The following is a 72,089-nucleotide window of genomic DNA, read 5'->3' on the forward strand; positions in this document are numbered from 1 at the left end:
ACCCCAGCACTTGGGAGGTAGAGGTAGGTGGACCTCATGGTTTACAGAGTGAGTTCGTGGACATCTAGGGTTACACAGAGAGAGGGAGTGGGGGGAGGAGCGGAGAGAATTTCTAGCAGCTCCAGAAAGCATACACATACCAAACAAAAACTTTGAACCTAACCAACCAGTCAGCCTTCTTGTGTTCTTACCACAGCCCTCACTAGGAGGCGGGGCACCTCTGCAGGGCGGGCACGCGAGGATAGCTGGGAATTGTAGTTTCTGGGCCCGCAGATGGGCAGGCGCGAGGATCAGTGTGCGCAGTCGCACTTGTGGCTCTGCGCCCGCCGCTGTGGCCATTGTCCGGCCCTGTTGTTGCAGAGCTGCACCGCCGAGAACGAGAAACTGCAGCGGGCGCTAGAGGGACGGACCTGAGGTCGCGGATTCCGAAGCCCCGGAGCCAGATTTCGAGTGCCGTGGGTAGGAGGCTGTCCTCCCCGCCTCGCCGACCATCCTGCGGGCTGACTGGGCGTGGCCGGAGGGACTGTCCCGAAGCTGTGGGGCCTTTCATTTGGCCTTGGGGAGAGCCGCAGGAGAAGGCGGGGCTCCTCCCCACGTTTCGGCCGAAGTGGCTACAGAGCTGGAGGGGTGGGGCCTCGGGGTAGCCGGGTGAGTGGATCCTGTCCTCTCTCCTCAGCCCTGGACCATAGCCAGCACTCACTGAGGCAGGAATGGCCCCGAGACCTCCGACGGCCACGCCCCAGGTGAGCCGAGCCTTCCCCCACTGCCCGGAGCATCCCACCCTGCGAGGCCCTGGGAGTCTGAACCGAACAATTATTGGTATAGAGATTCTTAGTCTGGATCGCTTTGAGTCTCCTCCTCTAGAGAAATCCCCTCTCAAAGTGCCCAGACCTGGGCGGAGCGGGATTCCTGAAAGGATGGAGACTAGGGAAGTGCGATCTTGTGAAAGAAATTAACCGAGTTGGGATTGTCCACACTGAGCCTGTATTGCAGTGTACAGTTCTTGGAACTCTTCAGTGAGGAATGGAGAATAGGGTGACAAGATAGAAAAGTGAGGTAAGAAGCCCCTGCTTCTCATCCAAAGGCCTTAAAGAGACAGTAGGGGGCAGAAGAGACATATTAGAGGAAGAAGCCGTTGAAGGTTGGGCTCTGAGTCTGAGACAACCATCACACCAAATCTGGACAAACTAGCTCCAAGCTTTTCTCCCCCAACCCCCGCCCCATTCGTTTTCTCTTTTCTTTGACAGATGTAATAGTGCACATCCCCAGGTCCCGGCTTCAACTTAATTAATAAGAGACAGATTTGTCAACCCATTTTATTCTTGTAGCAAAAGGGGCATTTTTCTGGACATAAAAACAATGAGGTTGTCCATTTTACATTGATGAAAACATAATCCTAGTTCTCTTTAGAATTAAGGGTAAGAACTAGGAATATAGCTCAGTGGTAGATCACTTGCCTAGCACGTGTGAGGTCCTAGGTTCAATTCCCAGCACCTCCTGGAAAATAATAAGGATGGGCTGGAGAGATGGGTCTCCAGTTAAGAGTGCAGACTGTAAACTTTTACATGCTGCTCTTGCAGAATTAGTTCAGTTCCTAATCCTCATAGCAGGAAACTCACAGCCACCTTGTAATCCAGGTGCAGGGGGAACCTGATGGCTCTGGCTTACTTGGACACCTACTTTCACGTGACCATAATTGTTAGAAACAGAGAAAAAAAATCTCAAAGAATCGAGGAACAAAGGATCACACCGGGTTGAAGGAAGCCTGGCAGGGCAGTGACTCTTGTAAAAATGGTGACCCTGAACCCAAACAGACCTAAAAAGCACAATTTACCAAGGTGACTTCTGTCTTTTATCCCTCACATAGGTGGTGACTGAACTCAGTTAATTGAAGCTTGATTCTATAATCTGACAAGATTGGCAAATTGTTACAAGGGGGAGGGCTTTGGGAATATAACATAATATGCCTTTATAGGGCTGTCTGTCTTTGTGAGGGAAAAAGGTTTGCACAATACCCACACTGAGATGCATAGTATAACAAAATACTTTTAAGATTAACAGTAAGCTACAAATTGTTGTTGCTACATGTATCATATAATCAAGTTTGATCTGGATAAAAATACTAGCAATGTCTTTTAAGATCAGTTTATAGGGTCCAAAAATGAAGCTCAGTCCATAGAGTCACTGCCTAGAATGCATGAAACCCTGGGTTTCCATTGCTTTATAAACTAGGGAGAACTAGAGAAGTCACACTTGGGAAAGAACATTGAGCACTTTCTGGTATGGTGGCTAGGAGTGTTTTCTGTAGAGCTGAAGGAAGACAGGGCATTATGGATGTCCAAAGCAAGAAGATGCAAAAGAGAGTCAAGTTAGTAAGGCAAGGAGTCCATGTGACGGAAACCAAACTGCCTTCTTTTGCCTTTTGTGGATTAGCAATCTGCTGCCTGGCTGTGTTGTTTGCAAAGGCCCACATAGGTGGGGAGGAGGAAAGGAGGAGGAGGAGGAAGAAGAGGAAGAGGAGGAGAAGGGGGAGGAAGAGGAGGAAGATCTAGATTATTTTAGCTCTCTATCTCCTACTACTCTCTCCAGGCTACTGAATCACCTTCTCTTAAAGTTTTCTTCCTTCCGTATGCCTTGTGTTTCTGTCTAATGTGAAAATCAAATTGTAGAGCTGGAGGTGGCCTCAGCCGATAGAATGCTTCCCACCCAGTGCCACAGAAACCAGACGCTGTGGTGCGTGCCTGTAACCCTGCTGTTGGGAAGCAGAAGCAGACAGATCGGAGGTTCAATCTCAACTACATAGTGAGTTTGAGATCAGCCTGGGATACAGGAGAACCTGTCTCAAAACTCAGCAAATGAATAGGGGCTGGAGACACAGTTCATCAGTTAGGAGCTCTTACTGCCCTTGCAGAAGACCCAGGTTCAATTTCCAAAATCACAGAATTGCTCACAACCGCCTGTAGGGGACCTGATGTGCTCTCCTGACTGACATGGGTCCCTCCCTGCATGAATATAGCACATACACGTACTCTCAGATACACACATAAATAAATAATAAATAAATAGATATTTTAAAAATTAGTAGGGGCTGGAGGGATGGCTCAGCGGTTAAGAGCACTGATTGCTCTTCTAGAGGTCCTGAGTTCAAATCCCAGCAACCACATGGTGGCTCACAACCATTTGTAATGAGGTCAGATGCCCTCTTCTGGTGTGTCTGAAGACAGTGACAATGTACTTATATATAATAAGTAAATCTAAAAAAAAAAAAAAAATTAGTAAATCCATAAAAGCAATTTATAGAGCAATATGTGTAACGGTTCATAAGGCATGCGTGTAGGATGCGTGTAAACCGTGAACGGGGAGCTCCTAGGGATGTATACCAACTGTTGAGAATGATTGGATCAGGGGAGTAAAGGGGGATAGGAAGGCTTGGCAGTGGTGGCACAGGCCTTTAGTGTCATCACTTGGCAGGCAGAGGCTGCTGGAGTTCTGTGAGTTTGAGGCCAGCCTGGTTAGAGAGTGGGTCCTAGGACAGCTAAGGCTGCAACAGAGGGTGAGGATGGGGTAGGATGGCGACGCCTGTCACTTTCACTCATGTTTGAGTTTGTAACAAAGCAAGGGAAGAAAGCATCGGGAATGAACGGGGAATGAGCAGCTGTATAACAGGCTTGGTTTGGAAGGAAGACAGCAGGTGAAAGAGGTGAATTGGGCAGGACAGTGTAGACCTGCAGTCCTAGCCCATGAAAGTAAAGGCAAAGCACTAGCAATTCAGTCTCCTTCAACCACCTATTGAATCAAAGGCCAGCCCAGGCTACATGAGACGCCGGGAGAAGAGGTGGGAAAGGGAAAGAGATGAAATAGTATATGCAGGGTTTTGGGATAGACTTCCCCTTGGAGCAGCAAACACAAGATCCCCAAGTCTGTTGTTCCCAGCACTTCGAGAGGAGGAGTATTGTGGTGTTGATCCCTACTTGAGCAGGACTGTGATCCCACAGGAGTCAGTGACATTCAAAGATGTGGCTGTGAACTTCACCCAGGAAGAATGGCACCACGTGGGCCCAGCCCAGAGGAGCTTATATAGGGACGTCATGCTGGAGAACTATAGCCACCTGGTTTCGCTCGGTAAGGAGGGGCCACCCCCTCAGTGACTCACATACTCCTGAGTTTCCGTCTAAGGTTTGGTGCACGCAGCCTAGACAGAAGGAAGCCCGAGGCTTGGTTGGGGCCTGTGTTTTGGGGAGCCAGCTTTCCTGGGCTTTGAGCATGGAAGATCCTTATGTTATAGAACTAGGAAAGGGGGCTTTGCTAGTGTGTCTCCTTAAGTTGCACCTTTTCTTTTCTTCAGAGTTCCTGAGGATCAAGGACTAGTACTGACTTATAGGAGGGCCCTTTGTCTACTTGCTCAAACACCCAAATCTTGTGTGTTTACCCATGAGCAGGGTATCAAGTCTCCAAGCCAGAGGTGATCTTCAAACTGGAGCAAGGAGAAGAGCCATGGATATCAGAGAGAGAAATCCAAAGACCTTTCTGTCCAGGTAAATGAGTTCAGAATTCTGCTCATGTCTATCAGAGTAGACAGACAGGGCCACAGCTATGGAGAGGCACTTCTAACAGAAGGCATAGGAGCCGTCCGACCTGAAAAGGAAGTTGGGGCCATTCCTGGGTGACACTGCCTGTCTCTCTTCTCCAGTCAGGTGTTCCTGCTGTAGCTGAGTCTTAGCGGGAAACGTAGCCGAGTGCCGGAGTTACAGACATGTACTGCCGCACCCAGCTTCATACTATCGTCAGAGAGAAGTTGACCCCACCATATCCCTTAATGCCAGTACCCAGAAGGCAGAGGCAGGTAGCTCTCTGTGGGTTCTAGGCCAACCACGGCTACACAGTGAGACCTGGTTCAAAAGAAAGTAAAGACAGAACACAGAGAGTGGCTGGTACAAGGCAAACCTTGGTCTAAGCCTCAGGACACTGTTCCAAGTACACAGTCCCAAGGACTCTACACTGATGTCACTATTTAAAAAGAAGCATGTCAGAATTCTGAAAAAGCAAGGCCTTCAGAGACTATGTTTTCATTTCAACTCACAGAGAGAGCTCAGTTTGTGATGAGGCTTCTGACTAACCTAGTACATTGTATTTGGTAAATATACACTCCCCAGTAAATCTGTACAGTACACACTGTTTGACAAGAGGTCTGTTTTAGGCCTTTACTAATGGAAAAAGAGACAAAACTAACCCTTTATTAAAGTCCCACTGAGAAGAAGTCGAAAAAGAAAATGTAGCATTCTCTGCCCTTGGGAGTTTTGTTTCCCCCCCCCACCCCATCTCTCTCTCTCTCTCTCTCTCTCTCTCTCTCTCTCTCTCTCTCTCTCTCTCTCTCTCTCTCTCTCTCTCTCTCAAGTGTCCTGCTGTATGGCCCAGACTAGCCTCAAACTACCATTCCCATCCCCGGAAGCCCCAGAGTCCCAGCTCTCAAGTGCTGAGATTCCAAGTGAGTGCCACTGTGTATGACTCACATTATGAGTTTAGGATTGATTCTTGTCACAAACTTAGGAGTTTGAGTATTGGACTTCTTTAAATGTTGCTTCCTCTCCCAACATTTGATTATAAGGATGTCAAACATATGGAAAACCTGGGGAAATTGTACAGTAATTGTCATAAAGCTGCCACGTAGATGATCACAGATTTTGAGTGTGATACTTGCTTAGCTGCTTACCTCTGCATCTGTCCACGTCAGAACCACCTTTTTAATGCATTCTCAAGGAAGTTGAAAACATAGGCACAAATATCATGAATTAGACCTCCGTGTTTAGGTTTGGTTTGTTTTCCTTTGAAATTCTGAAAATAAAATCCAGGGTTTTTCCCAAGTTTATTTTTTTTTAAATGCTGTATCAACAAACTATATCCTGAATCCAGGGTTCAACTTTTTAATTAATTAACCTATTAATTATTCCTTAAATCTCAGGGCATGTTTATTCTGGGTCTTTTAAGAGATTTTTAATTATACGTAGGCAAGAGTAGGAGGTATATGTTCATGTATGCCAGAGCCGACGAAGCCAGAAGAGGGCATTAGGTCTTCTGGAGTTAGTGTTAACAGCTTGTTAGGTACCCAGTGTGGGTGCTGGGGACTGAGCTTGGGTCCTCTGCAAGAGCAGTGCATGCTCTTAACCACTGAGCCACCTCTCCAGCCCTGCTCACTTGCTCTCATGGACATGGGTGTTTTGTTTGCATGTACATGTGTACAGTTCGCAGAGACCAGAAGAAGGCTCCAGATCCCCTGGCACTGGAATTAACAGTTGGGAGCCTCCAAGTTGGTGCTGAGAACCAAACCTAGGTCCTGAAGCACAGCCAGCGTTCTTAACTGCTAAACCACCTCTCTAGCACCTCAGTTTATCTTTTTTTTTTTCTTTTTTTTTGGAGCTGGGGACTGAACCCAGGGCCTTGCACTTGCTAGGCAAGCGCTCTACCACTGGGCTAAATCCCCAACCCTCAGTTTATCTTTTTAGTTTTGCCGTTTGTGCCCTTGTTGTTTGTTTTGGGTTTTGGGGGAACATGTTTGATTTTTGTTGTTGTTTGAGTTTATAAGATCTATTTTATTTGTGTGTGTATGTGTGTGTGTGTAGGGTAGAAGAAGAAGGCATTGCATCCCTTGGAGCTCAAATTACAGATATTGTGTGGGGCTCCCCCTGCTTATTGTGTGAGTGAGTGACGGGATCCATCTCTTGTACTCTCTCTTGAATAATGAGTGATCTTTTTTTTTTTTTTTTTTTTTTTTTTTTTTTTTTTTTTTTTTTCGGAGCTGGGGACCGAACCCAGGGCCTTGTGGTTGCTAGGCAAGCGCTCTACCACTGAGCCAAATCCCCAACCCCAATAATGAGTGATCTTAACCCCTGGACCACCTTCCCAGCTGAACTTGTTTCTTCCGTGATTTGAGCTTCTGAACCTTCTGCCTCCACCACCTGAGTTTTAGGAATGCAGGATGCACCATCACACTCAGTTTGGTAGCAGGGATCAAAGTCAGGACCTTGGGATGCTAGACAAGCCTTCTACTAACTTGTTCTATTGCCCGCCCTATAATATTTCTTTTTTTAGAGTAAATGTTGTATACACTAAAATGTACACTTACATGTTCAACGCTGTGGTCTGACAAGTGCATTCACCCTTCCCACCCATACTCCTCAGTATTTTTATTTTGTTTTTGTTTTTTTAGAGAGCATCTCCCTACATGTATCCAGATTGATCTATTCTCAGTTTCCCAGGTACTGGGGTTATAGGCATAACCAAGCATGCCTGGTGTCTCCCTTTATTTTTTTTTTTTTTTTTTTGGTAACCATTTATTTTTAGATCTATTTATTTTACACACACACACACACACACACACACACACACACACACACACACACACACACACACATCGCAAATGTCTTGCCTGTACCATATGCAATGCCTATGCCCACAGAGCTCAGAAGAGGGCATTGGATTCTCTGAGACTGAAGTTACAGATGGTTATGAGTTTCCATGTGGGTGCTGGGAATCAAATCTGGTCTTCTACAAAAGAAACACGCGCTTTTTTTTTTTTTTTTTTTTTTTTTTTTTTTTTTTTTTTTCGGAGCTGGGGATCGAACCCAGGGGCCTTGTGCTTCCTAGGCAAGCGCTCTACCACTGAGCTAAATCCCCAACCCAAACACGCTTTTAAAACAGAGTCTACTCTTCAGACCTAGGGATACATATATTGACTGAAATAAATCCTTGATCAAGAGAGGTAATGGCGGTGCAGGGCGGAGGGGCTCGCAGTTAGAGATTTGCTCTTGCAGAGGACCCAGGTTCAGTTCCCAGCACCCACATGGTGGCTCACAGCTCTAATTCCGGCTCACAGCTCTAATTCCAGCTATAGAGTATCTGATGTCCTCTTGTGACCTCAGTGGGCACCAGACACACATGGTGCACATACATGCCTGCAGGCAAACACTCATAAAATAGAACACATAAAATAAAATGAAACTTTAAAAAGGTATTTTAGTAAAGTGCCTGCTTTCAAACATGAGACTCTGGGTCTGGATCCCCAACACCCATGAAACACCAGAGATCTGTAACCCCAGCACTGGTAGGAGGTGGGAAGGAACAAGCAGATGGATTCCTGGAACTCCTTGGCTGGCTGGTGTGGCTGAATCAGTGAGCGCCCAGGTCCAGCGAGGGCCAGCGAGATGGCTCAGTGGGTAAGACACTTGTTGCCAAATCAGATGACCACATGGTAGGAGAGAATTTACTCCTTCGACTTCTTGTCTGACCTCTACACACATGCCCTGATGCTTGGATGTACACGTGCACGCACATGCACGCGCACACACGCACACACAGAGAGAGAGAGAGAGAGAGAGAGAGAGAGAGAGAGAGAGAGAATATAAATACAGTTTTGTTGTCGTAAATAAATAAAAATAAAGTAAAAGTAAAAATGTATAAACGAAAACCGGGGGTGGAATGTTTTCCCTCAGGGTGTTTTTCCCTGCTAGGGTTCCACACCTCGCTTCCCCAGATATCTTCTGGATATCTTGGCAGAAACACAACCCAGCCACACACTTTCTTATACTGAGACTCTTACACAAAAGAGCATACAACTGGTGTTTTTACCCTGCTAGGGTTCCACACCTCAGTGCCCCAGATATCTGCTGGATATCTTGGCATAAACTCAGCCCAGCCACACTTACTTAAATTGAGACTCTTTCTTAAAAAAAAAACACACTCATTTAGCATTAAAGCAATCCAGCGTCTAGATTTGGCAGATCCACATTACACTGTCCTAATCCCAGTTCCCAAATTACTCATCCCTTGCACCTTTTATTTACCAAGTCTCCAGCTTCTTCTCCCCCCTGGTACCTCTAACTCCTCTCAGTTCCCCATCGTCTCTCCAACCCCCCCTTCCTCCTGGCTTCCTTCTTCCCCCCTCCTCCCTCAACTGTCAATCCTCACCCCCTCCTGCTCAGGTTCCACTCGCTCAACTGTCTCCAACTGTCAACTGTCAACCTAACCTCTGAATCTAATCCCCCTCTCACTCCCAACTCCTACCTCTGCCCAAATCTCACGCTCTTGCCTTTATTTAACAAATTCAGAGAAAACCCCAAGGCAAACCACAACACAGTTTTATTGGAACTTCTGTGTGGACCAGGCTGACCTCAAACTCTGCTCCCAGGTATTGGGATTAAAGGCTTATTTGGCAATAAATGTTATTTTAAAATTACAAACGTATATCACACATATTTAAAAAACACATACATGGGGTTGGGGATTTAGCTCAGTGGTAGAGCACTTGCCTAGCAAGCGCAAGGCCCTGGGTTCAGTCCCCAGCTCCGAAAAAAAAGAAAAAAGAAAAAGAAAAAGAAAAAAAAAACCAACCAAACAAAAAAAACACATACATACACAGAAGAAAGTTGGTGGCTATAGAATCAGAGCTCACACAGACTGAAACACAGACTGAAAATAACTTGCTTTCTGAAACATTACTTTTTCTCAGTTTTAGTACAGTGTGTGGCCTCCAGACATGTCAAAGAATCTTTTCAGAAGACCCTTAGCTGAAGATTTCTCTGCAGTATTTAGAAGCCTGCTATCTAATAGTAACCAATTCCTTTTGTAAAGGAATTACAAAATCCTTTTTAAAGAAATGATAAAATGGATGTATTAGGAAGGCAGATTTCTGTTATGTCCCATAAAATAGCCAGGACGCATGGAACCCTGCGAGGTAGAACATGGTTCTGTTCTGTTCACATCTGTGCCTTGCACATTTAGGCTCCTCTGTGCATTCATTTCCTATCAGACTCACCCGCTTACGTGGGCGCTCCTCACTGTCTGACATGACAGACACTCTGGCGCCTCACTCTTTCTTTCCTGCAATTTAAGGTGTCTGCACAGGCTAAGGAACTGATTTAAAAAGACAGCCGTGCATGATTTATATCTCATTTATATCCCCTGCTGTAGAATGTTTTTTGAACTGCAAGGATGTGGGAACCTGTGCACTTTACATTTCTTTCAGACTGGAAGACCAGGCCTGACATCAAATCGTGGAGTTCCCAGCAGGGCATATCTGAAGTATCCCACAGTGCAAATGTTTGGTCGCACGCGACATTCGGAGATATCTGGGGTGTCAATACCCAGAGGCACCAGGAGAGTTGGAGAAGACGTCTTGGGCCAGAGGCATCTTCCCAGAAGAAAATAACCGCTCTGGAGAAAATAGCTGAGCAAAATAAGTTTGGTGAGGACTCAGGTTTGAGCACAGACTTGGTTCCACAATTGGACATTTCTTCAAGCATAAGGCCCAGCGAATGTAAGACATTTGGAAATAATTTGGAACACAATTCAGAATTAATTACTCAGAGTGGTATCCCTGCTAAAAAGAAGCCTTACAAGTGTGATAAATGTAGGAAGTCATTTATTCATAGATCATCACTCAATAAACATGAGAAAATTCATAAAGACGATGCTTATTCCAATGGTACGGATCAAGGAGTTCCTTCTGGAAGGAAACATCACGAGTGCACTGACTGTGGGAAAACTTTCCTGTGGAGAACACAGCTTACTGAGCATCAGAGAATTCACACTGGGGAGAAACCCTTCGAGTGTAATGTGTGTGGAAAGGCCTTCAGGCACAGCTCATCCCTTGGTCAGCATGAAAATGCACATACAGGGGAGAAACCTTATCAGTGTAGTCTCTGTGGAAAAGCCTTCCAGCGCAGTTCATCTCTTGTTCAGCACCAGAGAATCCACACTGGAGAAAAACCCTATCGGTGTAACCTCTGTGGGAGGTCATTCAGGCACAGTACATCCCTTACTCAACATGAGGTCACACATAGCGGAGAGAAACCCTTCCAATGTAAGGAATGTGGGAAAGCCTTTAGTAGATGTTCTTCCCTTGTTCAACATGAGAGGACTCATACAGGAGAGAAGCCTTTTGAATGTAGCATATGTGGAAGGGCGTTTGGTCAGAGCCCATCCCTTTATAAGCATATGAGGATTCATAAGAGAAGCAAACCTTACCAAAGTAACAACTTCAGCATAACTTTTGAGCCTAACATTCCTCTCACTCAAGGTGAAAGTGCGCTCACTGACGTAAAGTCATACCATTGTATTGACTGTGGGAAAGACTTCAGTCACATCACAGACTTCACTGAGCATCAGAGGATCCATGCTGGAGAGAATTCCTATGACTCTGAACAGGCCCTTCGTCAGCAGTCCCTGTCTCATCCCCGAGAGAAACCCTATCAATGCAACGTATGCGGGAAAGCTTTTAAAAGGAGTACGAGTTTTATAGAGCATCATAGAATTCATACTGGAGAAAAACCCTATGAATGTAATGAGTGTGGAGAAGCCTTCAGTCGACTCTCGTCACTGACGCAACATGAGAGAACCCACACTGGAGAGAAACCATACGAATGTATTGACTGCGGGAAAGCCTTCAGTCAAAGTTCATCCCTTATTCAGCATGAAAGAACTCATACTGGAGAGAAACCCTATGAATGTAGTGAATGTGGCCGTGCCTTTAGAAAGAAAACCAATCTGCATGATCATCAGAGAATTCATACTGGAGAAAAGCCCTATGCTTGTAAGGAATGTGGGAAAAACTTCAGCAGGAGCTCAGCCCTTACTAAACACCACAGAATTCATTCACGAAATAAACTGTAGGAGAGCAAAAAACGACAGGATGGGTAGGAAACACTGTCTAAAATCTGGTTCCAACCCAGTTTCTGAGAAAGTCTGAGAATGTAATTATGTGTTCATACACTGTGTATGGAGAAAACGGTGCCACTAGACAGATTTTTTTTTTTAAATAAAAGCCATTCTTTCATACCTGATTACAGGCCTCTTGTAGAACTACATACTACATATGTATTCGCTTGGAAATGATGTGACCTCACTTTTGAATATATGTGTGCAGAATCACTAAGTTTTGACAGCTTGATACATAAATCCTATTGTTCACAACCTTAAAAGAAAGGAAGACACCTTATAGTATGGCCAAAGCCCATTTTAAACACTGACAACAGTTTCACTTGACTGGAACTCTTGTGTGACGCTTGAAACTGTAGAAATCAGTTTGTTGGGGTTGGGGATTTGGCTCAGTGGTAGAGCGCTTGCCTAGGAAGCGCAAGGTCCTGGGTTCGATCCCCAGCCCCGAAAAAAAAAAAAGAAAAAAGAAAAAAAGAAATCAGTTTGTTTCCCAGAAAGTCAACACTCAGGGAATTAGAACAACTGGCCCAACCACCTAACTGTAGAGATGGCTGCAATAGTAGACTCTAACCTGTAATAGCTAGGCTGAATGGAAAAGCTGCTTTTCTGGTTCATTGGCCTCATACCATGGCTACAGAAAGGGCAATTTGGAGTTCAGAGGCCTTTAAAGTAAAATTTAATATAGATTCCCAAACATGTGACATTGTGGAGAACCTAAAAGACATCATAGGCAACAATATGGAAATTTGTCACAAGTGTAAGGCCACTTAGTAGAAGCTTACAAAACAAAACATTGGCAGAAACTGGAAATGATGGGACAGATCACACACACACACACACACACACACACACACACACACCGTTCCCAGCTGTAATTATACTTTTGGCCCATGTGTCATTTCATTGGCTTCTCGTGGCACTGCACGAAGAGTTTGCTCAAAGCCCTCTTTGGTGCTTCCCCATCTCCCTTCTCTTTCTGTCTCTTTTGAGGTCTCTCTGACTCTCTGTCTCCCTGCCTTCCTTCCTCCTTCCCTCCCCCCCCTCTCTCTGTGCCAAGTTAATTTTACTGTGGAGAAGTATAAACCTAATTACCCACAGCCATAAACTCTCTGACTCCATTTACAGAAACAGCATGTTTTGCCTCTCTTCGTGTGCAAAGAAAATACACTGCCGTTTCAAAACCCATTTTAGCTCAGTTGCTCTTCGGTTAGCAAACCATGAGAAAAGTGTCCTCAGTGCCTCGAAGTGCCCATCCAGAACTTTTTTTTTTTTTTTTTTTTTTTTTGGCTCATTTAACAACAGTGCAAATGAATTTGGAGTAACTGTGAACGTTGATCCCTTTCACACATTATACCAAAGTCCTCCAACTTCTTTTGATGAGTTTCAGGAAGCGATGTTGATTGTTGTGAGTGGGGCTAATTGGTGAAGCTTTTCCTATTAGCTTTTTTGCATACTGGATGACAAGATCTATTAACCTTTATTACCTTTATTGAGGTAGCTCCCAAGAATTCATGTCTTGGGGTTTTTTTGGGGGGAGGTGTTTTAACGGGGATAAATAAATATTCATGGGAGCTGAAATGTAATGTGTTCCCCAATAATTCTGTTACCCACGAGTCAAGATAAATAAGACATTCTACAGCAGATAGGCACTTCCCAGAATGTAGTCATTCAAAGAAACCCTGTATGCTTAGCGTATAATGCCAAGACCATGCTGGTGCTGTCTGATGGAGTGACTGGGTAACTGTATTCAGATGCTCTCCTATTCAACAGGACTCCTGTCAGGAACTTTCTGCTGACTTGGTGGAGACCCTTATGTGGACTATTTATATGAAATAGCATGAATTATAGTCATGAGAATAGCCGGATGTAATTGAAGCTTATGAAAGTAATTCCAAAAGATCAGAAAGATAGCACCAGTTATTACGTGGAAGAGTCTGGCCTTCACACAGCCATTGGACAGAAGCTTTCCCAATACCAGCAGCCATATGTACCACACATTTACGAATAGCCAGTCTTGCAGGTCTATGCGAAATGCATGTGTTCTTTCAAAAGATAACTTTCTGCGAGTCAGTATATCTTTTTTAGTTTTCAGACTTTAACTAAAATTAACTAAAAGGATAGCACATCAAGAGAGAGAGGTTAGAGGCTGGAGAGATGGCTCAGCAGTTAAGAGAACTGGTTGCTCTTCCAGAGGTCCTGAGTTCAACTCCCAGAAACCACATGGTGGCTCACGGCCATCTGTAATGGGATCTGATGCCCTCTTCTGGTGTGTCTGAAGGCAGAGTGCTCATATACATAAAACAAATAAACGAAAGGGATTAACTGCCCTGTTCCCAGCCAGGTAAGGTATTAATCAATACTGTGTATTGGTATTTACTGAATGAAAGATCTTTCTAAGTTTCATTCTACTGTTTTGCTTGCCCTCGCAGCTGCATAGAGGTGCTGGGAGAGCCCTCTGTCCAATGTCTTCATTACTATTCTATTTCTATGAAGAGATACCATGACCAATACAACTTACAAAAGGAAGCATTTAATTGGGACTTTCTTACAGATTCAAGGGTTTAGCTTATGATCATTGGGAAACATGGCAGCAGGCAGGCAAGCAGCTACAGTGTTGGAATAGCTGAGAGCTTACATCTTATCTGGGAGAGGTGGGGAGACTGGGCCTGGTTCAGGCTTTTGAAACCTTGAAGCGCACACCCAGTCTCTGTCTGTCTGTCTGTCTGTCTGTCTGTCTCTCTCTCTCTCTCCCCCTAACACACACACACACATAGACACACAATCTTTTTTAAAGTTCCCAGGTGATGCTAATATCACTGGTCCAGGAATCACAAATCTAGCCTCTGTGCTGGGCTGGAAAGATAGCTTAGCAATTGAGATTATGGGCTGATCTTCCAGAGGACCCAGATTTTATTCCTAGCACCGCTATGGTGGTGGCTCATAGCCATCTCTAACTCCAGTTCCAGGAGATGGCATCTGACACCCCCTTCTTGTCTTGTAGACACCATGTACACAACTGGTGCACAGACACATGAAGGCAAAACACTCATACACTTAAAATTAAAAATAAAACACGAAACTCTTTGTATTTGGGAGTTGGGAACATCTGTAATCCCAGCCCTTGGGAGGTGGAAACTGGAAGATGAGGAGTCCAAAGTCAACCTTGGCTCTGTAGCAAGTTCAAAGCCTGCCTAGGCTACATGAGACCCTATCTCAAGACTCGGTATGTTAACTAAGAAATAATGAAAATTATCACCGAGTGCAGGCCTATAATCCTACTAATCCAGAGGCTGAGTAGGGAATAACTATGAGCTAGAGGTTATCCTAGACTACAAATGACTTCCAGGTTAGCCTAGGCCAGACTGAGACCCTGCCTCAAAATACAAAGTGAAACAATAGCAATTATTTAAAAGTAACTACTGTCAGGCTGGGCATGGTGGCTCACACCTTTATCTTTTTTTTTTTTTTAAATAAGCAAAGGCAAGGTTTATTACGGAGATCTATTATGGGGATCTCCGGGCCAAAAAGGACCCCAACCCGGAGACAGAGGTGTCGACTAGGCTCACACCTTTAATCCCAGCACCTGAGAGGCAGAGTCAATCAGATCTCTGTGAGTTCAAGGCCAGACTGGTCTACGAAGCTAGTTCCAGGACAGCCAGGGCTCTACAGAAAAACCTTGTCTCAAAAATCCAAACAAATAAAAACAAAAAACAAAAAAAACCCAAACAACAAAAATCAATAAAAAAACTCCAGTCACGGGGTATGGTTGTTGTATATGCTCGTCCCAGGGAGTGGCGCTATTGAGAAGGTGTGGCCTTGTTGGAGGAAGTGTGTCACTGTGGGGGTGGGCTTGGAGAGCTTCCTTCTAGTTGTCTGAGGATGCCCAGTCTGTTCCTGGCTTCCTTTGGCTGAAGATGTAGAACTCTCAGCTCCTGCACCATGCCTGCCTGGATGCTGCCATGTTCCTGCCTTGATGATATTGAACTTGTAAGCCAGTCCCAGTTAAATGGTGTCCTTATAAGACTTGCCTTGGTTATGGTGTCTGTTCACAGCAGTAAAACCCTAACTAAGACACAGGGTATTGTTTTTGTTGGGACCTATCACCTCATTTAGTTTGCTTAGACTCTTACCCAGTTTTCCCAGCTATTTCTTTCTTCAAACACATCCAAACAACGCTTCCAGGAGGATACAGTTCAAACAGTAAGGATAATTATTGAGAGAATGAGACCTCACGTTCGTTTCTCTGTGCTTTTTCTCTTATATCTTGTTTGACTATTGCTATAACATGGCTGGAACTTCCGGTGGCAGAACTTCATGGAGGAAATAGAACACTAGGCATATGCCCTTCAAAGAACCCCAGCCCATCCTGTCTTCCTAGCCATCATCAGCCCTCCTCTGTGACAGGCACCTGCCCAAAGCAACAGACCAAGAAGCCACGACTGAAACCTCTGAAACTGAGCAGAAATCAGCTTTTCTCCCTTGATGCTCATTATCTCAGGCATTAGTAATCAAAAGCTGAGTTAACTATGAAAGCTGGGTGTGGTGGTACATGCTGGGGGAGGAAGGGAGTGATGGAGCTCCATCAGTGCTGAGTAATCCCAGACGCAGCACAGCAGCCATTCTCAAAGACCCCAGTCACACAGGGCCTCCTGGGTAGTAGCTTCTCCCCGTGTTTTCTCCCATGTAAGGGCAGAGTGAGTCTCTGAGAGTGATCTGCAGGGTTCAACCCTGGGACTTCCTAAAGACCTGAGTCAGAGGGAGGGAACAGCCTGGCCAGTGTGGTGTCTGGCACCAAGCACTCCGAGCCACACCTAGGAATGTGCTGGACAGTTTACGCCAGAGGCCCGGAGCAAGGGCCGTGGCTGGGCATCCCCTCAAAGTCAGACTGAGTTCCCAGTCTCTCTCCACATGTAGGGATTTCAGTACACCTCCCCGAAGCTACAAGTAGCTTTGCTGAGTATCTCAGGAGAACGGCAGCACCCTCACTTTCCTCGAGCCTCAAACTGGGGCTTAACAGTTTGCTACCACTGTTGATCTCCATGAAAACTGTGCTCACTTAAGCTGTCTCCCTCCTTCCTTTCCCTGGAAGGGGTCAACTGTTCACATTTACTTCCATTTGGGGCTGATTTTGAGCCACTCCATGCTCCTTAAGGACCTTATTTTCAGGAATTCACTTGTGAATAGATGAGGTTCTCGTCGTGGTTTTTGCAGTTAATGGCATCGTTTCTTTCTCCCTTTTCTGCTCCAAGCCTCCCACTGAGCGGCACACCCGGTTCAGCAGCTCCTGGGTGTGCACTTAGTTAGCGTTTATGAACAGAAGTGGACAAGCCCCAGGCTGCTCAGCACTTTCCCAGTTCTCTTTCACTGTCGGGTTTTTTATGTGCATGGGTGCTTGGTCTGCACATAGGTCTCCAAAACATTTGGGCACCCGCGCCTGCACAGACTAAAAGCAGGTGTCTAATCACCCTCTTCTAGGGTTGCAGGTAGTTGTGAGCCCCCATGTGGGTGCTGAACGGAATCTCCATCCACAGAAAGTGCAACCAATACTCTTAGCTGCTGAGCCATCTCTCCAGCGCCCAACGTTCCCAGTTCTTGCTCAATAAAAGCTCTGAATGATCTGAGGCAAACTCCTACGTTCTCAGTGCATCAACTTCCTCTGCTGTTGAATGGGATATTAATGCTGCATGTGGGGTTCACAGGGGCATGGCATGTGGCTCTGGTAGGCACCTATAGATGCTTCTTGCCATTGATTTGTCATTTAGAAGCAGATGGGCCTGAAGTTAAGACACTGACTAGCTGTGCTATTGTCTCCCACCTTCGTACTGGAGTCGCCACAGCCCTACCTAATAGGGCAAATTAAGAGGATTGAATGAGAGTACCAGTAAAGTACTCTGCACTGGGCCACGAACATCAAAGTGCTTTTTAAAGTCCTCAGGGTTAGGACAAGTGCGGAGGGACACACCTATAATTCCAGGGCTGCCGAGGTTGAAATAGGAGGGTTAGTCATTCTAAACTGCATGATGAGCTTGAGGCCAGCCTGGGCTACGTGGGCTTGGCTCAAACAAAACAAACAAACAAAACTTAAATAAACGAGTAATTACTCATGTGGACCGCAAGTGAACAGGGTACAATTTTGGAGGTGCTGACCGACAGCAACCACTCCTGGCTTAAGTGACCACCAGGGGGCGCTAGCGCACTACTGAGAGTTCCGGAGCCTCCCGCAGAGGCGAGTTGCATGAGCTCGTCTAGCATCCTCCGGGATTTTATTTGTTTTGGTTTGAGTTTTTCCTTCTTATACTCCTTCCCTCCTATATATGATGCTGGAATTCCTTTCACCCTCATGAGATCAACCGCCCTCAGCAGTTTCCATTTTTCCATCCCACGCCAGAAAGGAAGAGACCAAGCACCTAGCAAATCTTCGGCCCTGATAAGGAAAAAAAGAGCAAGGCACACTCCTGCCACAGGTCCTTAGCGCTTGGTTTTCTACACCTGAAACGTTCTTCCCCTTAAAATGAATGGTTTTCTCCCTCATCTTCAAGACTTTGGTCAAATACCAGCCTTTCAGCAAAGCACACCTCTACTGTTCCCTTCAACACTGATTTCTCCCCCTAAAAATTGTCACCTTTACCAGGCATAATGGCACTCACCTTTTAGCACTTAGGAGCCAGAGACAGGTGGATCTCTGTGAGTTCACAAGTTCAAGTTGACATAGTGAGCCCCTATCTCAGAACAGGAAAAAAAAAAAACCATACAAAATATTGCCACCTTCTGACATGTCACATTTCGGGGTTTACTCATTCATGATTGTTGGCAGACAGTGTGACTGGCTGTTGGTGAGAAGCTTCGGTTCTTAGCCAAATGGGTCCCTGAACGCAGCTGCCTCTTGCTGTGGCAGCTGGCTTTCCTCAGAATGGTGAGCTAGAAACATGCAGACGCCCAAGAGAAAAGCTGCTGTCTTTTCATTGCCTGGTTACAAGTGGGATGGGCCTATCTGTGTCCGGCAGAATTCTCGCGCACATCCTCCCCATCAAAGAAGTGCCTGACTTAACGGCCCGACTTGTAAAGTGAACTTGTGTGTGTGTGTGTGTGTGTGTGTGTGTGTGTGTTGCTGAGCAAAAGGTTTTCAGATGGGAAGCTCGATGTAGGCTGCACGAATGCAGTGCCTTCATGAGGATCCTTCTAGGGGCGGGGCAGGAGAATGAGAAGGACAGCCATGATGATGCAAAGGGAAGTTGGAGCAAAGCACTGGGAAGATGGAGGAAGGGACGGTGGACTGAGTCGTGTAGGCAGTCCAGATTAGCTGGACAAGCCAAGGAAACGGATTCTTCCCTGCAGTTTCCAGAAGGAACAAAATCACACATCTGGAGACGTAGTTCAGGAATAGAGTGTGTACCCAGAATGTACAAGACTTGAAAGGGAAAAAGGGAGGGAGGGAGGGACAGAGAGGGAGGGAGAGAAGAAGGAAAGAAGGAAGGAAGGGAGGAAGGGAGGAATGGAAGGAGGAGATGGGAAGGAGGAAGGGAGGAAAAGAACCCTGCTGATCCCTCACTGCAGCTCCGGAAGACCCACTTAGACATGTGATCCCCAACCTGTATTATCTTCAGCCGTCATGCCTGCAGCAGTTGGTTACAGCATCAGAAGAAAACGAGCAAGCCAGCCTTCACTGTATTAATTAAAGTGAACCACCAAGTCTGGCCCACATTCACAGGGTGCGAATACACACAGTTATTAGGAATGATTTTATCACGGTGAATAAATTAACATGAACCCCACTTCACAGGTAGATAAACTGAGACCCAGAGGAGTTAAATAACTTGCCTGAAGTCATAGAATTAAGAGTGGTAGAGTCAGTTCTGTCTGACACTTGGAGTAAATTCTAAAGTCCTTGAAATATTTCTTATATTATTTTGGGGGAGGAAAGGCACATACAGAGGTCAGAGGACAAGTTTCAGGAGTCAGTTCTCTCCTTCCACCATGTGGGTTCTGGGAATGCGTTCTAGTTGTCCAGCTTGGTGGCAGGCACTTTACCTGCTGAGCCATTTCACTGTCCCCCAAAATCCTTTTTAAAATGTCTGCGAAGACCCACGAGAGCTGGGCTAGCTTCCCTCCCTAATTTTAAACACACCATACATATTCTCACCTCCACACTTTTTTTTTTTACAGTCTCTCTTTGTAGCCCAGGCTGGCCTTGAACTCAAAGCGATCCTCTTGCTTCAGCCTCTCAAGCACTGAGATTATATGAAAAAGCCACCACACCCAACCCCACCCAGTGAGCTTTCAAAGCTTGCTGTTCCTCCACAAAACTTCTTCATAGCAGAGTCTCCGTCTCATCCTCTTCCCGGGCCACCACCGACAAAGACAGTGACTTTTAGTTTGTCAAATTACTTTCTGATGTCTGCTCCCACCATGGGAACATCCCTTGTGAGGATGGAGTTCTGCATGCTTTGTTCATGGCTAGGTCCCCGGTACTTACAGGAAGTATTCAATAAGAATTTACAACAGGAGCGTGAGTCTTCATAAAGAGGTCAAAGAATGACACACACTGTTCAACTCACTTCTCTGAGCTTATGAGGATTAAAGGGGATTTATTTTTTTTTTTAATGACATGGCTTAGAGTCACAGGTATTATTTTAGAGAAATGAGTTTCGATTCTCCTACCAACCGACAGGACCCAGGGGCATTCACAAGTTTGAGTTCTGACAGTTCTTTGTCTTGACCTTCCTCAGTCTGGCAGAGGGCTGAGCAAACCACCAACCCATGCCACTTTTTGAGAATAACTGACTGATTTCTTCCCAGGCTGGTTCTGCTGGGCCCCACACCCCTTCTCACTGGTAAAATTCTTGGCCAGAAACTAGCGCTAAGACTAGTCACTGTTATTTATCTAGGGTGTGGCCATCTTGGGACTGGTACGGAAGGTGGAATTCATTATGTCAGTTGACAATTCACTGGCTCTGGCCTCAAAGTCACTGTGTAGCCCAAGGCAGCCTCAAAATTTGTGGCAATCCTCTTGCCTCAGCCTCCCAGGTCCTGGGGACCACCTGGGGGTCACTGTGGCTATCTCATGCATTTCTTTGCAGCCCTAGCTCTCCCTTTACTGCGTCTGCCATGTATGTATGGGTATCTTTGAGTTTTTATATGGCTGTGTGAAATGGATGGTGTTCCTTCATGATAATATGATTTTATTTTAAAGTTTTTATATTTATTTCATATCAGCACACATACTTACTGTGGAGGTATGGTGGTCAGGAGAAAACCTGCAGGAATAGGTATTCTCCAACTACCGTGTGTATCCTAGAGAATGAACTCAGGTTGTTACGCTTGGGGACAAGCACCTTTACACCATAGGCCACCTTACCAGTCATAAATTACTTTTTAAGAGGCTTCTTGTTGTTACTAGTCAGGTGGCTAGGGAGGGTCCCTTGGTCTTCTCAAATAGAAATCATAGTTAGAGAAAGGTATCTTAGTATTGATAGACCTGGGCCCTTGAGCGCCAAAGGCTTGTGAGCCGGGCTGACAGACTCAGAACCTTATAGCTTTATGTCCTAAGAACTAAAAGCTTATGGCTCCAAGCTTTAGGCCCACAGACCTATGACTGTAGGGACTCAGCCCAGAGGCTTTATTTCTCTGGGCTTTGCCAGTAGCCCAGCACTCAGTAGCAGCCAGTGTAATCTCAGACTCCCAGCAGCAGCAGCGACAATCACCTAGTGTTGGCGCTCTCAAACCTCAGCTATATCCCTTTACATCGTATTCCCTGCTATGGGTGAAAGGACTGCTATGGTTGTAAGGGCTGTCCACTCTTAAAGCTTAGCAGCTTCCAGGAACTCTTCCAGCAGTCAGGGCCGGCAGTCCCCCATCTTCAGCCTTTGATAACCTCTTCTCTCTTTCCAGGGTCCTTTATCATCTTGGCTGTGTCTGCTCCTCTCCTGGAAACTCTGGATGTCCTCTTACCATTGCTGTTGCTGCTCGACTGCTTTGCTGCCTTCTCTTGCTCACCCCCCTGTACCTGTGAGAAATCAAACTGAGCAAATAAATTCAGTCTTGGTGCTCAGGAGGCAAGGGAACTTCTGTGAGTTCAATGCCAGCCAGGTCTACATAATCTCCAGATGAGTCAGAGCTGTGTAGAGAGAACCTGCCTCAAGAGGAGGAGGAAGGAAGGAAGGAAGGAAGGAAGGAAGGAAGGAAGGAAGGAAGGAAGGAAGGAAGGAAGGGAAAGAAAGGAAGGTAGGGAGGAAGGGAAAGAAAGGAAGGTAGGGAGGAAGGAAAAGGAAGGAAGGGAAAGGAAAGAAGGAAAAGGAAAGAAAAGGAAGGAAGGAAAAAGAAAGACAAGGCCATTCAGGAGAAACCATTTGTTCACCCTTGTTGTCCAGAGAGCAGCAGAGAAGGGTGTCTCCCAGCTGACCTTAAAAGTGAGTGAAAAGTTTGGTTCTATAACCAAGTAGGCGGGTGGCAAGGATGCCTGTACCAGTCATGGTGCAGCCCTTCATGCAAACACAGAACTGTATTTGTGCCAATCACAGCCTTTCGTGCAAATGAAGGGAATGACCTCAGCAATCTGTCCTTCTGCTGGGCAGGGGTGAAGGTGGGAAACGGGGAAATGGAAATGGGGTTTGGGATGGGAGTTCTTCCCTCTAATCCGAATGAGAGCCAAAGAACAATCAAGGTAGTTTCATGGTCACCAAAGCTTACCTTATTATTATTTGATTGATTTTTTTTCTACAGATAGAGTTTATGTAGCCCAGGATGTCCTCAAAGTCTTTATGTAGTGGAGGCTAACCACACACGTGCACACACACACACACACACACACACACACACACACACACACACACACACAAGAGTTGCTTGCTTTCATAGAGTGCTGCTTCCTGAGTCAGGGCTTAGAAATGTTCAGCTATGGGGATAGTAGACCTTGGCCACTGCAGAAGAGTCCTCAGAGTATCAATAAAGCAAATCCCCAAAGCAATGCACATAGTCCAGCCGGGGACCAAGGGAGGGGCTGCTTAGGTAACAGCTGACCAAGGCCGCCTGGCACACAGGGAAGGGCCTGTCAAAGAGCCAGCTCTTGACAGCTTAGTCATTCCCAGAAAGCATTAAAAGGGTGTTTACAATAGAGACTTAACGAAAGCTCCACACAGAACTGACAATGCTAAAGGCCTTCGATGCTATTTGGAAGCACATAATAATGCTCAGCAGTGCCTAACTCCTGCCCCAGTAGCCTAGACCGAGGTTGTTCCGAATCTGTCCCATCGCCATACGTCAGGGACAGTTTCTTCCTGAAGCAGCCGGCTTACAAATTTCTTCTGGTGGGTTTCCTGGTAGTTATATCTTTGAGTTCCTTCTGCAATGAATGTTTGCATCCCTACGAAAGGTACCCATCAGAGATGGAATAAATTCGGTGACTTTTGGGAAAGAGAACCTTTGGGAGGTGAACACTTAGACTGAGGTCATGAGAGTGGGAACGTGAGAGCATTAGTGCCTTTTGTTTATCTGCCATAAAGCTGCACATAGCCGGACTGTCCTAGAACTTCAGGTTGGCCCATCTCTCTCCCCAGGTTTTGGGATCGCAGGTGTGCACCACCATACCTTGGCTGTGAATCTGTACCTTTAGAAGAAGAGGAAGTCAGGGGCTGAGAGGGCAGCTCGGTGGGTGAAGTGCTTGCCTGCTGCCTGTGCCCTGGACCTCTGGCCGTATAACCCTGCTTGTCCTTGGGGGTGGAGGTGAGGTGGTGCAGACTAGCACAGACTCCAGGAGCAGGTGAGAACTGCAGCAGCAGCAAGCTCTTCCGAACGCTGCTGCGAGCTCCCTTAACACCCTCCACCCATGCCCCATCGGTCCCAAGAAAGCATCTCTTCTAAACAGCAGTTCCCAATGGACTGCATTTTCTGCATCAGAAGAAACGCTTGGTCTTTCAGGCAGTCCTCAATTGGATCCTGCAGGAGATACCTTTGTGGCTGTGCACCGCCCCCCACCCCCAGTGTTTATGCAGAGGTGGACTTACCATTCCTCCTACACTCGCCAAGGGAGCATGAGGACTCGAAGTTCCTCCGTAGAGCCTATATGAAAGCCAGGCACAGCAGTCCCAGCACTGACAGGACAGGGAGACTCTTAGGGCTTGCCGGCCAGCCATCTTAGCCAAATTGGTTAGCTCTAGGTTGAGCAAGAGACCCTGTCTCAAAAATTAACATGGAGAGTGATTAAGGACACACAACATTCATCTCAGGTCTTCACGCACTACCACATACACATGCGCACGCGCGTGCACGTGCACACACACACACACACACACACACACACACACGCACACGCACACAAGCACATACAAGAGGAGGATAAGGAGGAGCAGGAGAAACGCCACAGCTCACTGACTTTGTACTGAGCAAAGACCAGGGAATACAGAGAATAAAACCTGCCTTACTGAGCTGGAGCCTCCCAGCCTCCAGAACTGGAAATTTCTGTTGAAGCCATTTGACCTGTAGGCATCCCCCTACAGCTGGCTGGCTTCCTTTGCTCTACTCAAATAGAAATCACCATTAGAGAGAAGTTCCTACTTAGTGTTGGCAGACCTAGGCCCTCGAGTGCCAAAGGCTTGTGGGCTGAGTTACAGACTCAGAGCCTTATAGACGATCCTGAACTTCTCAATAAGAACAACAAAACCAAACCCAGTGTTTATCTCAAGCATCAATTTTGGTATAGATTTGCTTTCCTCACTTTCTCCCCCCCCTCCTTCCTTTTATTTATGTATATGTGTGTGCGCCTGAGTATATGCGTATGCACTGTGTGCATTTGGTTCCCACAGAGGCCAGAAGAGGGCATGGGATCTCTTGGAACGGTAGTTACAGGCGGTTATGACCTGCCTGATGCACCTGCATCAGCAACAGTGCTCTTGACCACTAAGCCATCTCTCTAGCCCCAAGGTAATTCTTACATGGAAACAAATACCACATTTACTCCTTTCATTCAGTTGTATAGCTTGTTGATCTAAGTCAACGTACGTACGTTTGGTTCAGAATCAACAAAATCCTACTGTACGGATCTGCACCGTAAGTGTTTTAGGTTCTGCAGGCTGGGTATCTCTGTTGTAAGAACTCAGCTCTGCTCTTGGAGCACACAAGCAACCACACGGCCGGGGGTGGAGGGTGGGGTGGCTCAGAAAGCAGAGTGTTTTCCTCGTACGCACAGCGCTCTGAGTTTGATCCCAACTACTGCATACACCAGGCATATTGGTACAAACCTGTAATCCCAGTCCTCAGAAGATACAGGCAGGAGGATCGATCACCCTCAGCAACATAGACAGTTCAAGGCCACCCTCGGCAACATAGACAGTTCACGGCCAGCGTACACAAGACCCTGTTTCAAAAGCCACAGACAGTAAGTACACAAAGGATTAAAGTTGTTAGCCAGTGCGATATCTCATCAGGTAAAGCACCCACCACCACACTTGACCTGGATTCTATCCCCGGAACCCACACAGCGAAAGGAAAGAAGCCACTCCCCAAAGTTATCTTCTGACCTCCACACACATATGCATGTATGACCTTGAACTTGTGGTCATTCTGTCTGATCCTCCTGGAAGCTGGGCCACAAAGCAGGTGCCACCATCCTCAGCATGTTGTTTTGTTTTTATTCTGGGACTTCACAGTTCATCTAGCTGACACAACTCACAAGCTGCTGTGTGTCCATGGAGTTGTATGTCTCCACGGTGAGCAATTCTGGGACATTTTCACCATCCCTAGAAGAAATGCTCTGGTCCTAAATCCCCTCAGTTCATCCACTTTCTAGCTCAACAGACTTCCTTTTTTTTTTTTCTTTCTTTTTTTTTTTTTTTTTTTGGTTCTTTTTTTTGGAGCTGGGGACCGAACCCAGGGCCTTACGCTTCCTAGGCAAGCGCTCTACCACTGAGCTAAATCCCAACCCCTTCTTTTTTTTTTTTATATGAGTACACTGTGGTTCTCTTCAGACACACCAGAAGAGGGCACTGGATCCCATTACAGATGGTTGTGAACCACCATGTGGTTGCTGGGATTTGAACTCAGGTCCTCTGAAAGAGCAGTCAGTGCCCTTAACCACTGAGCCATCTCTCCAGCCCTCAACAGACTTTCTTATTCTGGGCATTTCAACAAGTAAAAGCCACAGCACACCCAGCACCCAGCACATAGCACCCACAGTGTACACGGCACACACACACTACACAGCACATAGCACATAGCACATGGCATACAGCAGGTTCTTTCACTCAGTGTAATGTCTTCAAGGCCCATCCATCCTGTAGCACATAGAGACACTACCCTTCCAAAATTTTGAATAATATTTCCTTGTATGACTAGGCCACACTTTATTTATGCATATATCCATTAATGGTATTGTGACCTTCTACTTCTAAAAGTACTTTGTATTTAGTCCTTGGCAGTTTCCTGCACGTACACAACATTTCTGAATCATACCCACGCTTAACATGTCCTCCCATCTTCATAACCCCTCCTTTGAAAAACACCAGTCCACTAAGAGCAATCAGTGCTGGCTGCTGGAATGTTGACTGACCTTGTTGGCACAAGCGACCATGTGCGCATGACCACAGCTGCCGTGAGTTCAGGAGTGCTAAGGCAAGCAGCAGGCAGAGGACGGCACTTTTCCCCATCTCCTCCCTGCCCGTTCTCCACAGAGGTCCCCAAGCCTTTTGGTGGGACAGGTCTTTTACTTTTTAATCTGTCATGAATAGAGCTCCTATACACCTTCATGTAGAAATTTCTATGTAGACATAAATCATTTCTTTCAGGTGTGTATTTAGGAGTGGCATTGCTAGCTCAAATAGCAGTTATGCTTAACATTTCGAGGCAACACCTATTCTTAATACATTCCAGTCATTGAAAATGGTTTCTGCCATTAAAGGTAGTCAAAAGAATAATAACATATTGTAACACGAGAAAATGGCCCAGGGCTCCAACTCAGGGTGCACAGAGCTGCCTTATTTGTCTGGGTTTTATCTGTGGATGCTTCTGTTTTGTGTGGTAGTGCTGAGTAGTATGGTGGATGCCAGGCTGGCCTCGAATTCGCTGTATAGTCCAAAGAGGACCTTCAATTACCCATCCGCCTGCCCCGCCTTCCAAGTGTTAGAATCACAGACCGGCACCGCTGTGGTGGTTTGAATGAAAATGGTCCCCAGAGACCTCAGGGAGTGACACTATTAGGGGGTGTGGCCTTGTTGAAGTAGGTGTGGCTTTTGGAGGAAGTGTGCCAGTGAGAGTGACCTTTGAGGTCTCAGCAGCTCAAAGCAGGCCTCGTGGCTCAATGTCTCTTCCTGCTGCTCGCTGATCTGGATGTAGAAGTCTCAGCTCCTCCTGCACTGTGGATGCTGCCATGCTTTCTGCTGTGAGCCTCTGAAACTGTAAGCCAGCCCCAGGTAAATGTTTTCCTTTATGGTTGCAGTGGTCATGGTGTCTGTCCACAGCAATAGAAACTCTAAGACGAGTACCATGCTAGGCTGATGTAGTGCTGGGGAGTCAAACCCAGAGCTCCTGTGTGCTAATCATACACTTCGCCAACTGAGTCCAGCTTATCCCCTGGTGGTCCTCATGGCCCCTGAAAGCAGCTTAGCTAGATCCTGCCACCAGGTTGGATGGTAACAGGACCCAGGCATCAGATTCTCCCCAGCAGATGCTTACTATGACATGAAGAAATGAATTCTTGGCTCAGTACATAGTGATACTGGATGCTGAGACAAAGACCTGAGCTTAATGCCCGGGACCCACGTGATGGAAGGAGAGAACCAAGTCCTACAAGTTGTCCTCTGACTACATACAAACAAGGGCACACATGTACTATCACATGTAAACAGGCACACATGCACACACACACACACACACACACACACACACACACACACGTCAAACATAAATAGTTGGGTGTGGTGGTGCATATCTTTAATTCCAGAACTCAGGAGGAGATGTGGAGGGTCTCTGTGAGTTCAAGGTCAGTTAAGTCGATGCAGTGAGTTTCAGGAAAAGCCAGAGCTGCCCAGTGAGCCCCTGTCTCAATAAACAAATAAACATGATTTTAAAACAGAAATGAGGGCTGGAGAGATGGCTCAGTGGTTAAGAGCACTGACCACTCTTCCAGAGGTCCTGAGTTCAAATCCCAGCAACCACATGGTGGCTCACAACCATCTGTAATGAGATCTGATGCCCTCTTCTGGTGTGTCTGAAGACAGCTATAGTGTACTTATATAGAATAAATAAATCTTTTAAAAAAACAGAAATGGGGGCTGGGGATTTAGCTCAGCGGTAGAGCGCTTACCTAGGAAGCGCAAGGCCCTGAGTTCGGTCCCCAGCTCCAAAAAAAGAACCAAAAAAAAAAAAAAAAAAAAAACAGAAATGAAAGCTCGTGTCTAGCCATCTTCTGGATCAGAGTGTTGGGCTCAGTCAGGCTGGTTCATGTACATTCGGGGAGGGATAAGTGAGGCTTAGCTTTTCTGTCTTCCTGGGCAACTTCCTCCTCTCCAGCTGAGAAGACCTGACCCTGAATAATTCATGGCTGGGGTTTGCAGAGCACTCCGGCTCCTCAGAGCACTTTGACCATCATTAATTAGTAAGAACTTGGCTCTGGCTGTCACCATGTTTTTTAAAAAAGTGACTTTAATGTCTCTGCTGCCAACGCTAGAAGCTTCCATCTTCAGGAGCTACATGACAAAGCTTTGGCCAGCACGTTCCTTCTCTCCGCCCATTGCTCCATTGCCTCCTGGACCCACCATTTTGGCTGGTGTCTTCTGAGAAGCCATATCCCCTCTTTGCCCTCATTGTCCTGTCTGAAAGGGCTTGGGAGGACGATCACTGCTGAGTTTCTGTTTACAGAACTGTTCTGAAAGATCTCCATGCACAGACCGGGACATCCGATGGCCCCACAGCTTTGAGAGCAGCCCAGCATCTCCCCACATGGTCAACCATCAAGAGACCAGATGTCCCAGCAGTGCCACTCGTAGGTTGATAGCTAAGAGGAGTGATAAAGTGCACACAGACACCTGAACACATGGCAGCATTGTGATGACTCTCAGAAGTAATGGGGCAGGAGCGCTGGCCCAGCAACAGACACACTTGTGGCTTGGCAGAGGATGACACCTCCACGTGGTGGCTCACAACCACCTGTACACAACCACCTGTCCAGTTCCAGGGTCTCTGATGTCTCCTTCTGACCTCCAAGGGTACATACATGCAGCCAAACACTCATACACTTGCAATAAATAAAACAAAACAGATTCCAGGGCTCCATTTTGGACTGTGAGACATTGGGTTTGTTTGTTTGTTTGTTTGTTTGTTTCTATCATAGGTAGCTAGCCAACCAAGGGCCAGTAGTCCATAATCTCCCTCACTTTAATCTCCCAACTTGAAATGTCTGATCTCCCTTGCCGGGTAATACTTTTGTTTATACAAAGATGCTTCTGAATCCCCAGAGCTTAACGGCCTAGACTGATTGGCCCTTCCCCATTTTCTTCATTTCCTTTACACTGATTCTTTTAAAACTAGTCATGAAAGAGTGTGAGGTCAGACCCCAGGCAAAGGGAGAAGCAAAAAGTCAGAATCAGTTAGAATGAAATCCAAGTGAACTTCCTGCCCCATATGCTTGGTTGGTTTGGATGGTGATTCGTCCTTTTTTTTTTTTTTTTTTTTTTCTTTTCTTTTTTTTTTTTTTTTTTTTTTTTCCAAGGCTGGGGACCGAACCCAGGGCCTTGCTTTTGCTAGGCAAGCACTCTACCACTGAGCTAAATCCCCAACCGATTCGTCCTTTTTACAAGAAGAAATCGCTTTCCCAAGCTATCTGCACCTTATTCCTGCATATCTTTGTACACTGATTACTCTTCATTCCTAAGACCACCAGCATACCAGAACTTATATTTTTAAAAACCCTTTAGGTGAGGAGTCAGCCTACTTTGAGAAACTGAGGACCCAACTTGGAGTCACGTAGCTTCTCTATACCTTTCCCCAAATCCCCTCCGTTGTCTGTTGTTTCATCTTGGCTTGCCACAGACTCCTATATTTAAGAGCTCAAACTCTTAGCCTCAATAATCACACGCAGCCCCCGGGAGTTTATAATTTCCCTATAGTTCAATTCTGGGTAAGGATGGATGACGTTAATAACAGCAATAGAGACCCAGGGCCAGGCTCCTGCGCCGTTTCCCAGGTGTCATGTCCTCGTATTCTCTCTCAGAGCAGACTAATGCGTGAGTGTGGCTGTCCCTGGTTTGCTCAGAGGGGCTAAAAAGTTTACTGAAGGATTTGGGGGAAGTTAAGTGGCAAGGTCAGAATTGAGACCCAGTTTTGAATTGTTTTAAATTTTATTTTTATTTATGTGTAAGTGTGATTATACGCCATGTCAGTACAGTGCCCACAGAGGCCAGAAGATCCTCCCGAAGCTGGAGTTACAGGTGGATAGAGCTCTTCGAACTCTTGGTACTGAAAACCAAACTCAGGTCCTCTGAAGAGCAGCCATCTCTAGCCCCCACGTTAATCTTACACTAATACCTGGTAGTAACCTCAGTTCTCCATGTGAAGAAATACTGGCTCAGGGACATCAAGGAAATTTTGAAAGATCACACAGAAACTTCTAGACCGAGCTAAAGCTGGCGCCCACATCATTGTGCTATGACGTAAGTCCTACTCAATTACTTTATCAGAAAAAAAGATGCAAAACATTGATTGCCCTTTGGGGTCAGTGTAATATACTCCGGGTTTTACCTCTAGAACATTTCTTTTCCAATCACAGACTGTAGTGGCTAATGCGGAGTGAATATTCTCTTTGTCCCAAGAGTAGTTTTAGGTCTGTTCTTGCACCCCCGGCCTGGTTCGAGTGCTGGAATCACAGGCGTCCCACACAACCCTGACTTTGAGTGTTGTATTTGAGTAACATTTCGATCCCAACAAAAGATGACATGGGACCTGTTACTGACATCAGCACCCTGTGCCCACTCTAGAGATTGGCCCTGGAGGTGCTGGGCTGTATGTGTTTTTCTTGTTTTAGATCTGGAATTCAGATCCTGACAGGGCGTCTGTACCATCTGGGCTTTCACTCTGGAGCTGTCTCCTGAAGTGTGGTTAATACCACTGACTAAACAGAGAAACTTATCTTTTTTTTTCCTTTGGAGACAGGCTGACCTCTAACTTACTACATAGCCGAGGGGCACCTTGAGCTCTTTACATTCCGGCCTCCACCTCCTGAGTGTTGGGAATACAGGCGTGCACTGCCACGTCTGACTTTGTAGTGCTAGAGATGGAACCCAGAGATTCCTGCAGGCGAGGCCAGCTATCTACCAACTGAGTCAGACACACCCTTAGCTCTGAATCAAAATTTATGAATCCATCACATACTCTGCAGATGGCTAGGCATAAACTCATGCCCATAATCAACTCAGAAGGTTGATCCAGGAGGATTGCGTGAGTTCAAGGCCTGCTTGGATGGCATGAGAGTTTCTCCCAAGAAAGGGGGAGTGTGTGGGGATATATATGGTTCTTGCCTAGCCCTGGGTTCTTCAAAGTCAAGCAATACAGAGAGACTTGGAAACTATTACAGTATTTAAAAAGGCTAATGAGCTATGACAACTAAATGCAACAGAGGATGCTGGGTTAGATCCTGACTAGGGAAAATATATAAGTACAGCTAATAGATTTGATGCAATGTGGACTGGAGATCAGATGAGACTGAGGAAAATTGTCCTAAGTCAGCTCACTGCTGTGGCTGTGTATGGAAATGTCTTTATTCCTAAGAAGAAAATCCATACCAGCTGAAGTGTGTAGTGTCCCCAGCACAACTCAATTAGTTCAGAAAAGGCAGATAAACATGACTGTGTATAGAACTTGGGTAAATGCTATAGGGAAAACAAAGATCGTAAGAATATGTCAGACCAAATTGGTTCATGTGGATTAAAGAGTTCTTGGAATTTCTTGTATTATTCTTGTACTGTTCTATGAGTCTAAAATGCTATCAAAATTACAAACGATAAAATAGAGGGTGACAGTGAGGTGGCTTAGTGGGTTCAGGGACTTGACAGCAACCACGTTGCACTGAGTTCAATCCCCAAGACTCACATGGTGGAAGGGGAGAACGACTTTCCCAAATCCTCCTCTGACCCTCGCACATGTGTGATGCACATAAACACACACAGGCTCACATGCACACATATAACAAATGCATAGTGAAATATTTCATTTTTTGTTTTTTGTTTTTTTTGTTGTTTTTTTTTTTGTTCTTTTTTTCGGAGCTGGGGACCGAACCCAGGGCCTTGCGCTTCCTAGGTAAGCGCTCTACCACTGAGCTAAATCCCCAGCCCCATATTTCATTTTTTAAGTATACACGTAGAAGGGCCATGAATATGGCTTGGTAGGGAAAGGTGCTTGCTACCAAGCCTGACGATCTAAGTTCAATCCCCAGCCCCCACAGTGTGGATAGAGAGAACTGGTTCCTACAAGTCGTTCTATGAGCCTCACACACATGCCATAAAACATCCAAAAATATACATGCTGAAATTGCTATACAACATATATGGAGAAATGAGTATGCCAGCTCTACCCAGGAGTTGTCGTCCTGCAAAGCTCTTCGCTCACTGTATCCTGGATGGGAACAGACTCTCATCCACTCAGGGTAACACAGTGGTTTGTATGTGTTTATGTGGGTACATGGTAGGGATGTGCATGTGGAGGCTGGAGGCTGACATTGAATGGTTTCCTCTACCAGTCCGCATTTTGTTCGCTTTTTTTTATTTTTTATTTTTAGATTTATTTATTTATCATATATAAGCACACTGTAGCTGTCTTCAGACACACCAGAAAAGGGCATCAAATCCCATTACAGATGGTTGTGAGACACCATGTGGTTGCTGGGATTTGAACTCAGGACCCGTGGAAGAGCAGTCAGTGCTCTTAACCGCTGAGCCATCTCTCCAGCCCCTCGCTTTTATTTTTATTTGAGACAAGATCTCTCTGTGTAGCTTGGCTGACCTGGAACTTGCTATATAGGCCAGGTTAACCCTGAACTCACAGAGATCCACCTGCCTCTGCCTCCCAAGAGCTGGGGTTAAAGCTGTGTCACCACTGACCAGCTCCACCTTATGTTTTCAGACAGGATCCCTCACAGAGCCTCACAAATTCAGAAGACTAGGTTGCCAGAAAGCCCGGGACATTCCTGTTTCTGTGCACATAGGACCCGTGGTGAGGACTGCAGCCATTTACCACCGTGCCTATCTTTTTCCCATGAACACTAAGGATCTGAACCTAGGTCCTTATGACTGTAGGGCAACCACTATACCAGCTGAGCCATCTCCCAAGACGCTGGTTTTTGGTTTTGTTTTTTTGAGACAGGATTTAATAACCGGGCTGTCCTGGAATGTTATAAGTAGTCCATGCTGACCTTGAACTCACAATCCCCCTGCCTCAGACTTTCAACTGCTAGAATAAGAAATAAATCCTACCATACCCAGAATCAAGTTACTAATGTTCTCTCTGCCCATTTCCTCTCCTCACCTGTGCAGTAAGGATAGCATTGTCTACACTGGGGACTTTATAGATGCCACAGTGTAAAAGACATATGGGTGACATGGGCACACACAAAGGCTTATACATCAATCCTCGTCACATCAAATTGATAAATACTCTGAATTTTTAAAAACTCCATAAAAGAATCAGGTACTGTTTACTAAGCATCCAGGAGTTGGAGGCAGTAGGATCAGAAATTCAAGACCAGCCTCTGGAGACCATTCTGGGCTACATGAGAGAGCTCCTGTCTTTAAAAACATTATATCCCGGGGCTGGGGATTTAGCTCAGCGGTAGAGCGCTTACCTAGGAAGCGCAAGGCCCTGGGTTCGGTCCCCAGCTCCAAAAAAAAGAACCAAAAAAAAAAAAAAAAACAAACCATTATATCCCATAAGGAGAACACAGGATACTTTTGTAAGCAGACAACACAAAATTGAGTAAAATCTAGTGGGCTAGAGACATGGTTCAGTGGGTGAGCATGATTGTTAGTCAAGCAACAGGACATGAATTTGAATGCCACTGTAGAAGCTGGGATTGCAGAAGCACAAGGATCAGCTGACCAGTCGTCCTAGCTGAATCAACCAGCTTCAGATACAGTGAGAGAACTTGTTTCAAAAAAGTAAGGGGAGGGGTGTTGGCTACTCTTGCAAGAGACCTAACTTTAGTTCCCAGAACCCACATGGTGACTCACAGTCATCCTTAACTCTGGTTTCAGGGCACACAACACCTTCTGATCTCCTCTGGCACTGTATCCAAGTGGAACACATACATATATGCAGGCAAAACACTCATACACATAAAATAAAGAGTAACCTTTAAAAATAAATACTGTGGAGCTTGATAAAGAAAGATATTCAACATTGTGCTCTGACTTTGTCATGTATACATATATGAGTACATCTGCACATACATACATGTGCATACACCACAGATCCACAGATGCACACACACCACAGATACACACACTCACATGCACAGATACCACAGATGCACACACATATGCACACGTACCACAGACGCGCACACTCAAATCCAATCACTATAGATGCACACACATGTCCATACACACAGATGTGCACATACACAGGTGTATACGCCACAGATGCACACACATGCACATACACCACAGATGCATATCACATGTGTATACACCACAGATGCACACACATGTGCACACATCACGGTGCACACACTCAAGTACAACCACTCTAGATACACACATACATGCATATACCACAGATGTACACACATGTACATATGCCACAGGTGTACATACACATGTAGCACACACTCAAATACAATCATTATAGATGCACACGTGCATGTACATATACTACAGAAGCACACTCATGCACATGTACCACAGGTGTACACACACATGTGTATACACCACAGATGCACACAGACAAATGTTAGAGTTTTAGGGAATGAGGGACTCTTTTCCAGTGGTTCAGCCCTTCTCTCTAGGTCTCCCTCTACTGCCATTTCCCTTCCTTCAGCCTTTCCTCTTCTCGTCCCCCTTGACATCCTCTCTCCTTTCTCCACAGATCTCTAAGTTCTTACTTGGTCATTGCCACTTCAGGAATTGCCATGGAAATTAGCCCCAACCCTGGGAAGCAGAGGCAGGAGACCAAGGTGAGCCCCGAGAGCCATGATTGTTCCCCCCTCTGTGTGTTGAACATTTGCTGGGTGTGCCAGGCGAGTCAGCACACGCCCCAGTCCCTCAGTGTATCACATGTTGGGTCCTTGTGACAGCCCAAGAATGACCTTGAACTCCTGATCCTCCTGCCTCTACCTCCCAAGTATCAGGAATGCAGGTGACCACCACCATTCCAGGCCCTGTGAGAAAACTGGAGCTTGAGATCTTAGTGAGCCCCCTGAGGCCTCACAAGCCCTAGGATTGGGGTTTGAATCACATTTGATCTAGTTCCAATGCCGAATCATACTTCTCAGTCAATGAGCCCCCCGCCCCCAGACCCGGGCAAATGCACTGGTAGTTTAATAAAAAAGCCTCTCCTTTTATTGTCATTCTTCATAATAAGCCTTTTATAACAAGACCTCGTGGCTCCTCCCACCTAAAAGGTGGAGTCTTTTCTTCCTAGCCCCTGACTCTGGGCTGGCCTTGTTTTGGCAAAAATATTGGGCCAACAGTGATATGTGGCAACCTCTGCTCTATCTCTACGGGCACTGACAGGAAAACAAGCCCAGGCTGGATTGCTGGAGCATCTCGGTCTACTCATTCTCATCCCAGCTGACAGCTAGCCAACTGCTAAACATTGTGAGTGTGGCTATTCTAGACGTGGGGGCCGTCCACGACTAGACCTGTGAATGAGCCCACATGAGATGAGCTGGGCCTGCTCTGAACCACAGAACCACCAGACAGGCTTACAGACTCATGAGCAACTGTTGAAGCTGCCAGGTTCTGGGAGTGGTTGGTCATACACGGATGCCTAATGATGGGGCTGCATCTAAAAGAGGCTTGGTGCACGAGGGGTGCAAAAACCTCAACAGAGAAGAAATCACTCTCATCTTATGTCTACCTAGGGCTGCTGGAGCATGGACCTGCCTTGGGAGGCCTTACCTCTGGTTCCTTCCACCAAAAACGATCAGTGACATCAAGTTTAATATTTACTGTACACTGAGCATTTTCAATCAATCACTGTGACGTTTTATGTAGTAGGTACTGCTGAATATCCTTCATTCGAAATGCTTGGACCGGAATTATTTTGAATTTATTTTATTTTTTGCCAAATTTATAGCACTTACAGGGACATGGTTCGGGACTTGGGGATGGGACTGAAGTCTAAACCAAAATGTGATTTATTTCATACAGGCCTCCTACTATATTGCTCAGAGGCAAATTTTATGCCAAACTTTTAATGACTCTGAATTGTTTTTGTTTTGTTTGAGACATGATCTCACTGTGCAGCCCTGGTTGTCCTGACACTTGCTGTGTAAACCAGGCTGGCCTTGACCTGTCTCTGCCTCCCAAATTTGAGATCAAAGGTGTGCAGCACCAGGCCTGGCTGTGCCCCTGAATTTTATCATATGGGATCAAGTATAGAAACACACAGACACAGACACAGACACAGACACAGACACAGACACAGACACACACACACACACACACACACACACACACACACACACACACACACACACACACACACACACACACACACACACACTTAACATTGTCATCTAACTTCCCGGCAAGTGATGTGCTCCTGTGTGTGCTCAAATCTTTCTGCGTAGTCAGCACCCCATACTTACTGTGACTCTGATTGATTGACCAGGCTTAAAAGGCCTGTTCTTGAATTTGAGATCTCGGGCTTCTAGGCTTCATAGGTCAACAAAATCCGAAGGCCTGGTGTGAACAGGAGGTTATTATTCACCCGAGAAGACATTATAAACCACAAGAACGCAAGGCCAGCAGGCAGGAATGGCCACCCAGCTCACCAGGCACACTGTGTCCTCATCCCTCTCTCCAGCCTGCTCCATAATTAAATCTGCCGATGGCAGGAGGCAAACGAGAATTTCATGCAAGCTGTCATTGGGGAAGCACTAGGAATGCAATTAATTCAATTTTGTAACCCCAGAGCTCTGGAACTGGGCTGCAACACTGCCGTTAGAGACGTCGCTCCTTAGCCATAAGACCTGGAGGGAGACAACCAAAGTAGGCTGTCAGTCAATAGGCGAAGTCTAGATCTGGGAAACTGTGACAACCAAGATAATATATGTCCAGGTCCTATATAGGTTCCCAGTTAAGAGAGAGAGAGAGAGAGAGAGAGAGAGAGAGAGAGAGAGAGGCCAGTGTGTGAACAAGGGACATTAAGAATTCTTAGATGACAGCAGTGCCTGGCATTCTTGGGTTAAGCTACCCAACTCCAGGGGGCAGCACTGGAATTGTATTCTGTTTGCAGAAATGTAGTTTGATGGCCTATGAGTAAAATAGGGACATAATAAAGAGAAGCACCACCTAATGAACAAGGATAGGGATTCATCAAAACTAAACAAACAAAAGCCCCTCTCGGTTCCCCGACACCCCACCCCAACCCCCAGTGAGTTTATCCTGTGCCTCACTTCAGCCTCTCCCTCCATGGTCCTAGCGTTGACCCTCTCATTCCAATAACTGGAAAGCCACAATCCTAGTTTCCAGCATCTTGCTTCATACTCCCCATCTCTCCTTCCATTTTCATCTTCCACTTTTCCAACTCCAGCCACTCTTAGGCTCCGTGACGATGGCGGGCAAATCCCCGGTCCCATGGCTTCAGCTCTGTGACCTATCCTGTCCCTGCTCAACTTCTGTGCCTCTCTGCTGTGTTTACCAAGACAAAAACCACCACTAACTTCAGTCCTTCTGTTCCTGCACAACCTTGCAGCTGAGGAGCTGAGGAAAACCCCCAGCTGAAAGGCCCAAAGGACTGTACAGCATGTCTGAGCAGCCCCGCTGCCCTCCTCTGACCTTCCAGTCTCCTGCTTCCCAGGAAGGGCCTTTCACACCTTCCCTTCTCTCTTCTAGGTACACTCATCCTCTCCTGTGCTCACTCTGAGCTGATGGCGTCATCAGAGGAGAACTTTGAGAGGATCCCACACCCAGGTGCACCTTCTTACTCAAGTCTGTCCCTAACCCCACCTGGGTTCCCAGAACTCTCTTTTTTAAAGACCAACCAACCAGTTTAGCTTTTCCTTTCCTCTGGCCACTCCTTTCTCCTGCGTGATCAGCTTCCTTCACCCACTGAGATTTCCACACAGACCTTCCACAGTCCTGTAACTTATCAATTAAAAACAAACAAATCACCAAAAATGTGCAGGTTACACGGTGCACATCTGTAACCCCAGGAGTTGGGAGGCTGAGGCAGGAGGATTGTAAATGTGAGGTCAGCCAGAGATACATAGTAAGTTCTAGGTCAGCCTGAGCTTCATGTCAAGACCCTGTCTCAAAACAAAACAAAACAAAACAACAACAACAAAAAAAAGAGGAACAACACTCCTCAAAGCTTAATTGGGATAGATAAAAATATAAGTAAAAAATCAAATATGAATATAAATAGGGGTTATAGAACTCTGGTAGTGGATCTTTAGTATGCTTTAGTACAATTCTTTTTAGTACAATTCTTTCAACCTTTTTGGTATATTTAGAAAACTTTTTTTTTTTTTTTTTTTTTTATTTTTTTTTAAATATAAGTACACTTTTCTAAAATACACTGTAAGATATTGGAGAAGGGGCGGCGGATCTCTTTACAGATGGTTGTGAGCCACCAAAACTGGGAATTTCAGGACCTCTGGGAGAGCTGTAACTAGAAATCATCTCCAAAAACTTTTATAAATAAGATATTGGCAAAACATTTCCTCTCTGTAACTAGAAACGAAATCAAAACTCACCCAAAACCAAACGAAAACAAAACCAAAACAAAAAGTTACAGGAACTTCACATTTCACTCTAAGCGAAAGTCCTTTGATGCTGAGTCCATCTTCAACCTGGGTCTGTAATCTTGCCTTTTGCACTCTCTCTTCATCCTCCTGTTGCTTTGGTTGCCTGTGTGTGTGTGTGAGTGTGTGTGTGTGTGTGTGTGTGTGTGTGTGTGTGTGATTGGTTGTTTATTTGTTTTGTTTTGGGGAATTTGCTTGTTTTTGTTTTTGTTGTTTTAGCCAGTCTTACTGTGTAGCCCTGGCTGTCCTGGAATTCACCAGGAAACTTTTCACCTAATTGTACTGTGCTTAAATATGCCTAAAATAAACTACTCAGGGTCAGACTCCCGAAGTTTGAACCAACACTGGTTACTGAGTTGTTTGGACCAAACTATCTTCTTGTGTCCTACAGATAGATCATTACCCTGCTGGTTGTGGTGGACACAGAGACCCCTAAAACTATATATCGTTGGTTTCTTTTTTTAAATAATTGTTTATTTATTTTATGTATATATGAGTACATTGTAGCTGTCTTTTTTTTAAAAAAATATTTTATTTATTTTATATATGTGAGTACATTGTGGCTGTCTTCAGACACACCAGAAGAGGGCACTGGATCCCATTACAGATGGTTGTGAGACACCATATGGTTGTTGGGAATTGAACTCTGGAAGAACAGTCAGTGCTCCTAACCACTGAGCCATCTGTCAGCCCCAATTGTTGGTTAAAAACAGGATCTAGAAATGAATGAATGTCTGAATCCCAGTTTGGACACACAGAAAGAACCCCAGAGCTTCTTCCAGTAGGCAAGGTTCTGGGACAAAAATCTGTGCCTTTTTATCTTGACATGGGGTAAGGGCAGAGGTGGATGGGGGTTGGGGGACAGTACAGTCATGAAGGGTAGAGTATACACTACTTGAAAAGGGCCAAGGTGAAGCAGGGCAGTGTTGGAGAGTGGTGTCTATGAGATGCAGCTTTCCACTAGTGGGTCAGGAGTGTGTCAGCATGGAAAAGGCCCTGCTTAGGCAGCTGACTAAGCCAGTCTGCAAGTCATTTGCCTTGCCCTGGGTGACTCCATTTTGCAAGCAGTACATGTTTGACTCCATGTTTAAGTAGTACAAAGGACACTCAGGCTGACTCTGTACCTTGCTGTACATGTAAACACAACCAGCCAGCCACATCCGCGAAGCACAGGATGATACGTAACTTATTCCTAAAAGTAAAAAGGTGACCTCGACAAACTTACCTTGTGAGGGGGCTGGAGAGATGGCTCAATGGTCAAGACATTTGCTATTAGTCTTCACTGAGTTCAGGCCTGCGCATCCACATGGTAGCTCTTCTGTGACTCCTGTCCCAGTGGATCTGCTGCCTTCTCTGGCCTCTGAGGGAAGCAGCCATACACATGGTGTATAGACATGCACGCAAGAAAACATTCATACACATAAAATAAAACAAGTCGGGGTTGGAGAGATGGCTCAGCGGTTAAGAACACTGACTGCTCTTCCAGAGGTCCTGAGTTCAAATCCCAGCAACCACATAGTGACTCACAACCATCTGTAATGAGACCTGATGCTCTCTCCTGGTGTGTCTGAAGACAGCTGCAATGTACTCATGTATAATAAATAAATAATATTTTAAATGACATTTAAAATAAAATAAAACAAGTCATTTTAAAATTGCCATATGAGCGTATGGATGTATTAAAATTATGTCAGGAAATCTAGGTCATGGAACTTACAAATCACACCAGACAAAGGAAAGGGGGCAAAGCCTGGACCCTAGAAGAAGACGACACTGTGACAGGAGTGACCCCCATGACCCATCATCTGACACATGCATCGAGGAACTGACAGGCAGGCAACTCCCACCTCTCCCAGGCTTCAGCGAGGCTGTATGCTACCACAATCACTGTCTGTGCGTCCACCCATTTGTCCGTCTGGATCGGGTACTTCGCCCCTATACTCTGCATCGTCCCACACCTTACGCTGGCAGTTGAATCAGCTCAGCTCTGACCTGTGGCTGTGGCCTGGCCCCGCAGCAGTGACTTTAGTTGTTCCTATACAGTTCTCTATCTAAACACCCTCCCCACCCCAGAGACTGTTTATATCTCTGCCAGCCTCTGCCTCTGCCTCCAACAAGGCCTCCTTGAACTCTGCTGTGGCCTTCTAAACCCTTTGTAACCACTCTGTAACCTCCGTGTGTGTGTGTGTGTGTGTGTGTGTGTGTGTGTGTGTGTGTGTGTGTAATTGTTGTGCACTGTGTAATATGTGAGCTGAGAGTTCATATTAGCAATTAAAATTGGAATAAAAGAACCTGGGTTTGCCAATAGCCTGCTATAAAGGGAGATTGGGACGACCAGACACATCGCAGCCAGCAAAACACAGAGCATGGGAAATCGGTGTTATTTTCTAAACTCCTGACGCTGTAGGAAGGTTGACTACAATGCCAAGTGGAGCAGAGGCAGAAGACAGGAGGGAGGCGAGAAGAGCTCTTCTGACCTTGTGGCCAGTGTGAGGACACAGGGTCTGGACAGCTTGGGGCCCTGTAACCTTATGATCTGATGACAGTGGGGTGCAGACTGTAGAGACGGAGGCAGAAGTGGGGAGGCCAGGGAGGAGGCCATTGCCCTGGTGTAGGAAAGCTGGTGGAAGCTCGGGCCAGAAGATCCTGAAAGAACGTTGGCGTTAGAACCCATAGCACGAGCTAGATTAAAGGCGAAAGAAGGAAGGGAAGGCCACTTCTAGCATTGGGTCCTAAGCAACTGCCCTGGGTCCACACTGCTGAGGCCTGGAAGCCGGCAGTGGGAACAGGGAAGGCTGAGTCAGACATCACTGAGGCGAGTTATAGGGACCAGAGATGTCCCTTGGACGTAGGCATGGATAATGTATGAAAACAGAACATGGGAATAGAAAGCACACATCCTACATGTCCACACACACACACACACACACACACACACACACACACACACAGAGAGAGAGACAGAGACAGAGAGACAGAGAGAACTTGTACTATGTTCATTGTAGCATTAATCATTACAGCCAAAACGTAAAGAAAAACCCAAAAATCCATCGCCTGGTGAATGGATTGACTGAATGTGGTATGTCCATACAATAGCACGTTACTTGACATAAAAAGAAATGAAATGTTGGGCTGGGGATTTAGCTCAGTGGTTAGAGCGCTTACCTTGGGCGCAAGGCCCTGGGTTCGGGTCCCCAGCTCCGAAAAAAAAACCAAAAAAAAAAAAAAAAAAATGAAATGTTAACACGAGGTACTTCATGGATAGATCCCAAAACCATCATTCAGGCTGGGCACAGTGGTAGACACAGAACTCAGGAGGCTGAGTTTGAGATCAATTTTGGGCCATAGAATGAGACTTTCTCTCAAACAAAGCAACAAAATCATAATTCAAAGTAGAAAAAAAGTCACAAAAGACTATTATAGCCAGGAGAGGAGGGGAGGGAGGGGGCATACTACAATCCCAGCCCTTGGGAGACAGAGGCAAGAGAGTCAATAGTTCAAGGTTATCTGTGGCTATAGAGTGAGTTCAAAGGCTGTATGCTATCCTGTCTCAAAGAGCAAACAACAACCACACCAGAAAAACCATTTCATGATTCTGTTTTTACAAAATAGATGAGATAGGCAGCTGTGTAGGTATAGAAGGTAGACGAGCGGTTGATGCTGTCCAGGGAGTTTGGAAAGAGCTGAGGTTGGGCTGCAGAGACAGGATCTCTTAGAGGTTAGCGAAAATCTTCTAAAATAGATTGTGGAGATGGCTGTACAAGCCTATGAAGCTATAAAAACACCAAATCACATACTTTCAATTAAAGAATTATGGGCCAAATCTTGAATAAAGTTGTTATTGATTTTTTTTTTAAGCAGAAGCTTGAAAAGAAAGAGGACATACTACAATTTCCCTGAGGGAGCTTCACATGGCTCATGTGAGCATGGGTCAGGGCGGACACCGCGACCAATCAAACCACAAATGACTCCAGCCAATGGCACATGGGAATTTGCAGTCACACACTGGTCACACGGTACTGTCTGTACTCAATACTCGTCATGGGAGTTCACAATCCATTTTGAAGATGACACACTGGAGCAGGCAGGGTGAGGTTCCCAGCGCATGAAGAGCAGCAGTTATGGTCGTTCTGCAATGGGACAAGGCTGACTTTGACCTTGGCTCTGTGCCGTGGTCACTGGCCCTTTAGTCTCTCTGTGCCTCAGTTCCACGTGTATAGAATTCAGATATTAATAGTGACCATGTAAAGTGACAAGTGGATCAAGTGAACTACTGTTTGTAGAATGCTTAGCATAGCTATTGATGGGGGAAGGGTCAGGAAAAGGCAGCTGGCATCAACTATAACCTACATGGATCTCTGAGCAATGTCTTTTGGGACATGAGGAGGAATTATGCTATGAAATGACAAAAGTGTGTGTGTGTGTGTGTGTGTGTGTGTGCGCGCGCGCACACACGCATACCCCTGTGATGTATATTATCTTTCTACATGGATAAATGTGTGATACACACACTAGTCCAGATTTCCCTTGAACTTTCAGAGATTCACCTGCCTCTGCCTCCCAAGTGCTGGGATTAAAGACTTGAGGTGCTATGCCCAACAAAACTAGAGTTTTGATATAGAGCCCAGGCAAGAAATGATATCTTCTCTCCAAAGCACAAACTGAATCAGGAGGCTAGAAAAGAAACTCAGTTTAAAACAAACAAACAAACAAACAAACAAAAAACCGCAGGCCTGGAGAGACTGCTCTTTCAGAGGTCCTGAGTTCAATTCCCAGCAACTGCATAGTGGCTCACACCCATCTGTGATGGAATCTGATGCCCTGTTTTGGTCTGAAGACAGTGACAGTGTACTCACATACATTAAATACATTTTTAAAAAAAAAAAAAAAAAAGCACAATTGGTTTGCACAAGAATTCAATCTGATTGTGCGTTAGTACACATTATCTGGTTAAAGGAGAAAACAGAATTATCTCAGTGCCTGAAGGGAAGAGCCATGGTTACTAAAACAAAAGCCACAGATACTCAGTGCTCATTTGTGATTAAACATTAATGAACCAAAATCACATTCCTGCTGCAGTTTGAAACTGTATTTGTGTGTTATAATACTCCAGTATAATAATCCTTCTACGTAATGTTACAAGTGTCTTAAACCTTATCAATCAACATAGTTAATGGTGAAAACAAGAGAACTGCTCCCCAGGTGGGAGGGGTGAGGATGATTATTTGGTGTGGTAGTGACGGACAACTGATTCTGAACAAGGCTGCCAGTTCATCCAATGGGGAAAGAAAGGATGTCGTCAGGACAACTGGATATCGGCATGTAAATACTAGCATTTAGATTCTTACACCATATTTTTTTAAAAAAGAATTCTAAATGGGCCAGATACCTAAATAAGAGAGGTAAAACTATAAAATTCAGAGAATTCTCGGTGTGGGATTTTGCAGGTTTCTTAGGCAGGACACCAAGAACTAATCAAAGAAGAAACAGATCAATTAGACTTGACCAAATTTCCATTTTATATTAAAAGAGGCTGCCAAGCCAGATGTGGTGGTGTCCTTCTAAAATCTTAGCTCTCAAGAGGCAGAGACAGGCAGAATTCCATGGCTTTGAGGCCAAACAGGGCTGTATTGTAAAACCCTGCCTCAATAAACAAGCAGAGCTCTTTCCGTCTCTGGCCGCTGCAGGGAAAGGAGTCGCCGCCATGTCCGCGCATCTCAATGGATGGTCGTTCCGAACTGCTCCAGTTTCTTGATCAAGAGGAACAAGCAGACGTACAGCACGGAGCCCAATAATCTGAAGGCCCGAAACTCCTTCCGCTACAATGGGCTAATTCACCGCAAGACCGTCGGAGTGGAGCCTGCGGCTGATGGCAAAGGGGTCATGGTGGTTATGAAACGGTCAGGGAAACCTGCCACTTCCTACGTGAGGACCACCATCAACAGAATGCTCGGGCTACCCTCAGCAGCATCAGGCACATGATCCGAAAGAACAAGTACCGCCCTGATCTGCGTATGGCGGCCATCCGCAGGGCCAGTGCCATCCTTCGAAGCCAGAAGCCTGTGGTGGTGAAGAGGAAATGGACCCGCCCCACCAAGAGCTCCTGAGTCCCACACCCCAGAAGCAATAAAGAGTCCACTGACTTGTTCGACCACCAAAAAATAAATAAACAAATAAAATAAATAAATAAAAATAAGCAAGCAGGGGCTGGGGATTTAGCTCAGTGGTAGAGCGCTTACCTAGGAAGCGCAAGGCCCTGGGTTCGGTCCCCAGCTCCGAAAAAAAGAACCAAAAAAAAAAAAATAAATAAAAATAAAAAAATAAGCAAGCAGAGCGAACAACAAAAAACAAACAACAAAAATCAGGTCTTAAGGTTGAAGGTATTGCTCGGTGATACCTTGTGCCTGCCAAGGGCGGTGGTTTGAAGATGCTTGGCCCAGGGTGTGGCACTATTGTGGGTGTGGTCTTGTTGGAGTGGGTGTGGCCTTGTTGGAGGACGTGTGCCACTGAGGGGTTGGGCTTTAAGACCCTCTCCCTAGCTTCCTAGAAGTCAAGTCTTCTCCTGGCGGCCTTCAAATCAAGATGCAGAAGTCTCAGCTTCTTCTCCAGCACCATGTCTGTCTGCATGCTGCCGTGCTACCTACCATGATGATGACAGACCGAACCTCTGAAACTGTAAGCCAGCCCCAGTTAAATGTATTCTTTTATGAGCGTTGCCTTAGTCATGGTATCTCTTCACAGCAATAAAACCCTAACTAAGCCACCAAGCAAGTGTGCCATTCTAACTCCAAACCCCAGGACCAAGAAAAGACGGAAGAAGGTGGAGCTAGAGCTGCAGCTAAAGATGATTGACAGCAAGGCAGATGTTCTGGCTTAGCTCTGCGATAAACACTCTAACCAAACATAACTGAGGGGCGAGGAAAGGGTTTATTTCAGCCTAAAGGCCGTCATTGAGGGAAGTTGGGGCAGGAACTTGAAGCAGAAGCCATGGAGGAATGCTGTTTGCTGGCTTACCTAGAAATACATGGGGTTGGGGATTTAGCTCAGTGGTAGAGCGCTTGCCTAGGAAGCGCAAGGCCCTGGGTTTGGTCCCCAGCTCGAAAAAAAAAGAACCAAAAAAAAAAAAAAAAAAGAAATACATGTTTAGACCAAAACCACCCACCCAGGGAATGGGACTGCCCAGCCTCCTACTCAACTAATAATCAAAACGGTGCCCCACAGACATGCCCATAGGCCAGTCTGATCCAGATAACCACTCCACTGAGAAATCCCTCCTCAGGTGGCTCTAGGCTGTGTCAAGTTGAAGGTTAAAACTAACTAGGACACTTGACGATAACCTAAGTGATTGATCACTAGAACCCACCTGGTGGAAAGAGAGTTTCACAGACTTCCATGTGTGTGCCTTGGCATAGCCATGCACACAGTGACAACCAGCCCATGGCTGTAAAACAGTCATATTCCAGCCATTCTGCCTGTTTGTGCATACCTCAGAGCCCTATGTACTCTAGTCCTCCAGGAATCGATGTGAAGATGTCATTATAGCAGATTACAAATGTCAGCAAAGACTTTCCAGCCCTACCTCGTCCCACATCTCCAGGTGAAAACTTTTCCCCACTTTTCTAATCTAAGCTGGTCACGTGACTGACTCACTTTAACCACGGACATGACTGCTGTCTAGTTCTGAAACTAAGCCTCAGGCCTCACAACTTCTGCTTGCACTCCCTTAGAACATTCCCACTGCTCTATAAAGAAGTCCAGCCTCAGAGTAAGCCCCAGACCTTCCAGATGAGGCTCCAGATGCATGTGAGTCATCACAGAAGGAGTCGTCTGCTACCCCACTACAGCCACCAAACAAGCCAGTTTGAATAAAAGAACCTCCTTGTCAATTTACAGAATGTTGAGAAATAAACTTATTGTTTTAAGACTGAATTTTGCTGGGCAGTGGTGGCACACGCCTTTGATCCCAGCACTCAGAGGACAGAGGCAGGTGGATCTCTGTGAGTTTGAGGTCAGCCTGATCTATAGAGTAAGTTCCAGGACAGCAGTCTTCCCCACAGATAATCCCTGTCTCAAAGAAACAAAGAACAAACAAAAACCAAATTAAACAAAACAAAAGATTCTGAACTTTTTCATTTCGCCAACATAATAATGGAGAATGGGAGCTAAGCTACAGCATTCCTCAATCTCTGCCTCCCATCTGCAGATGCAGTGTGACACAGCGTACCTCAGAGGTGACACACAGCCATATCTCAGCAATGACACACAGCGTACCTCAGAGGTGACACACAGCCGTACCTCAGCAGGGACACACAGCGTACCTCAAGCTCTGGGGTGAAATAAACTCCCCCTTACATACTTGCCTGTTTATCTATTTGGTTTTTCAAGACAGGGTTTCTCTGTGTAGCCCTGGCTGTCATGGAAATCCCCTTTTAGACCAGGCTGGCCTCAAATTCACAGAGCTATCCACCTGCCTCTGCTTTGCAAGGGTTGGGATTGCAGGCATGCACTACCTAAATAGTAACTAATACTCTTCCTATTCTTCGAAGAAGTTCATCTGAAAAGGACCAAGAACTCTCTCTGAGGAGGCTCCGAATGAGTGAGGTCTTCCAGGTCATGAATTCAGAGTTCAGCTGAGGATGTAGCTAAAAAGTAGATCCCTTGCCTGGCATCCACAAAGCCCTGGGGTCCAATCTCCGGCACCACAAACACCAAAATAATTCAAGTTGTTGATAATCAGAGAGAACTAGACCGGACTCTGGCAGAGAGAAAGGTTCTTGGTTGTCTAAATGTAGTCCCTCTGTGTGATGGAAGCCGCCATCTTTCACAGACAACCCAAATGTGTGATGTACATCATCTTGGAAAAGTCTCGGGAATAATTATTGTGGGTTAAAAAGTGAGTTGTAGTCAGGCGTCGGTGGTGCACGCCTCTAATCCCATGAAACTGGAGGCAGAGGCAAACAGATCTCTATGAGTTCTAGGTCGAGCATGGTAGAATGTGTTTGTAATTCCAGCACTTGGGAGTTTGAGGCAGAAGGATTAGAAGTTCAAGGACAGCCTCTGTTCCACAGTAAGTTTGAGGCCAGTCAAGACCCAAACAGAGTACACGGGCAATATTCTACAGAACAGCCAGTATGTCTGCCTTATTACTTGAACTGTTGCTGGGACAAAATACTCTGACAGAAGCACCTTTAGGGAGAAAGTATTTCTTTTGTCTCACAGCTTGAAGGCATGGACCATTTTAGCCTGGAAGCCAGCGGCCAGAGGCAGCTGGTCACAGCCATCCACATTCAGGAAGCAGGGAGAGATGAGCGCTGGTAATCAGATTTGTCTCCTCCCTCTTATTCTAAGGCCTCAGCCCAGAACATCTCTCACAGAAGAGGGGGTGGGTCTTCCTCCTCAGTTAACTTAAACTCAATATTCTCTCACAGCTGTGCCCAGAGGCCTGCTTCCTACTTGACCTGATCCTGTCAGGTTGACTATCAGCATGAACCATCACAGGGTTCTTCCTGCTCCTTGAAAGCACTTTTGTGGGCTGGAGAGATGGCTCAGTGGTTAAGAGCACTGACTGCTCTTCTGAGAGGTCCTGAGTTCAGTTCCCAGCAACCACATGGTGGCACACAACCATCTGTAATGGGATCTGATGCCCTCTTCTGGTGTGACTGAAGACAGTGACAGTGTACTCATATACATGAAATAAATAAATCTTTTAAAAAGGAAAAGAAAGCACTTTTGCTCTGTTTTGTTTGTTTGTTTTTAACAGCTGCTAATTCACTTCCCAGCCAGGAATAACCTTGAACTTCTGATCATCCTGCCTTCACCTCCCGAGTGCTGGGATTCTAGGCACCACCACTATTCCCAGTTAAGGAACTTTCATGACACACATAGTTCTATAACTCACTTATTTTTGGCTTTTTGAGGCAGGGTCTCTCTACCTAGCCCTAAACGTCCTAAAACTCACTATGTTTTAGGGGGAAATGTGGGGGAGGGGCTTGGTTTCTGAGTGACAACAGAGTTTTGCTTTAATTACTATTCCTTTTAATTATGCAAAAAGAACACTAGTGTGATCTATTAATTCACACATTTTTGTTGCTTTTTGCTTTGTGCTGACAGAGTCTATGTAGCCCAAAGTGGTCTATAATATTCTTCAAGTTTACAGATCTCCTGTTTCTACCTCCCTGATGCTGTGAACATAGTCATCAGCCTCCAAGTCTTGATGCTTTCAAAATTATACAAAAAATATATAGGCAGCGTCTGGGGAAATGGCTCAGAGATTAGATGCACACACAAGAGAACCTCCAGTGTTACCATTTCTTCTAGGCTCCGTCCAACAGTTACCTAGCAACAGCCAGGTACTCTGGCCTCTCTCACTACCCTACTCTGGCCTCTTCCCTCCTCCATTGTTCCCAGCTGGCTTGGCTTTTCCTCCCCTCCCCTCCCCTCCCCCCTCCCCTCTCCTCTCTCCTCTCTTTCTCTGCCTCTACTCCCTTCACAGCCCCTTCTCTTGCCCCAAGTAAAACTTCATTTTATTCTAGACCAGTCGTGTGGCTGGTACCTGGGGTGGGGGTAGGGGCTGAGGTGCCCCCTCCCGCAGCATCGTGTTACAAAACATTTCACTCAGCACTTACCTAAAAGTGGTTTTCAGAGCGCTCATAACCCCAGAACTGGGAAAGGAAAGGGCTTGCTGGCTAGCTGAATCTCTGAGTTCCAGGTACAGTGAGAGAATGTCTTAAAAAATAGAGTGGTGGGGTTGGGGATTTAGATCAGTGGTAGAGCGCTTGCCTAGCAAGCGCAAGGCCCTGGGTTCGGTCCCCAGCTCCGAAAAAAAGAAAAGAAAAAAAAAATAAAATAGAGTGTAAAGTGACTGAGGAAGACATCAACATCGTGCGTGTGTGCGTGTGTGTGTGTGTGTGTGTGTGTGTGTGTGTGTGTGTGTTCTGAATGCTTTCTTTTTTGCAGCATCAGCCTGCAGACCTGCCCTGCACCGCCCCTCACATCTCTCTGTCTCCAGGGAGGATGCTGGAGCCAGGTGAGCCTGTAGCACCTGGCAGTGAGCTCTCCCAGCCTCTTGCATCTAGGACCACCTACGCCCTCAGGCGCCTACATTCTTGTCAAGGCCTTAGATCTCAGGCTTTGATCCCCAAAACGTTTCCAGAGAATCAACTCATTAGTTTCACCCACGTGACTAGACCTGGCTTCCGCCAGCTCTAAGGAGCTGGGCCCTCAGGCCAGCTGCAGAGAGCTGGGGTAGGTGTTTGTACAGGTGGGCAGCCGCGCGGTTGATTGCCAGAAGCCATTTCCTTCCCTAGCAGATGTGAAATGGAGGGCTTTATCGGGCCTTTAAATTTTTAAAGACTTTGTTGGAGATGGTTTTGTCTTGCTGTCGCCCCTTTTATCAAGGGGGTGGCTTTGGTGTCCTAACTATTGTGTACGAAGGTGTGAAAGCCAGCCTCCTACAAGCCCTACAAAATGCAGATTAGTGGGGCACAGGGGGCAATGGGAGTCCAGAGACTTAGCATCCTGCAAAGTTGTTCTGTTTGTCCCCCTTCCCTGTCCTGAAGGTTGTCCTTTCTGGCTTTGACCAATAGATTCTTTATTGGCAAATCTTAAAACCTTATCTCTGATTTAAAAACAAACAGACAAACAAAAAACTATTTTTTTTAAACTCACAAATGACAAGCTTTTAAAATATTTTAATTTTTCACATTGATTAGTTGTGACTGTGTGTAGATACACTGGGTCAGAGAACAGCTTGGGGGAGCTGGTTCTCTCACTCCACCTTGTGAGTCCTGGAGAAGAAACTCAAGTCATCAGACTGGATGGCAAGTGCCTTCACCGGCTGAGCCATCTTGCCTGCCCACAGTTATTTCTTTACTTACTTACCTTTGAGACAGGGTTTTTCTGTGTGGTCCTGGTTGTCCTGGAATTCACTTTGTAGACCAGGCTGGCCTAGAACTCAGAAACTCACCTGCTTCTGCCTCCCTAGTGCTGGAATTAAAGGCATGTACCATGCCCAGATGGAGATTTTTTTCTTTTTTCTTTTTTTATATAAAACAAACAAAAAATAGGAAAATATACAGATATACTAAAAAGAAAATGAAAGAGGAAGGCATAATTACTCATATTTATACCTCTTAGAAATGTGGTTTTCTGCCTGGTGGTGGTGCATGCCAAGCGCTCCAGAGGCAGAGGCAGGTGGATGTTTGTGAGTTGGAGGCCAGCCAGTTCTACAGACCAAATTTCAGGACATCCAGGCTACACAGAGAGAAACCCCATCTGAAAAAGAAAAAGGAAGGAAGGAAGGAAGGAAGGAAGGAAGGAAGGAAGGAAGGAAGGAAGAAAGAGGCATTTCAGTAGAATATGACGCTGTGATACTGGCCACCTGGGATCCCAACACTTGGAGGGCTGAGACAGGAGGATGGAGACTTCAAGTACAGTGAGGGATACACAGAGAGCTTGAAACCACTTGGAACACATAGCAAAACTGCATCCTGAAAGAAAAACGGGCTGGAGAGATGGCTCAGTGGTTGAGAGCACTGACTGCTCTCCAGAGGTCCTGAGTTCAAAGAAACAGGGGGCTTTGTGCCCATTCATTTATTCACTCTGTAACTGCTACCCACCTTGTCACGCCAGGATCCATCCGGGGATGGGGAGCTAAGCATGGACTCCCTTCTCGGAGCTCACAGTGAACGCAGAGGCACAAGTTAGTAAAAGAAACACACAGAGAAACACCAGTCCAAACAGCGAGGAAACAGCAGGCTCCAGCCTACAGATTTTTTGTGTTTCGTTTTGTTTTGTTTTGCTTTTCCAGACAGGATTTCTTTGTGTAGCCCAGAGATCCACCCACCTTTGCCTCCCAAGTGCCACCTTGTGTCCCACCAAGCCTAGCTGTAGCTGATACTACCTCTTCTTCTTTCCTTTTTAAGATTTATTTATTTATTATGTACAAGTACACTGTCACTGTCCGGACATATTAGAAGAGGGCATTAGATCTCATTACAGATAGTGTGAGCCACCATGTGGTTGCTGGGATTTGAACTCAGGACCTCTGGAAGAGCAGCCAGTGCTCTTAACCACTGAGCCATCTCTCCAGCCCGTTGTTTTGGGGTTTCATTGTGTAGTCCAATCTGTCCTGGAACTAACACTCTCTCTCTCTCTCTCTCTCTCTCTCTCTCTCTCTCTCTCTCTCTCTCTCTCTCTCCTCTTCATCTTCTTGTTTAACTTTTATTTTATTTTGTGTGTATGAATGTTTTATGTATGTATGTATGTATGTATGTATGTATGTATGAATGAATGCTAGCCATGTGTGTGCCTGGTACATGCAGAGGCCAGAAGATGGTAATGGATCCCCTAGAGCTGGAATCACAGAGAATTGTTAGTACCATATGGGGGCTGAGAACTAAACCCAAGTCCTCTGGAAGAGCAGTCAGGTCTTTTCATAGTTAACCTATCTGTCTGTCTGTCTGTCTGTCTATCTCTATCAGATAGATATCTATACACCGATTTATTTCCTTTTTATTTTTTATGCATATGAGTTCTTTGCCTACTCAGATGTACATATGCCAAGTACACGCCTGGTGCTTTTGGAGACCAGAAGAAGCTATCAAAATCCCCTGGAACTGAAGTCACGGAAGGTTGTGAGCCGTCATGTGGGTGTTGGGAACTGAACCCAGATTCTCTGGAAGAGGAGTCAGTGCTCTTACTCCCTGAGCCATCTCCCCAGATCCACATTTGCAACTCTTGAACCTCCTGCCTCTACCTTCCAAGGCTAAAACTGTAGGCACTGTGAGGGATGGCGTTGTTTAAAGTTTAAATTTCTGTGCTTAAGAGATCTGTAAAGCAAGCATACCTCTAACCTGTAAACCCCACTTGCCGGATAACTTCCTGGAATTTTGGGGGGTGCTGTTCATGTAAGGTAACAAACCTCGTGTTTTCACTTCAGTAAACAAGGTTGGTGGCCCCAACTACACAGGATGTGCTTGATCACAGGTAGGCAGGAGTTTGCAACGGGAAGTACTTCAGGATGCATGCTTGCTCCTGGTTAGGTGTAGGTAGAAGTACTTAGCCTTATGGGGCTTGCCTTTATAAACACCTGGCAAGCCTAATTCACTGCCATTCTGGAGTCCCAGATATGACCTAGACCGTGTCCATCGTCCAAGCTAGTGTTAAATAAAGCTTGTTTTAATTAGACAATCATGGATTTGGTCTTTCTCCTCAAAGTTTTCAGATTTAACAGTATGTGACTCCAGCCATGCCCTGCATGTTTAGAGTTTTTGAGACAGGGTCTCATATAGCCCAAGATGGCTTAAAGCTAACTGTATAGGGGCTGGAGAGATGGCTCAGCAGTTAAGAGCACTGACTGCTCTTCCAGAGGTCGTGAGTTCAATTCCCAGCAACCACATGGTGGCTCACAACCATCTGTAATGGGGTCTGGTGTCCTCTTCTGGTGTGCAGGCATACATACAGGCAGAACACTATATAATAAACAAATAAAGCTTAAATTTAAAAAAAAAAAACTAGCTATGTAGATGAGGCTGGACTTGAACTCCTGATCTTCCTGTCTTAGCCTCTAGAGTACTGGCTTATTATTGCTGTTGTTGCTGTTCTTTTAACACAAGATTTCACCAAGTTTCACAGGCTGGACTCAAGCTCTGTCTTGGGAGGCCTTAGACTTTCGGCCCTCCTGTTTCAGCCTCCCAAGGAACTAACTTTATAGGGGCACGCTACCAGGCTTCGATTAAGAAAAAATTTTAAGACTTATTTAATATTTTTGTATGTGTATGAGTGTTTTACGTGGACTGCATATCTGTGTGCCAAACGTGTGCCTGCAGAGGCCAGAAGAAAGAGTCAGATCCCCTAGAACTGGATCTGCAGAGGAATCTAGTTGGGGGCCTCCATGTGGGTGCTGAAAACAAAGAAATAAAGTTTCATAGTTTCACAGATATGAGAAACAAAGTTGTGAAAACAAGGTTTTGAGAAATACATCTGGTGGTCAGGATGCCTATGACAAACTTGTGACCTTTCGGAGAGATACATCTGACGTCAGGATGCCCAGTGATATGATAGAGTTTTGGTGATCAAGATTCTGACTAAGCTAATTAAGACAAAACAAAGAAAAAACAACTGTTCTCAAAAAGACCCCCTACCCCTCCCTGTGGTAAATTCCAAGAACCACAAGATGTCATCCTGACCCTGCCTGACCACCCAGTTCACCTCCCATCTAAGGGACCTGCCAACTTAGCCCTTTCCCAGTGATTCTCCAAGGCCAGGCGTAGGGCTGGATGAGGAAAGTGACCAACTGAGCCAAGAACAGCCCCTTGAGCAGGCCAGCCAATACCTGACCAGATCCTTTGTCCTGTGTACCATCAATGAGAATAGGCCAGCTAACCCTGTTGCTGAAGTCTGCCCTCTGTAATGAATAAAAGTTGTGTGCTTTTTGGGTTCGGGGTTGCCTCTCCCTGCGTGGATGAGCAACCCCACGTACATGGATTAAAAACCTTATACCCTCATGCTATTGCAGCGGTCACTTTGTCAGTCTCTGCTCTGTGGGTGGCGCTCCTAAGGTAAGGCCACTATGGGGTCTTACATCAAAAACTGATCCCAGAGTCTTGCAAGAAGTAATATTAGCTGCCGGATCACCTCACTAATCCTGAAACCCAGCTAGATTATTAGAGTTTAAGGGTTGTTTTGGTTTGCTTGAGATAGCTTTATTCTGTTACTCGGCTGGCCTTGAAGGTGAACTATTTCTGCCTCTGCCTCCATAGCATGCCCCCCACACCTGGTTTAGATATCATTTTAATTAAACCATTTGTTTAACTACATTTTTCAAGGCAGAGTCTAGCTGTGCAGCCCAAGCTGGCCTCAAAGTCACGGTCCTCCCACTTCTACCTCCCAAGTGCTTAGAGTACAGAGTACCACATCGAGCAAATCAATTATGTCCAAATGTTTTATTACAAAAAATTTCTTTTGAAAAACTGAGGGGATAGTCTGGTGGGTAAAAGCAGTTTTTGCCCGAGATTGAGAACCTGAGTTCAGATCCCAGTACATATGTTGTTGTAAAAATATAAAAAAATAAAAATGCTGTCTTTTATCCCCACTAGGTCCGGCACTGCTGTGCCCCATGATATCTGCTAGATACCTTAAGTCTCAGTCAGCAAAGCATCTCACCCACTCTGCTCCATCCCATATCACTCTGCCAAAGGCCTCTCTCTGAGCCTGGCAGCACTCTCTCTACCTATCTAGTTCCCAAGGCAGGTTTCCATGCCAGAAACACACATCCCAATTCTGGTGGCCCAGACCAGCCGCCACATGCTTTCTTACACTTAAATTGTCACATGAAAGAACACACAACACAATAACCTTTGGCCCGATTGATAAGATATAATTGCCCACCTAAACATACAAAGCCCAATACACATCCATCCCTTAAAAACGCTTGTAACAACCTGTAAAGGAATCTTAACGTCACCCGCCATATTGTCCTGCCATAGCTTCTCTCCCTCTCCCTCCTGTCTCTTCCTCCTTTCCATTCCAGTCTCCTCCTCTTCCTTCAAACTTTTCTCCCGCCCATCCTTCCTTCTTGTCCAATGACAGGCCTCCTTCTATCCTGTACCTGCCTCACCTGTGACATCATCCCACACACATACATTAAAAGCTGGATGTGGCTATACACAGGCCTGTAACCCAGGCACGGTTGTGGATGGAGACAGGAGGCTGACTGGGGCTTGCTGGTGACCAGCAGTCAGCCTAGCTCCAGGTTCAGTGAGAGACCACGGTCAAGTGACCAGAGAAAAGAGCAGCAGCGAAGGACACCTGTCATCCTGCACTGACCGTGCACTCACCTGTGTAAATAATTCTTGGGGGATTTCTCTGCCCCCTTGGTACCTGAATAACTGTTCCAGCCTACTTTAGCTCTCGAAGAAATGACACCAAGACCTGGCATTTTTATCAACAGGCTGCAAGCACTAACTCTTGGGCAGATTGTGGTCTACTGTAACCCAAGTGGGCTGAGGTTACGCAGCTAAAAGTCTTGTCACTTGCCTTGTGGTCTTGCCCTAGTTCATTCTGGTCCATGTGTGTCCTTATGGCTGCTTTCTCATTTCGATCTCATGGCGAATCCTTTCCACACCTTCTCTTCATAACACCCCCCCCCTTCTCTCTCTCATCTCCTTTGGTACCACTGACTGGGATCAGAAGTCCTGCCCTATTTTCTTCTTCTCAGCTATTGGCTGAATCAGCTCTTTATTAACCAATAGGAGGTGATGGAAAACAATTTTTATGGAACCGGAGATTCTTGACCATGCCAACATCCAGACTGTAACCAGATGTCTGGGCATAGAAATCAGCATCTGAATACGCAGTGCACAAAACCATCTCCCAACACACCTGCAAATGTACATACATGATACACACACGAACACTCAGATACTTATATAAATACATACAAAATTGTTTTCAAGGGCTAAAGAGAATATATCAGTAAGTACGAGCCTTACATGTATGAGGATGTATGTTTGATCCTTAGAACCCATGTTTCAAAAAGTAGGTGTGATGGTACATCCTTGTAGCACTAGGGAGGCATCCACGTACTCAGGACATGAACATGTGTACTTGAGTGTGCATGTGCGCGTGCATGCACGCGCGCACACACACACACACACAGAGTATGTGTATTAAAATACACAAAAAATGAAAGAGTTGGATTCTCTGAGTGACATTTCTGTAGTTTTGCTTTCTCACATCTGTCTAGTTACTCATGCCTCCAACTGCTGGCACATTTCTCTTTGTATTCAACAGCACACTGTGTACGTCTTTTCATAAAGTCGAACACTCTCCCACAATAATGTCTTACACCGCCTCCCCCCATGCTGTCTTAGAGTGTGGCACTTCTGTAACACCTGCCTATGATAAGTCTTTAAGGAGGATATTGGGACACTTGATGGGGCAGTGAGTACTCAACACCAGGATTAGAAAGCTGAGTTCTGGGGCTGGAGGGATGGCTCAGAGGTTATGAGCACTGACTGCTCTTCCAGAGGTCCTGAGTTCAAATCCCAGCAACCACATGGTGGCTCACAACCATCTGTAATGTAGCCCTCTTCTGGTGTGTCTGAAAACAGCTACACTGTACTCATATAAGTAAAAATAAATAGATCTTTAGAAAGAGAGAAAGAAAGCTGAGTTCTAAACCAACAAGAAGACAAAGGAGTCGGTAGCTGGGAACCAAATTGCACCTACATTGCTAACAAAGCTGCTATTAGAGAACGGAGGCTCTGCCTGCAGGCAAGTGGGCTTATTAATTTCCCTGTATGAGAAAGAACTGGCCAGTTAACTCTTCGCTCAACAAGGGCATAACTTGCACCTGTAGAAGAAGAACATGTCCTTTCATTCTGTTGTGTATAGAAGTTTTTTCATAATGCTTGGACTTTGGTTTGAATACATCTCCCAAATTCATGTGTTTAAACCTTGATTCCCATTTGAGCCTTGTTAAGAGGTGGGGGCTAAAGAAAAATGGCTGGGTCAGGAGAGTGGAGCCTTCAGGAATTATCACCCTAAGTCAGGAGTGAGTTAGTTATTGGAGAGTGGACTGCTCATATGAGCATGAGATAGCTCAGTAGTTAAGAACTTGTACTTTACTTGAAGAGGACAGAACTTGCTCCCTACCACCCAAGTCCTGTGGCTCCCAACCACTGGTAATTTCATCTCCAAGATATTCGACATTGTCTTCAGTTTCCAAGAACACTGCATTCCAAAACCATGTGTGTAGGCATAAATTTTTGCAGCCTTATTTTAATAAATATTCAATTCCACCACCCACCAGAGGTAGTGGAAATGAAAAGTTATTAGGACACGGGGGAAGTAAACCAGTTTGGAAATAGCTCTAAACTATTGGTGAGTCCAGTCTTCATTGTCAGGATATCAGCAGTTCAGTCCCAAAGCAAATACCAAATACAAATCAGCGGCCTCAGGCCAGTCTTCTCCGCAGGCAGAAGAACCAGAAGCTACAGTTCAATCTTGAAGAAGTCACAAGGCTCACCAACCAGCCCAAGGCTGTGGAAGTGGCCGAAGGAACCTCACAAGAAGTGCTTTAGCAAGTTTCTCTCTGGCATCACCACTAGTAGAGGTCAGCAATCACAATGTAAGGTGATGGTGTAGATAGCGAGGCGGAGCAAAACAAACCAAAGCTCCTGTCTGTGGCTTCCAGTGATCCTCCTTCGTCATGAGTCCTTTCACCTGTTTGCTATAGCAAAGCATCCTTTCACCCGCGTGCCCAGCAAAACAGCATTTGACATTACTGACTTTTCAAAGAAACCAGAAGTTTCCACTCCACATGTGCACATGTGCAAGAACCCACACATACAAACACACACACACACACACACACACACACACATCAAAATTAAATAAAATGAAAATCCAAGCTAAGTGCAGTTGTGTACATCCGTAATCACCCCACTCAGACTGTAGTAAGGACATTGGGGATTAGGAGTGCTACACAGTAAGTCCTTGCCTCAAACAAACAAACGAACAAACAAACAAATGCCGGGCAGTGGTGGCTGCACATCTTTAATCCCTGCTCTCAGGAAGTGGAAGTAAGTGGATCTCTGTGACTTCAAGACCAGCCTGGTCTACATGCGCAAGTTCCAGAACAACCAGGAAACAATTGTTTCCAACAAACAATTTGTTTGTCTTGAACAAGCAAACAAATAAACAAACCCGACAGATCCACTTCCTGTATTCCCTTCCGCGTGTGTGTGTCCCACCATGTTCTGACATGTTCTGACATGTTTTCAGATGTGATGACCTGCCAGGAGTTGACACTGTGCCTTGGACTTCCCAAAACTGTGAGCTAACCAAACTTTCCTTCTCCTCAAGCCCTGCTCCCCTTTTGAGGCAAGATGACGTCATGTAGTCCAGGCTGGTTAAAATCCTCTGCCCTCCGCTTTCTAAGTGTGGGGATACAGGATTGTACCCCCATGGCTGGTTTATAAATGGCTAACGATCAAACCCAGAGTTTTGTACATGCTGCTCCCTCTTCCAACTGAGCGGCATGCTTTTTTTCTTCAAGCTTTGGAAAGGGCTTGAGCTGAGGAATCAGTCTGAAATGTTTCTTTATAAAGTTCCTAGTCTGTGAGATTCTGTTATAGCAATAGAGATAAGACTGAAAGAATTTTAAATTGTTTTAAACAAAAGAGACCCTGGGGAAACCCATTTTTGATAGATGTTCCAAGGAAGTCACATCAAGATGGGAGATGGCAGGTGGTTCGATTAGCCCTGGGTTTAGTCTCTAGCATCCTTGGGATAATATCTCCTGAGGGAATCACCCCAGATGGGCACCAACAGCTGACTAAAGTGTGTATCTATATGGGTGGTATGTGCTCCTGAGTGCAGTTACATATAAAAGCCAAAAGAGGGCGATGATTTCCCCTAAAGCTAAGATCACAAGTGGTTCTAATCTGCCCAGCATTGGAGACAAGAACCTAACTCCAGTTCTCTGCAAGCTCATTTCTGCTCTTAATAGCGGAGCCATCCATCTCTCCAGCGCCAATCCTAGCCTTTCTTTCAGTCAGAGTCCATTCGAGTATTTAAGTGAAAGGGAATTTAAACAGAGTAACGGACAGCTTGAGAGGACAAACAGGGAACAGAAGAGAAACTCAGAGATTCGAGAGAATGAAGCCCCAAACTTTTCCTTTGCCCCACCATCCAGGCCTGAATAGTGTCTCCTGTTGGCTGAGCCCAGACGGAAGTCATCTTTGAAGGGAATCTGGGAGATAATCCTCAAGGGTAATCCTGCCTTTCAGGGAAAGGGAACTGAAGAATGTTTCTGAGAGAAGCTGTTATTATTTTCCTTACGGTTTCTGAGAAGGGTGGGCTCTAGAATTCCAAGTCTCTATACCTCCAGTGAGATCTGAGGTATCGTGAGTGCTTTATTGATTCTTTGCCATATGCATGCTTGGCTTCTGGTCTCTGAAAGGTAATCGCTCAGTTCTTGGCAGGCATTCACCAAGCCCTGAAGTCAGCTCTGCTCACCCATGATTCAGAGGGAGGGAAGCAAAGCCTTGGAGATTTCTCAATGGATGCAGATGGATTGTCTCAGCACCTTTGAGGACTCAAAAAAAGTGCTGACCAGTGATGTCACACAGCAAAACGGAGGCTCCCAGGAAATTCAGGAATAGACTCAAAGAAGAAAGATTGTAAAATAGTTTGTGACAAGCCCTGAGTGGAGCATGCCCAGAAATGGCTTCACCCAGTTTTAAGGCCACTTCCTGGAAGGCTGGGCAACATCCTGTGGTCTTTGAGATCTCCCCATAAGTGGGTTCTGGGGGAGTAAAGCTCTAGGAATTTTACTACCAAAAATGGGAAGAAAGTCTCCATCTAAATATTTCTCAGGAGACCCAGAGCTAGCCTTGAACCAGGGTCAAATATGTTTATTTTCAGAGATTCTTGAGAAAAAGGACAGTGAATTGGAAGGGAGCTCATTTGGTTGCTAAAACCCTGGTCTGTTGTCTGCAGGGCCCTGGGTTCAATCTTCAGCAAAACAGAAAAGTCACCAATATTTAGGCATTCTTTCTCATGTATGAAACATGTTCTCCAAGCTCGTTCTAGAAAATGCTTTTTAATAGCAGGTTGGCAGTAAGTCTGGGAGTCCAGAGCTGGATACAGCATGGGTTTCACTTCTTCCTTTCTGTTTGGCCTTGGATAGGGGTACAGAGCCTTTCACTCTTAAGAAATAAAACCAGGACAACCAGGGCTATATAGAGAAACCCTGATTAGGAGAGGTAGGGGGAGGGAGGGAGAAAGGGGGAGAGGGAAAGAGAGGAAGAGGGAGGGAGGGAGGGGGGGGAGGGGGGGAGGAATCTTATGAACTACCTCATAGAATTGTATAGATTAGAAGCATTAAACTCACACAGGAAAGCACATGGCTGCAAGTCTGGTGTGCAGTGAATAATACGGAATTGTGGTTATTTATCTTCTCGTGATGTGCATGATTTGTGTGGCACTTTGCAGAAACACTCCCTCATGTGAGTGCACTGGAGCGCTGTTGTGTGAGGTCGGTCAGGGAGACATTGATTTTGCTTCTCCTATGCATTTAGCACCCTGCCAGATGCTAACAGTTATTGTTTTGTTGGTCTCGCTCATTCAATAAATATTTGAGTATTTGGTGCCAGGCTGTTTTATGCACTGCAGTGAACAAAGTAGATAAAAATCCTTACCTGGGGCTGGAGAGACGGCTCAGTAGGGAAAGACTAAGGATCTGAGCTTGGATCCCCAACACCTACCTGAAAGTCTTGTGTGGTAACATGTGTCTGTAACCTTAACGGACAGAGAGGCAGACCCCCAGAACTTTTGGGCTAGCCAGCATAGCTATATTGGTGAGCTCTGGGTTCAATGAGAGACTCTTCTCATAAAAAATGAAGTGGAAAGCCAAGTGAGGAAGACACCTGAGGTAGACCTCTTCAGTCCTATGCAAAGGCGAGAGTGGAGGGGGCTCCAGATCTTAGCACCACTGAATCCATGAAGGAAGCACCACTCAGCAGAGAGACAGCACCTGCTGCCAGAACAAAAGGAAAGATCTAATCCACCCAAGTCCACAGCTTAGGGCAAGTCTCTAATGTACCAGCCTCGCTTGATAGCTTCTATAGTTCCACTGCTGGCTAACTGTCCCTGTTAACTGAAGTATGGCGATCCAGGACTTGGTTTTTCTTCTTAAAAGCTCACCCGAGAAAGGCTCAGTGCCGCACTGGGGTCTCAAATACCCAGTGTAGTCACCAGCTGTCTCATAAAGTCTTTCTTGTACATGCAGTTCTTTGGGGGATCCTATATCCTTTTTGCCCCCAAATAACTCCAGGGCGTTTCTGCACTCTGCTCCAGCCCATTTTAGCTCTTGGATATTAGACACAGAGACCTGGCATTTGTATTAACAAGCTGCAAACCTAAGCTGGCATGTTCTGAGCTATGCTCGCCCAACTAGGATATTGATACTCAGATAAATGCCCCGTTACTTGCCATCTGGTCTTGCCCTGGTTCTCTCATCATAACCCACGGTGAATCCCTTGGTGGCCTGCTCATCACTACTCCTCCTGGACCTTCTGCCTCATAGCCACCTCTTCTCTTGCTTCCTCCTGGAGGTCCCCCTACCACTCTCTACCTGAAACCCTAGCCTGGGACCAAAAGTTCTCCTCTGCCCAGTCAAAGGCTGAGTCCACTCTCTACTGACCAATCAGAAGGTGATGGAGAAGAATGTTTACAAAACACTGAAACAGTAAATGCTGCATAAAAATAACAATACTGAAGTCACTGGCACTCAACCCTTTGCAGGTATGGAAATCAGCATTTGAATAATACAAAGGCAACCTTTACCCAGCATGCAAAGAGACGATCCCCACACTTTCTATTGGCTTGCAGCTGTCCCAGCAGTCTTCTGTGGTGCATACCTCACAAGAGGACACACACACAAATGTGCACTCGTACATACACTACACAAACATAAACACACAAATAAAAAGCAGTAATTAAGAGATGTTCATTAGGGGTTGGGAAGATTTGGTTAAGAGCACTGGCTGTCCCTCCAGAGCACCCATATATCAGCTCACAATCATCTGTAACCCCAGTTCCAGGGATCTGGAGCTTTCTCTGGCCTCCATGGGTAACAGGCACTCACATGCATGACATACAGGCAGGCAAAACACTCAGACATAAAATAATTTAAATATTTTTGAAAAGATAGGGGGCTGGAGAGATGGCTCAGTGGTTAAGAGCACTAACTGCTCTTCTAAAGGTCCTGAGTTCAATTCCCAAGAACCGCATGGTGGCTCACAACCATTTGTAATGGGATCTTCTGGTGTGTCTGAAGACAGCAACATTGTACTCATATACATAAAATGAATAAATCTTTAAAAAGAGAGAGAGAAAGGAAACAAACAAACAAAAAAAAGATATTCATTAGTTCCTCTTCAGATAATTCAGCTGCAAGTTGATTAAACTAGTTTTTGTTTTTAAATTCCTTTCTCACCTAAGGGCTTCTCTCCACATGGAGAAAGACAAGAAGCACAATATCTTTTAGGTTTGATGTCATACAATACAAACATCCATTGTACACATGACTTTCAAGACACTGGACACTTACTCAGAGTCTCATGGCCAAGTGGAGCTAAATTCAAGATGTAAAGCTGGGTAATATGATTCTGAGCTCTGAATTCTAATCATTATGGTCTGTTACCTCCCAAACAAAAACAAAATCAAAACAAAACAAAAACTTTACTATTTCTGGGCTTTTGTTTTAGTTTTTTTCACAGAGTCTCTCTCTATGGCGCTGGCTGTCCTGGAACTCACTATGTAGACCAAGGAGCATGCGTTTAATCCCAGCATTCAGAAGGCAGAAGCAGGCAGATCTCTGGGAGCTCAAGATCAGTCTGATCTACATAGAAGTTCTAGGTCATTGAGGACTACATAGTAAGACTCTGTCTGAAAATAGTAATAATAATAATAATAATAATAATAATAATAATAATAAGAAGAAGAAGAAGAAGAAGAAGAAGAAGAAGAAGAAGAAGAAGAGGACTCACACTAGAGCAGAGACCTTCCAGGCATGGGAAAGGCTCCAAGAGATCTCTTGGAACAGCAATCCTGACTGAGGGAAGAGTCTGTGCAAAGGCTAGAAAGGGACCTCTCCTAATGTTCTGGGGAATCACATGGACACCAGTTTAGAAGGTGCCATGAGCCAAGGGCTCACAGATGGCTCAGCCCAAACTGTGGGCAGGATGCCATTGTTGCTGAGGAGGATTATGGGAGCAGGTTTGCATGGTAAGGTGAGGGGATGGCTTTGGTAACACCGAAGTGGGACTTACTAGCTCCAGAGGATGTAAAGGGGTTAGTAGTCCCCAAGCAGTCATTTTCCAAGGCTTGATTCAAACCCATGGAGATGAGTGCTGTGGTACACACCCATGATCCCAGCGATTGGAAGGCAGAGACAGAGGATCAGGAGTTCAGGGCTAGCCTGACTTACATAATCAAGGGTGAGGTCAGCCAAATACCCTCAATAAAAACAAGGGCTGAATATAGGGCTGTGCTGGAGTGCTTGCCTAGAACGTACAGGGCTTTCACCTTAACACCACATAAGATGGGAATAGTGGATCCCAGCATCTGGGGGATGGAGACAGAAAGACTGCAAGTTCTGGATCATCCTCAACTATTAGTGAGTTCAGAGCCAGCCTGGGCTACATGAAATACTATCTTAAAAAAGGGGGGAGTGGGGTGGGAGCTGGAGAGATGGCTCAGTGGTTAAGAGCAGTCAGTGCTCTTCCAGAGGTCCTGAGTTCAATTCCCAGCAACCACATGGTAGCTCACAACCATCTGTAATGGGACCCAGTGATGACATCTTCTGGTGTGCTTAAGGTACAGTGTTCTCATATATACAATAAATAAATAAATAAATAAATAAATAAATCTTTTTTTAAAAAAAATAAGGGGTGGAGAGGTGGGAATATGGTTCATTGGTAAAAGTGCTTTTTTTTTTTTTTGGTTCTTTTTTTCGGAGCTGGGGACCAAACCCAGGGCCTTGCGCTTCCTAGGTAAGCGCTCTACCACTGAGCTAAGTCCCCAGCCCCAAAAGTGCTTTTAATACAAGCAAAAGAACCAGAGTTCAGATCCTCTGAACTCATATAAATGCTCTATGGGTGTGGTGGCTCACCTGTCATCTGCCTGGGAAGGTGGAAACATGGGATCCCCCAAAGGAGCCTGCCCTGTGAAAGTAGCTGTCTTGGTAAGCTCTGGGTTTCATGAGAAACCCTGCCTCCAAGGATAAGGTAAACGAGTCATAGAAGATTCCTGAATGATAAAACAGCCTCAGGCCTCAGGCCTCCATCTACATGCATTTGTGTTTTGTACCTGCCTGCTGCATGCACTGGGAACACACACATTCAAACACACACACACACACACACACACACACACACACACACACACAGTGCACACACACCACACACACCACAGAAAGTGCACACCACACATACAACACACACACAACAGAGAGAGAGAGAGAGAGAGAGAGAGAGAGAGAGAGAGAGAGAGAGAGAGAGAGCACAATCTCGGGTCTGTGGGCCTTACCTTTAATGCCAAATACACTTCCCTGTGTGGGTGTGGGGAAGTCTGGAGCTGTTCAATTCTGACAGGCTTAGCCCCTGTCCCCAAGGAGGGTTTAAGGTGGGAGGAAAGGGGGAGAAAGGTATCAGAAAGTATAGCAACAGACACACTTAGAGGAAAGCAGAGGCACCAGAGATTTTTACAGCACAATAAAAGGCAAGTGTTTAAACACAAAATGCAATCAAGAGATTCTGAGAGGGGGTTATTTTCTGGAAAGGAAAAGGGAATGAGAGAGTTCCAGCCCCATGGACCTGGAGGGTGTCCAACAGGCTATGCGCTGCTGGAAATGGTATTATAGTTTAGACCTTTGTCTCCCAGAGTGGTCTGGGGAAATAGCTCAGCCAGGCAGTGTCTGTCACACATGAAGCCCCAGGTTTTATCCCCAGAACCCCCCTCCCTCAAAGTCTCCAAAAGATTGGTCTCCAAGGTCCACTAACAGGAAATGATAGGAATATTTAAGAGCTGGGCCCAGGGACAGGTAAGTGGTAACTCCTTTAATCTCAACACAGGAGGTAGAGAGACAGACAGGTCTCTGTGAGTTTGAGGCCAGCCTGATCTACAAAATAAGTTCCAGGACAACAAAGGCTACACAGTGAAATCCTCTTTCAAAAAAAGTCACACATAAACACACACAAAAATATGCCTGGTGAATATATTTCTATATTTTGTTATTTAATATTTGATTTGTTAATGCTACAATTTTTAATTTTTTAAATTCATTTTACGCATATGAGTATTTTGTCTGCATGTATATTAGGCATGTGAATGTCTAGAGAAACCAGAAGTGGGCTTCAGATTCCCTGGAACTGGAGTTAAGAACATCTGTCAGCAGCCACGTGGGTGCCCAGAACAAACACAGTTAAAATTTTCTCTGCAAAAACAGTGAGTGTACCTCAGCCCTGAGTCATCTCTTTGGCCCCAAATTAGTTTTGTTTTTTGTTTTTCAACCTTTTTAAAATTTACTTTCAGTGTATGTTTGTCCCCACGTGTGCATGTGCACCACTTGTGTTCCTGATGCCTGAGGAGGCCAAGAAATGACATCGAATTCTAATACTGATGTTTCAGGGGGTTGTGAGCCACCATGTGGGTGCTCAGAACCGAACCTGGGTCCTCTGCAAGAGCTACAGCGCTCTTGACTGCTGAGCCATCTCATCAGCCCCTAAAGTAATTAATTTGAGGGGGCAATCTTCTGTATTGCGTTTTGATTACATTTACCCCTCCCCATTGTTTTTTGACTCCCTCTTAATCCCACTCAATCCCTTCTTCCTGCCTAGTCCGCTGGGTTTTCAGTGTGTCTGAACTCAGGTGGGGCTGTTTGCACAACTGAAGAAAAATGTCTCCCCATTCCACTTAGGGGCATTTTCTGAAGCACCAAGCCCGTTCCTCTTCCACTCTTTGTTTCCAAGGTTACCAGGAGGTAAGTGAGTTTTGCTTCCCGTATACCTCTGCCATGATAGACTTTGGGGTCTCTCAACTGTGGATTGGAACCTCCAAAACTCCATTCTAACTTGCTCGTCTCCGGTATTTTCTTATGGGGACAGAAAACCCACTGATATAGATGTGAAGGCTCCAGAAGCCCAGGGTCGAACCTCCGCAAGCCTTCCACTGTAGGGTGCCAGACTCCATGGGTTCTCTTTGTGACAGAGCGTGTCCCGCAGCCACACATGTCCTCTGAGGTGGAGCATACAATAACAGCCTCCTCATCGCACCCTGTCAGGCTTCTGAACGTCCCCAAACAGAAACTCTGTTTTTCTTAAGTTCCAAGCTTGTTCTGCCCGTGATGGGATTCCAGGAACCAATCTTCAGAAAAGGACTCGCATTCCCACCGTGACACATCAGTAAGTGTTCCCAGGAGGAAGTGGTAAGAACTCTCTGGTGCAATTACATCTTAGGGATTGTCTGTTTGGAAGGAAGGATGCCGGGCAGTCACCTACACCAGGTAATCATTGGCTGTGGGTGGAGGAAGCATTTCGGGCATGTTTTGTTTTTCCAAGACAAGAGGTTGAAAAAAATATATCTGTATTTGCCCATGCTGACCTTGAACTCATGATCAGGCTATCGGGAAATTTAACTGAAACTCAACACTGAGATTCATTTAGTTAAATGAATGAATTGATAAATGACCAGCCGGGGAAGCTGCGCAGAAGGCAGCGTCCGGGCCCAGGCTCGCCCTGAAGAGCTGAGTATCATTTTCTCCGCTCTGCTCGCGGCCCCCCGCCGGAATGCTGAGTGCCCTGGAAGGAGGCGGAAATGAGCGCGCTCCACAGCTCTCCAGTCGAGTGTTTACTTAATTAGGGCCTGTATCCTGAGGCTCGTTTGTGTTTAACTGTCTGCCTAATGGTTTCGTCTGGCTCCGGGCCGGCGCTGGGGAAACTTTGGGGGTGAGGATAGGTCGAGCCACCCCGTCCCCTCTAGGTTAGACCATTGATCAGCCCGGGCGGGCACCTAGGACTTGGCAAGCGTCCCCAGCAGGGGAGTTGGACCACTAAGCTGCCTTGGGCTTTTCCTGAAAGTTGCCACCTCCTACCACAGCTGCTAGGACTGCGCGGATCACTGAAGACTCCAGAGATGGCAGATGCCGGCTACCCGCAGCGGTGAAATTGAAGGATTCTGACACTGCTCATTCTCTTAGTTGTGGAACTGGGAACGCTAGCCAGTTCCCTGGCTGGTGAGGCAGAGAAAACTAAATGAGCCACATCTTAGAGCCCTAATACCGACAACACTGGGCCCTTGCTCAGTGCCAGCTTCTGAGTTCAGCGTTTTTAACACATTAATCTGTTTAATCCTCAAGTACACATATTCGTTTAATTCTAATACAGCCGAAATCTCTCTTCCCCGCTCTGTTGAGACAGACAGGCAGACAGACAGACAGACAGACAGACAGACAGAGAGTTCATGAGTATGAGTAGAGTCCGCGTGTATAGCCTGAGGACAACCTCTGAGACAGTCCTATCTTTCACCTTGTTTAAGATTAGGTGTCTGCTATTTGACAATGTATAAACCAGACTAGCTGGCTGCTGGATTCCTTCTGCTCTCCTCCCATCTCTCCATAGGAGATCCTTACAGATGAGCTACTGTCTTCCACATTACATGGAATCTGGGGACTTGAACTTGGGACTTACCAAAGCTTATTATCCACCAAGCCCTCTCCTCTAGACTACCCACCTTCATTTGAAACAAATGCTCACTATGTAGTGTAGGCGGTCCTTGAACTTGCAGCAATCATCTTGCCTCCATACCCTGTGTTGGGTTATGTCTCAGTAAGAGGCAGGGCCTGAGACTAAATCCCACCCAGTAAAGTGAGTCGAGCCAATGCTTGCCTGATTACATCATAAGTTCCACTGCTCAGCCAGAGACTTGGGTAGGAAGGACAGGTAGGTTCAGGTTAATACTTGAAGGCAAACAAAACAAAACCCCTAAAAACACACCTTTCAAGCTGAGCTAGATGGAGAAGGCAGGGAAAAGAAGAGGCATCATCCTGGGGTTCTCTGGAGAGCAATGGAAGATGGGGAGCAGGCAGAGAATAAGAGCAAAAAAGAAAAGATACATTGGTTCAGAGAGCTCATCTTAACCCGGGGCTGAGGCTGCAGCTCTGCATAGAGCACTTGCCTGACGAGGGCAAGATCTTGTGTTCAATCTCCAGCAGAGAGGCAGGAGGGGAAATGGGGGAGGGGCTGGAGAGATGGCTCAGTGGTTAAAAGCACTGACTGCTCTTCCACAGGTCCTGAGTTCAATTCCCAGCAACCACATGGTGGCTCACAACCATCTGTAATGGGATCTGATGCCCTCTTCTGGTGTATCTGAAGACAGCGACAGTGAACTCACATGCATGAAATACATAAAAAAAAATTTTTAAAGTGGGGAGAGCTGCTTTTATTGGGAAAGGGCATGTGGAATGGGGCAGTTGAAGCCCAGGGACCTGTGTGCCTGTGTGTAAGGAGGACAGCCACTTGTCCAATATAGTTGAAAGAGCAACATAGAAGAGGAACACATTCTAGCTCGCTAGGAGCGCTGTCTTCAAGGGACAAGCACTACACTGCAGCTGGGTTTTAGCTACATTTAAGATTGTCACTATTGGGACTAGGGTTGTAGCTCAGATGATAGCCTGTCTAGCATGCATGAAGCTCAGAGTTCAGTTGCCATTAACCACCTGAACCAGGCATGGGTTTGCAAGCCTTAGTACTAGGAAGGTAGGTAGAAGCAGGAGAATCAGGAGTTCAAGGCTATCCCCAGGTGCATATTGAGTTTAAGGCCAGCCTGAGATACATTACACTTTTTTTCTTTTAAAAAGCATCATTATTAAGCTGGTCATTACGGGTCATGTCTTTAATCCCAGAAGTTAGGAGACTGAGATGGAAGGCTTGCAGTAAATTCAAGGCCAGCCTGAGACTACAACGTGAGACCCTCGTCAAAACAAAAACCCCATAAAAACAAACCAAATAAAAGGGCAAAGGAGATGACTTAGCAGGTAAAGCACAATCCTGACGACCTGAGTTCAATCCCAGAACCTATTTAAATCCACAAGGTCGTCCTCTGACCTCCACTTGGGTGCAGTGGGTCATCACACATATAACGATAACTAATAAGGAAAACATCTCCATTGTTTGCATTTAACATAAAATTAAAGAAACATTTATATTTGAGGAAGAAAATATTTATATTGGGGGTGCCAGAAATAATGGAGCTAAATTGGGGGTGCCAGAAATAATGGAGCTAAATTGGGGGTGCCAGAAATAATGGAGCTAATAACAAATAACTTGTTCCCTACCTCAAGCCCTTTGAAGTTACTATGGCTTCCAAACTCTGGGGCTTTCTGTACTAGCTTCCTTCCACTTGTTCAGGTGCAAACGGAAGTAACTATTCTCTCAAACGTACATCAGATCCCTTACCGCGGTCCTTTGAGACCTCGATGCTACTTTTAAAACCCCAGTGCTTCCCCCGGGATAGTGTAGGAGGTGGAGAAAGTGGCAGAGGGCAGACCCCGCTATAGCTGGTGTAAAGACACGCCCTGCCTCCATCAAAGCTTTGAACACAAGCGCCTCCGGCAGCATGAATGAGGAGCCTCTGTTTTTTTGTCGGGTTTCAGATGCGTCTCCACTTTTTTTTTTTTCCGTTGTAGCTGCCAGCAATGGAATATTTGTCTTCCCGTGCTGCAGAGGCCGAGGTGGAGTGGATTGGGGGTTTTGTTTTGTTACATTTGTTCCATTGAAGCCAGAAACTGCGAGAGCCACGGGGTACCTTTCAGAAGTAGTTCCAGAAGAGCAGGGAGGACGGAGGAGGGTACCGGGGAAGACCATTAGGAGCTTCGGGAGCGACTTCGCCAAGCTGGTCTCGACTCCACCTGCGAGGGGGCGGGACCCTGTGACGTTTGACCAATCAGCAGCTACCTGAGCGCACCTGGCCTCCTCCCGCGGGCTCTAGCGAGCCGCGTTGCTCAAAGCTGCACCCGGAGCTTAGCGGAGCGCTTGGCTACCGTCGCGGCAGCCTCCTCACCTCCCTTCAGTCATGGAGCTTCTTAGTGGGCCCCTGGTCTTCCTGCTCCTCCTGCTCCAGGTACCACAGTGCTTTGCTAATGGTCCTAACTCAGATTGCTCCCTGGAGGGCGGGTGGGGTTCTCACGCTGCGGGCGTCGGGGGAATCTTAGGGCTGTGTTCCTTGGGGCCAAGGTTGTCCCGGAGGCCCACCGAGGACTCCCAAGGATGAGTGTACAGAACCAGGCACGCTTGTGACTCAGCCTTCTCCTTAACCCTTCTTCCCTCACACTCAGGTTTGCTGGCTACGCAGCGTGGTCTCCGAGCCCTACCGGGAGGACTTCATCCAGGAGGCTGGAGTGACCTTGGAGGTGGGAAGAACTGACCTGGAGCCGAGCCAAGCGCTAGAGAAAGGTAAGACCCCTCCCGGAGCCAGCCTGGATGGAACCACAGTGCGGAAGACCGCGCGTGGTTCGCTTTTCTGTGGCCCATCGGAGAGTTGTCTAGACCAGAGCTGGGACGTCTGGAGCCACCTCACAACCCGGGAGGCGCAGAAAGTGGCTCCGGGGCTGGGATGGGAGCGAGAGGGCAGCGCAACGGTGCGTCTACTAACGTCCAACTCCTCTGTGCCTCGCTGCTGCTGCTGCTGCTGCTGCTGCTGCTGCTGCTGCTGCTGCTGCTGCTGCTGCTGCTGCTGCTGCTGCTGCTTGGCTTGACCTCTTGGTGCCTCCCGGCTGAGCCCCTCACCCAACCCCGACGTGGAAAACTCTCCCGCCCGGGCCATAGCGGAGGAATGCGCAATGCACATTCCTCCCGCAACCCCCGCGCAGGTGTGGGGATGAACTGTGCCCAGAGCAGCCCCCTTCACCCCTTCTCTGGCCCCCTTTGTGAACCGTGCTTTGTGTCTCCGACAGACAGACCGGGTCTGTTTCTCTTCTCCAGGCTGCCCTCCCCGCCCCCCTTCTTCCCGGGCAGCTGGAATGCACTCTTAACCCTGCCATTCCCGGAGGGCCTGTGCCCCTGCTGCCTGCCTGCGAATGGCCTGGCACACCTGGGCGGAGGGCATCATGCTCTGGGGACACTAAGTCCCTCACTTCAAGTGTCTTGGTACTAGGATGTTAGATCACTTGAGTCGCGGGGGGTGGAGGGGGGGGCAGGGCAATCTGTGTCCCAAGCCGGCGAGTGAGCGAGCGATCAAAGCACATTTTGATCTTTCTGTTGCGATTTTCTTCACTCAAGTTCAAAAACTTGAAAGTGGAGGGTCATTTTGGTGCTGAGAACCAGTGTGTCATGAGACTCCGGCATCTATCAGCTGGTTGGCGGGCTCTTGACTAGAGAGGACAGTGGGGTTTTCTCGGGAGATTAAACCGAAGTTGTTAAACCAGGAGTAACTTGGGGATCCTTGAGTAAAGTTCCAGAGGACTTGGGAGAGGATCTGTAGTTTCAGCTGACTTCCAAAAAGCATTTGCCACCTAGCACTTTCTAGTGATTCTCACCCAAGGTACACATGGCCAAAACTTGAATATGGGAGTGTCTTCGCTGAGAGGCAGAATGACTCTCCCTTTTGTTTCTCCAAAAGAAAAGTGAGACCCTCGTGTCTGTAGAATGCCTTTAAAAAAAAAAAAACTTTTCTCAAATAACTCTGCAGATTGACAAAACAATTAACACCCTGGCTAGGCTAGGTTCCTTAAAGGCTTGGCTGTAGGGAGTCGGAGCCCAGGCATTAAGAGGCCATGCCTCATAAACTTTAAATTCTTGCACATGGGTTTATTACTGGCGGGCTAACAAACTGCGACTGAGCCAACCTGTAAAAATGTTAACTTGGCCGG

General features: G+C 46.1%; 3 protein-coding genes and 1 pseudogene across 3 annotated transcripts in view; all 4 read left to right on the forward strand.

Moving 5' to 3' along the window:
• The first annotated feature begins 323 nt into the window (after positions 1-323).
• Positions 324-5,327, forward strand: LOC116886411 (zinc finger protein 37A-like). The gene is given in 5 exon segments (XM_032887886.1): positions 324-459; positions 677-743; positions 3,996-4,122; positions 4,440-4,468; positions 4,470-5,327. Coding segments are annotated over 4 exon segments (387 nt in total). The 5' UTR covers positions 324-459; positions 677-710; the 3' UTR covers positions 4,668-5,327.
• Positions 5,328-9,408: 4,081 nt separating this feature from the next.
• On the forward strand, positions 9,409-11,834 carry Zfp90 (ZFP90 zinc finger protein). The gene has a single exon (XM_032887885.1). It carries the CDS (start codon positions 9,985-9,987, stop codon positions 11,662-11,664), a length of 1,680 nt encoding a protein of 559 aa, XP_032743776.1. The 5' UTR covers positions 9,409-9,984; the 3' UTR covers positions 11,665-11,834.
• A 32,112-nt stretch (positions 11,835-43,946) lies between these two features.
• LOC116886659 lies at positions 43,947-44,779 on the forward strand (annotated as a pseudogene).
• Positions 44,780-70,240: 25,461 nt separating this feature from the next.
• Positions 70,241-72,089, forward strand: part of Cdh3 (cadherin 3) — a 48,767-nt gene continuing 46,918 nt past the window's right edge. Inside the window, exons 1-2 of the mRNA XM_032888035.1 lie at positions 70,241-70,342; positions 70,557-70,674. Coding sequence (XP_032743926.1) covers positions 70,295-70,342; positions 70,557-70,674 — 166 coding nt within the window. The 5' untranslated portion in view covers positions 70,241-70,294. The remainder of the gene's footprint in view (positions 70,343-70,556; positions 70,675-72,089) is intronic.

This window comes from Rattus rattus, chromosome 17 (genome assembly GCF_011064425.1).
Source record: "Rattus rattus isolate New Zealand chromosome 17, Rrattus_CSIRO_v1, whole genome shotgun sequence".
NCBI lineage: Eukaryota > Metazoa > Chordata > Mammalia > Rodentia > Muridae > Rattus > Rattus rattus.

Coding starts and splice junctions, on each gene's coding strand:
- Zfp90 (XM_032887885.1), top strand. CDS start 9,985: ATGTGGGAACCTGTGCACTTTACATTTCTTTCAGACTGGAAGACCAGG.